The 56,594-nt window shown below is 44.5% G+C and overlaps 2 protein-coding genes across 3 annotated transcripts; one reads left to right on the top strand and one right to left on the bottom strand.

The window, feature by feature from the left end:
• Window positions 1-280: 280 nt before the first annotated feature.
• LOC127688502 (F-box/WD repeat-containing protein 15-like) lies at window positions 281-28,617 on the top strand. Of its 2 annotated transcripts, XM_052187185.1 has the most exons (10): window positions 12,841-12,936; window positions 13,710-13,747; window positions 13,939-14,102; window positions 15,247-15,365; window positions 20,055-20,264; window positions 22,158-22,316; window positions 23,315-23,525; window positions 24,208-24,386; window positions 24,684-24,808; window positions 28,462-28,617. In XM_052187185.1, the coding sequence occupies exons 1-10, from the start codon at window positions 12,847-12,849 to the stop codon at window positions 28,571-28,573; spliced, it is 1,407 nt and encodes a 468-aa protein (XP_052043145.1). In that variant the 5' UTR covers window positions 12,841-12,846; the 3' UTR covers window positions 28,574-28,617. The 2 variants fall into 2 exon arrangements, with proteins under 2 accessions (XP_052043144.1, XP_052043145.1); XM_052187184.1 differs by lacking the exons at window positions 12,841-12,936; window positions 13,939-14,102 and adding an exon at window positions 281-498.
• A 7,365-nt stretch (window positions 28,618-35,982) lies between these two features.
• On the bottom strand, window positions 35,983-51,796 carry LOC127688500 (F-box/WD repeat-containing protein 15-like). Its single transcript, XM_052187183.1, has 10 exons — window positions 51,707-51,796; window positions 50,906-50,943; window positions 50,561-50,724; window positions 49,333-49,451; window positions 47,424-47,633; window positions 45,612-45,770; window positions 44,613-44,823; window positions 43,058-43,230; window positions 42,637-42,761; window positions 35,983-36,094 (listed from the first exon to the last, which is right to left on the bottom strand). The coding sequence occupies exons 1-10, from the start codon at window positions 51,794-51,796 to the stop codon at window positions 35,983-35,985; spliced, it is 1,401 nt and encodes a 466-aa protein (XP_052043143.1).
• Between the last annotated feature and the right edge of the window lie 4,798 nt (window positions 51,797-56,594).

Genomic DNA, 56,594 nt, shown 5'->3' with positions numbered 1-56,594 from the left:
AACCTAGAAAACTGGAATACCCAAAACATAATCCACACATCAAATGAGGTACAAGAAGAAAGGAGGAGTGGCCCCTGGTTCTGGAATGACTCAGTGAAGCAGTATTCAGCAAAACCAGAATGGGGAAGTGGGAAGGGGTGGGTGGGAGGACAGGGGAAGAGAAGGGGGCTTACGGGACTTTCGGGAGTGGGGGGCTAGAAAAGGGGAAATCATTTGAAATGTAAATAAATTATATCGAATAAAAAAAATTAAAAAAAAAGTGGGCTTTCACTGCACAGTGCCCACACAGAGAGAACAGACTTCTCACCCTCTGCTTCCTCTCCTATAAGTCATTTCCTGACTACCTGCTAGAGAAGTCACCATAGGAAAGCTGTTGCATGTGTGGGACCCTGCTGACCGGCTGGCTCTCCATGCCCAGAGGCCAGGCCTGCTGGGTGATCCACTCCACACAGGTTTTGTGGAAGAAGAGGAGAAGAGGAAGGGCAGAGAATAGAAGCCGTAAGTTCCACACTCACCTCTCCTGAGGTGGAAGGTGGTGATGGGAAGGCAGAAACTGGGAGCCAGAGGACCTGGGTCCTTGCTGGGATGTAGTGTCCCCATAACAAACTACATAGGGACCCTTCTGCCATTAGGGCCTCTTTGTCATAAGATGATTTTGTAACTGAAACAGAACATTAAAATCTGATCTCAATCTCTCACTCTTTCTCTGCTCCCCCTCCCTCTCTGCCCCCTGTCTTTCTGTCTGTCTGCCTCTATCTCTGTGTCTCTATGTGTGTCTCTGTCTCTCTGTATCTTTCCTTTTCCCTCTGTGTGCCTGAATTTAACTCTATATTATATTGTATATTTAACTCTACCTGATCTTTTTGATCCATAGTAATCAGATGAAGTGTGTGTGGGGGTTGGGGTTGCTTGGTTGGTTGTTGATTGCTTTTTTGAGACAGGGTTTCTCTGTATAGCCCTGGCAGTCCTGGAACTCTCTCTGTACACCAGGGTGGCCTTAAACTCAGAGATTTGTCTGCCTCTGCTGGGACTAAAGGTGCATGTCAAGGACCACTCCAGCTTGGAGTGGTGGTCTCTGGGATGAGGGTCTTCAAAGTCTAGATGGGTAAGGATTCGGAGGTGACAAACAGAAATAAACACAGAGGCAGTTTGAATCTAAGTGTATTTTGTAGCTCTCAAGTAGGGGATTTTATACATTAAACCAAACATGACAACTCTTAGAAACCATGTCTTAAGAAACAGTCACGAATCCCAACAAGAATCATTTGGCACAGTAAAATACAAAAATCTGCTGAGCATTATGACTCTGAAACTACATGTTTAGTGAATCACAAACAGAACAGGTAACATCCCCATCAAAATATAACAGTTTTAAAAGAACATGTTAATAGGGTAGTCTAAGGCTAGTGGCATATCCCCAAAAACAGGTTAATAAATCTTTATGGTCAGTCTTCTTAACCATTGAGCTAACTTTTCAGCCCCTATGGTTAATTATTGTTTAACATCTAATGTCTGATTTTTTATACATCTTTAAAGCATAAATTTAAACTATTTTTATTTTTTAATTAAGGCTGTTTTTAATCATATATTAACACCTACCTCTGATGACATATGTGGAGCCATATGAAATTTTATTGTTGGGAAAGTTTTTATCATAATAATTACGTAAATGATTTCAAAAGTAAAGCGTTGGTTTCCTTGGAGATAAGGTCATGTTAGTGACCCGTCTCAAGGAATGGTTTTGTACTCATTATTTTTGTTTAAGATCATGGTCTAGACTATCAGGAACTTGAAACTAAGAAAAGGAATGAAAGAGAACAAAATACAAATTGTCATGAGAACTACAACTTAATATGTTTGTTTTGGTCAAGCGTTCCACAACCGGTTTTAGGACACCTCTTACTTTTGAAGTCTAATATCTCAATCTGTGGAACTTGTCACAGGTGCACACCCCATCATTTTGTAAAAATCACTGTGTTTGCTGATTAAGAACACCTGTGTGCAGCGACCTGAGCTTACCTGCCCATTGTGTAATGTGTCAGGTGCTATGCTCAAGCCATCAGTAAGAGTAACCCAAAGAAATAACCATCGAGACAAGAATAATCACTGTTTTGTTCTTGAGATCTGTAGAACTGAAAACCATATGTGTCCAGTGATCAGGGTCACATCTGTATACATGGTCACTGACTTTACACATGGGAAGACACCCACCCACCCTGTCTCCAATCATCTGTTTCTAGAAAATAATTGGCTTCCTGGATGTGTTGGCCCCTCACTGGCTATTTTCTGAACAGCTATCTCGTCAATTGATACAATTCTTTGTCATGCACACCTTCTCCCTTGCCTGGTTGGCTCTATCAGGCTCTAGGCAGAATGTGACACAGTGTGTCACAGTGCACCTGTGTTCAAGGAAACTTGAGGGAGTCAGTTCTTGTCTACTACATGGGTCCTGGGTTCAAAAACGCACACAAACCCACAAACACACACAGAGCATCTGGCTTCATATTAAATGGCTTCCTCAGTGGGACTTTTTTGCACAGTGTCAGGGCAGATCAATAAAATGATTGGCTTATATTCACTTGTACAACTCTGCTTTTGACTCCACCCAACACAACTGTAGGCTGACCCAAGCAAACTCACACAGCCTTGCCAGCATAGACAGCCCAAGGCCAGCACATGTCTTAGATCACAGAGTTACCCAATTCACATCATTTGCTGTGGGCAGAAGCATTTTCTGAGTGCCAGCCACACAGAGACCCCTGCGTTTATTAGGACCTTCTCAGAGTCCAAATGGCCAAAGAAAATCCCAGGTAAGATAGTTGCTATGCTGTTGTAGTTGGATTTCTCAGGCTCTGATAAACACTGTGACCAAAAGCAACTTGGGGAAGAAAACATTTGGATTACAGGTCACAGCCCATCACCAGGGAAGCCACAACAGGAACTGAAGCACAGGTCATGGAGGAACAGCAGCATGGGCTTACCCAGCCTGCTTTCTTAACCACCCAGGAATCCTTCCTTAGGCAAAGGGAATGGAGTGGGGGTAGCACCACCCACAGTGGGCTGGGCCTCCCACATCAATCATTAATGAAGAAAATGCCTTACAGTCCTGCCTGCAGGCCAGCCTGAGGGAGGCATTCCTTTAAATGGAGGCTCTCTTTTCTCAACTGACTCCAGCTTCATCAAGTTTTCCAAAATCTAACCAAGAGAGTAGCTGACTGCAATCATCAGTTCTGGGTCCTGCAAATCAGAAGGGCATTTCACATCACCCATTTTGCCTTGTTCTGTTTGCTTGTTTGTTTCAAGACAGGGGTTCTCTCTATATCTGTGACTGCTCGGGCATTGCCTTTGTAGAATAGGCTGGCCTGATTTCTGCCTGCCTCTGACACATAAGTGCTGGGATTAAAGGAGTGCACCATCATGACCAACTTACTTTGCCTTGTATTTAAAAATCAACTATTGATGCAATTTCTAATATTTTCAATTCTTTGATCTACTGCTCTGTCCCAAGGCTAATAGCCTTAAATAGTTCTAATTTCTGGTCTTCTTGCTGTTGTCCTCAGTATTAAATTACTCGTACAGTCTTCACATGGAAAAAGCACATCACACACGGTCTTTGTAAAGAGTAGAGTGTGCACTGTTCATTATAACAGCATTCTGCAGAGTCAGCAAACCCAGCCCCAAGGCATATGCACAGCCTACAAGTGACATGAGACCCCAGAAGAGGCAGACAAACCCAGGATTTCAGACTGCCATCTACTGGGTACTTTCTTCTCAGCAGAATCATGTTTCTGGGTGGCAGCAAGACCAGTGGATCCATCAAATGTATGTGAACAGAAGGGAGCTTATGGCGTGAGGACAAAAGCAAACACCTGCTCCTCTCAAGCTAATTGCTAAGATGTTGGGAGCATCCCTCAGTTCTGGTACTGGGTGTGGGTGGCAAAACCTTGCTTATCACTCTGATGGGTTAGCTTCATCATAGCCCACTGGGAAACAGTGAAAGGGGACCTGACAGGATTATTCAGAAGTAATTGTGGTTGCTGCAGCTGCAGTCAGGTCAAGGTGAATCCCTCCATTGCGATAATGTAACTGTATGTGTAAAAGAACACAGATGCATCTGCAGTTCTAGGCAAAGTGTTCCTTTACGTCCCAATTCACAGGAAATCAACAGTTAGAAAAACTGGGAACTTTTCTTTTGTCTTGCTTTTTTCATGACAGGTTCTCTGTGTAGTCCTGGCTGTCCTGGAACTTGCTGTGTAGACCCTGGCCTTGAACGCACAGAGATCCACCTGTCTCTGCAGTTTGAGTGTGGGGTTAAGGGCAGCACCACCCACATCAGGAAATGTAAATGAACTCTCACTGCAGACTTTGTCATCACTAAGGTGGAGGGGGTGACATCTCAGCTGTCAGAGGGCAAAGGCACCTGAAACTGACCCTCAGGACTTGAGTTCTGTGCCCAGGACCCACTTGGTAGAGGAGGGAAACCAGCACTGCAAAGCTGTCCTCTCTCTTCCACAGGTGTGCCATGGCAAAAATTAATTTAAAATAATTTGTTAATGAGACTGGATAAAGGACCTATGGATTAAGTGCACACACTATTGTTCTAGAGGGTGTGAGTTCCTCTGCCTGTAAGATTACAACCTCCTGTACCTACAGCTCCAGGGGGATCTGTGTGTGATAGGTACAGCCTCTGGGCTCCAGGGCACCTATAGTCACATCCATGTGGCATGTAGCTGTAAATATCACACCCCAGGAAATGCCAACCCTACATTTTCCACCCTCAATATCTGCTCTCCCCCAGCATATGTAATCCATCTATATACATAACTAAAATATTTAAAAAAAATTTTGTTATTGTTAAACAAAAGACAGTCTGCTCATGGTGGCTCTTGGCTCTAATCTCAGCATTCAGGTGGATAATGAAGGAGAATTCTTGAGCTCACCAATGGCCTACATCCTGAGCTCTGTCTTAAATGAACAGTCCTACCAACCAGTCCTCAAACCAAATAAAATCAACCAACCAACCAACCAACCAAAATCCAGGTAGACACTGAAAGTGACGTAAGGTTCTGGGCTTGTCAGTCATGCAATGGGGGCTGCCCTCCAGTAACCCTGCTGTCAGCAACAAGGCAAGGCAGGCGCCTTCATGTGCCTTCAAATGTCCTGTTGCGCTTCAGATAAAACTAGAAACAAGTAAGCACAAGTATTTGTCGTCTAGCTTTAGGCTCTTTGAACCTGTGTTCCTTGAACTGACCCAGGAATACAGACCCAAGTCTGCAGTCCGTGACTCCTGGAGGAGGACTTCCAATTGAGCGTGCTCAAGAAGCGCCTGACCCTTAAGTGCTTCCCCTATGAGTGTGCTCAGGATCCCAGAACAAGGCCTCCCAGTTCCTTTCTGTGAGGAGGCTCTTCTCTGCCATGCCCTTTTGCTTTGGCTTTGCACTCAACAGGACGGGAACCAGCTGTGGTCATTTACACTGAGTGTGCACTGTGACAGTGTGTCCCAGAAGGCAGACAGCCACTAAGAGGCTGATGAATGGGTAGTGTATAGAGTGGGCACGTGTGGGACAAAGGGATGATTCATGCCCTGGGTGGGAAGGAGGAAGATTTCTTCACTGCTCAGAATGAGGTGGGTGGAGGCTAATGTTCAAGGTCAGACTAACTGCATTTGGGATCCCCTAGGAGACACACCTTGGGGACTCCATTGTGATGGGCTGTCTGCTCTTACACCAATGAGCCCAAATAAACTGTCCCTTCAGTTGCTTTTGTCAGGTTCTTAACTCTTACAGCAATGAGAACACTCACCAGTACACTATACCTTATTTATTTATTTTGGTTTTTTTGCGATAGGGTTCTGTTCTGGAACTCACTGTGGAGCCCAGATTTGCTCCTGCCTCTGCTTCCTTTTTTTTGAGAGAAGCCCTCTACTTAATACTGGCTGTTCTAGAAATTGGCTATGTAGACCAGTGTGGGACCTTGTAAGGCGGTCTTTGGCCTGGTTGAGCAAGACTTACTCCTGAGACCCAGTAGAACATTCTTCTACAAGGGCCAGAACTATTGAGCCATGCTCCCTGACTCCTGACTCCTCAACTCTATAATCCTGTGGCCATCAGTCACATGTGGCCACACCCCAGGCCCCTAGTGTTCTGGCTGGACTCCACCCCTACAGTCAACAGGCTACAGCCATGTTTTCCCTGCCCCATGGTTACCTGGCTGTTGCCAGGTCAGCCAGCCCACTCTTAAAGGAGGCTTATTGCCCCGCCTTGCCCTCTCTTGCCTCTCTCTAGTCCTTGCCCTTGTCTCCCTGTTTCCTCTCTTTCCATTTGGTCATGGCCGGCTCTCATCCCTCTATCTCCCCTCCTACTTTTCTATAATAAAGCATTATAACTATGAACTGTCTCTTTTATTTTCAAAACCCGCCGTGTAAGAACATGGAGCGGGCCTCAGCGTTTCCAGCCACCAGGAAAGGACCCAGCCTCTTCTCAGCCAAGCTTCCTCAATAGGTACCCGGAGGCCCATGCCAGAAAGGCACCACCTTGTGAGCAAGGCCACCCCTCCCGCTAGCCAGGCAGCCTGTCGCTCTACAGGTACTAGGGTGCCCGCCACCCCGTCCCGCTGCTCAGGAATAGTCAGTTTTCCCTTCTGTGGGCCTTTCCCACCAGTTCTCCTGGATGTGGGCTCTGCCTGCCAGTGTTCAGGCCCCAAGGCCCCACCTTTTTTTCCCCCACAAACCAGAATGGCCTTGAAATCAGATCCACCAGCCTCTACCTCCTGAATGCTGAAATTAAAGGTGTGTGCGTGCTACTATACCCAGCAGGCTAAAGATTTATTTTCATTTTATATATGAGTTCATTTGCCTGCATGCACAACTGTGCACTGCATGCATGCAGTGCCCACAGAGGCCAGAACTCACATTGTGAATAGGTGTGTGAACATGGATCAAATGCAGGGTTTTGGGCATGCTAGAGGAGCACTTTACCATTAAGATATACACATACACACACACACACACACACACACACAAACACACACATCTATCTCCTCATCCTATTTCCAGAATTTCCTATTTAATATTTTCAGATTGTTTACCATTGGTAGCTGAAATAACAGGCAGAAATCCATGCCTAGGGCAAGAGGACTACAGTTCACTGTTCAGTGGAGCAGCTCCAGGTTTGTCCCAAGTGATTTTAACACAAGTGTATGGGTGGTCTATAAAGAAGGCTTTTCCTGTGGATTTTTTCCTGGATAGAGTACATTAGTCAAGTTCAGCCGTGAGTAAAGTGCTGGCTGCTTGAAGCAGGAGGGTCTGAGTCCCGATCCCCAGTAGCCTTGGAATAGCCAGGTACAGCATGATGTGCTGCACTCCCAATGAGGTAGCCAGCCTAGTGGAAAGGGGAAACTCTAGGTTCAGGGAGATATCTGTCTATATAAGAGATGGAGGGCTAGCGATTGCTCAGTCGGTAGAGGCGCTGCCCTGCAAACCTCATGACCCGGGTTCGATCTCTGCAGCCCACAGTTGCGAGGACAGAACTTACCCTGCAGGTCTCCTTCAAACTTCTCCATGTGTGTTGTACCGCCTCCTCTACCCCAAGTAGTAATAATAGTGTAATCATTGATTTTTAACATGTAGACCAAAAGAGGGAAACATGAACACAGATCTATGACCTCCATGTCCACATTGACATGTGAGTATACTCAGATCGATAAATTTAAACCACTTACTATGTCTTAAAAATTAATTTCACCCAGCCTGATCTACAGGATGAGTTCCAGGACAGCCACGACTATATAGAGAGACCCCACCTCAAATAACCAAAAAAACCCTTAATTTCGCAAAAATAAATAAATGTAAAAATTAATTTTATATGTATGTGGTTTTGAAGTTTTTAAAATCAAAACATGTGTGTGTTTTGCCTAGGTGTATGTATGTGCACCATGTGCAAGCCTTGCACCAGAGGGACCAGAAGACCGTGTTGGATCTCTTGTAACTAGAGTTACAGATGGTTGTGAACTGCCTTGTGGGTACTGGGGACTAAACTGGGTCCTCTGTGGATCAGCAAATTCCCTTAGCCACTGAGCCACCTCCCCAGTGCCCTCTCTGCTGCTTTAAATGTCATCAAGGCAATGGTATCTGGAGGAACAGTCCTAATAAAGGAAATGGCCTTGATTCGTTCTCCAGGATAAACAGTTTGCTCTGTGAGTAACAGTTTGCAGCCCCAGGATATTCTGGGGAACTGAGGAAATGGAGGTCTCCTCATCCCTCCTCTGCTTACTCAGCTACAACTGCCTGATGCCCATTAGTGTTGTTCCTTTGTGGAATACTGACCACACAGGGAAGGGGAAGGTTAGATTAATTGGACTGAAAGGTGCCTACTGACAGGGCTGCTGTGACTGAGGAAAAATGTGGGTCAGGCCTGGGCTAGTGAGGACAGACCAGAAGTGGACTGTAGAGCCATGCTGGTCTACACAGGAGCTAGGATCACCCTATGCTCGAGCATGTGTGTGTCCATGGGGGTGAGCATGTGATGAGAGTGTGCGAGTGCCCACACTCACGCCAGAACACGCACGCAAATATATATGGTAGAGTTTGGTCAACTTGATGAAGATGGAGTCAGTTGAGAAAAGAGAGCCTCCATTTAAAGGAATGCCTCCCTCAGGCTGGCCTGCAGGCAGGACTGTAAGGCATTTTCTTCATTAATGATTGATGTGGGGGCCCAGCCCACTGTGGGTGGTGCTACCCCCACTCCATTCCCTTTGCCTAAGGAAGGATTCCTGGGTGGTTAAGAAAGCAGGCTGGGTAAGCCCATGCTGCGGTCCCTCCATGACCTGTGCTTCAGTTCCTGTTGTGGCTTCCCTGGTGATGGGCTGTGACCTGTAATCCAAATGTTTTCTTCCCCAAGTTGCTTTTGGTCACAGTGTTTATCAGAGCCTGAGAAATCCAACTAGAATAGCATAGCATCTATCTTACTTGGGACTTTCCTTTGGCCATTTGGACCCTGAGAAGGACTTCATAAGCGCAGGGGCCTCTGGGTGGTTGGCACTTAGCAAATGCCTCTCCCCGCAGCAAATGATGTGACTTGGGTAACTGTGGTGTAAGACCTGTGCTGGCCTTGGGCTGTCTGTGCTGGCAAGGCTGTGTGAGTTTGCTTGGGTCAGCCTACAGTTCTGCCATTGGGCCCAGAGTCAATAGCAGAGTTTTACAAGTGAATATAAGCCAACCATTTTATTGATCTGCCTTGGCACTGTGGAAAAAAGGTGCCATGTCCCACTGAGGAAGCCATTTAATATAAAGCCAGATGTGCATTTGTGGGTTTGTGTGTGTTTTTGAGCTCGAAGAACCGTGTGGCAGATGAGAACTAACTCTCTCAAATTTTCCTCTGAACACAGGTGCACTGTGATACACTGTGTCACATTCTGCCTAGAGCCTGACACACCCAACCAGGTGAGGAACAAGATGGTGCATGAGAGAGGATTGCATTTATTGATGAGCTAGCTGGTCACAGAATGGCCAGTGAGAGGCCAACACTTCTAGGAAGACGAGTATGTTCTAGTAACAGGTGACTGGAGACAGGGTGGGTGGGTACCTTGTCATGTGTGAAGTTAGTGGCCAGGTATGCAGAAGTGACCCTGATCACTGGTCATACATATGTTTTTCAGTTCTGCACATCTCAAGAAAAAAAAAAAACAGTGATCATTCTTGTCAGAATGGTATTTCTTCGGGTTGTGCATAGTTCCAGGCACATTACACAATGGGTGGGTGAGCTCAATCATTGTACACAGGCCTGTTCTTGATCATCAAACACAGTGATTTTAAACAAATGGTGGTGTGTGCACCTTTAGTCCAAGCAGAGGTGAACAGATCTCTGAATTTGAGGCCAGCCTGGTGTACAGAGCAAATTCCAGGATAGCCAAGGCTACACACAGAAACCCTGTCTCAAAAATCCAATCAGCAACCAACCGACCAACCCTGACACACACTTCACCTGATTAATGAGGAACAAAAAGGCCAGGTGGAGTTAAATATGAAGTCAGACATATGGGGGGGGGGGGGAGAGGGAGAGAGACATAAAGACAGAGACACACAGACAGAGATAGAGACAGAAAGTCAGAGAGACATGCAGAGACAGAGATAGATAGAGGAGGCAAAGAGAGGAGAAAGACAGAGACAGAGAGAGAGAGAGAGATTAAGATTGGATTTTAATGTTCTGTTTCAGTTACAAAATGAGCTTATGACAGAGAGGCCCTAATGGAAGAAAGGTTCCCTATGTAGTTTGTTATGGGGACACTGAGTCCCAGCAAGGACCCAAGTCCTCTGGCTCCCAGTTTCTGCCTTCCCATTACCACCTTCCACCTCAGGAAGGGTGAGTGTGGAACTTACAGCTTCTATTCTCTGCCCTTCCTCTTCTCCTCTTCTTCCACGAAACCTGTGTGGAGTGGATCACCCAGCAGGCCTGGCCTCTGGGCATGGAGAGCCAGCCGGTCAGCAGGGTCCCACACATGCAACAGCTTTCCTATGGTGACTTCTCTGGCAGGTAGTCAGGAAATGACTTATAGGAGAGGAAGCAGAGGGTGAGAAGTCTGTTCTCTCTGTGTGGGCACTGTGCAGTGAAAGCCCACTTTTTATGCTCTGAGTCCACGTGGCTTTTGACCAGGGCACACTTCCTCCAAGGGTAGAGCTTCTGTGTTACCCAAGCTCACAGGCCCACATCACACATACATGTGCCATTACATTCAAACACAAAGAGGAACCTGGGCTGGACTGGGAGTCAGGGGTCTCCAAATGTTGCCATGTCCCTCCTGGGTGTGAGGCAGGCAGGTATGCTGGCTGTTGCATCTCTGGAGTGGCCTATGCCTTGTTCTGACTGAAGTCTTTGGCCCTGAGATGAAGCAATAGACAGAACTTGGTTTCCACAGCCTGAAGCTTGGTGTCACACTTGGATCCCAGGCTGGAGAGATGGCATAGACGCACTATTAGACTGAAAGTTGAAATGTCCCAGGTTCTCCAGGTAGAATGTAAGTCTCCTCCCAAGTCCTGGAATCCAGGCGGCTTGGAGCCAATTCTTGCCCTGGCAGGAACTGACTGTTTTCCCAGAGGACCTGTGTTTGATTTTCAGTACCCACATGGTGGCTTTAACCTCAGTACCAGCAGGACAAATGCCTTTTTTCTGGCATCTGCAGGCAAGAGAATTCATATTCGAGGCTAACCTAAACTCCACAGTGAATTCTAGGCCAGTCTGGATCATAGGATGATATTCTCTCTCATTCACACACACACACACACACACACACACACACACACACACACACACACATCTTAAACAATTACACATTGTAAAAACAATCTGATCTCTATCATGAATGGAAAATATCCACTGTTAAGGTGTCTGGGGTAGGAATGCCTCATGTCTGTTACAAGGAGTTATAAGAGATCTGCATTTGAACATCTAATCAGGCACTCAGAGACAGAAGCCAGGGCCATCCTCTGCCTCAGCAAACATGCAAACAGAAAGTTGAAAGCCAGGCATTGTGGCACACATCTTTCATCCCAGCACTTGAAGGGCAGAGGCAGAGAGATCTTTAAGTTTGAGGCAGGGACTATTTATCACAATCCAGGATAGTCAGTCAGGGCTAGAGAGGGAGACCTGTCTCAAAGTCAAATAAAGGAAAGAAAAATGAAAAAGAAAGAAGAAAACTGAGGAAGTGTAGCCCAGGGAGGCCTCTGGCTCTTTCGGGGCCTGCACTGTGGCCTGCAGTCCTCTCTTCAGGCTGCTTTGGCTTTGATTACTGCTTCACATTCTAACCTCCATCTCTGTGGTAGCAAAGACAATGGTGGGGCCTGCAGTCCTCAAAATATTTACAATCTGAATCAGTTGAGAGCGTAGTTTCAAAAGTGTGTCTCTCCATGTAAACATATATCCATTTTGTATGTGTGTGTGTCTGCTTATGTGTACATGCATATGTCCATGGTTTGTCTGTGTGCACTCTGTCTTGGTCCTGAGTTCCCTGACTTATTGTCTTAAAGTACAAAGGAGCACACTTACCAAGGGCCTGGGACATCAGCTCTACCATGTGCATGCACAGGAGAATGTAATTTTAGAATAAAAGTACATTTCAATTTATGGTTAGTAATATAATCATCATGAATAAAAGCAGTATTTATTTTACTCTTTTTTGAAACAAAGTCTCATTCTTTAGCCTAGGCTGGCATGGAATTCATGTGCAGTACATGTAAAAGTGCCTTTATGTATGAGTACACATGCATGTGCATACACACACAGACCAGCGATAACCATCAGGTGTCTATCTTTGACCAGCCCTTTCTACTAGAAAGTTAAGTACACAAGCACATAGTCTCAGAGGCTGTGCGGGCACAGAGAGGTCTCTCTGCTGATCTAATTCAGTTCTCAAGGTAGACATAAACATGGAAACCAGATTCCCTACACAAGTAATTTGGAGCAACCTACTGGGCTTCACATAAGCAACTGAACCTGTAGAAAATTAGTGTGCTACTCAGTATTTTCTAGAAACTTCTGACAAGTACATAATCAGTCGGGGCTGCCCCAGATCATGGACTTTTGGTCTCCACAGTGCCAGGAAGGGGATGATGAACTCATCTACCCAATGAAAGACACTGTGGAGTAGTTTAGGTGTGAGCGCTCTCAGCTGAGTGTATCTGTCTCCAGTGAGTGGGGGCAGGGGCAGGCTGAGAGTCTACACACCTGCAGCTTGCTCCAATCAAAGCCTGATGAGCTGTGGGTGGCCATCCTGCTGACCCTTTGGCCAAGCCTTTAAAATGTGAGGAAGCTGGGGAGGAGAGAGAAGAGTCAGGGTGGACGTAGGCCACAGAAGATGGAGATCCATTTGCCCAGTGTGCCGATGATGAAAATCCTCTCCTATCTGGATGCCTTCAGTTTGCTCCAGGTTGCCCAAGTGAACAAGGTAAAAGCTCCTGGGCTGAGTCCTCCATGGGGTGCATCCTACATAAGGCCGCTTTGGCCTTTCCTTCTCAACATGGAGTCTCAGCTACCCCAGCATCACACTAACACAGCCTGGATTCCTTCCTTCCTTCCTTCCTTCCTTCCTTCCTTCCTTCCTTCCTTCCTTCCTTCCTTCCTTCCTTCAACTTACCTTATCCAGACCTTTCTACTCAGCTCTGACACATTAGTGTTTTGAGAACTCAGCTGCTTCTCTTGACCAACAGGAGCACCAGTCTACAGAATAGCAAACAGATATACCTAGGGCTCATGGGTCAGCTTTAACCATTCTGAAGACCTTAAATCCGGTCAGTGAGGCAGGAGTGGTGGCTCATGCCTGTAATTGAAGCACTTGGGAGGTGGAAGCAAAATAATCAGGAGTGTGGGTCAGACTCAATCACATGAACTTAAACCCAGCCTAGGTGACTAGACACCCTATCTCAGAACAGTAACAGCGATAACAAAATTCTGCTAAAGGAAAAGAACCAGCTGCCCTGTGGAGATGTGCTGCTGACACATGTCATCCTTGAGACTTCATGTCAGACCTTCGGAGGTTGGCCCTCCTTCCTCTGAGGCCTCACAAGGTGACTTGTGTTTGCTGGGAGAGGTCTCTCCAGGCTGGCTGGGCCTGGAGAGCTAGGACTGTGTTTGATTAACCTGTGTAGGCCCAGCAAGGAACAAATTGAGAGCAGGAGAGGGAGGCAGGTGTTGGTTTAAAGATTCTTTTCTCTCTTATAGAGCTGGAATACAGTGGCAAGCAGTGATGTCCTATGGAGGTAAGAAGAGGGGCAGGGAGGGATGGGAAGAGGGGACAAGATGGGGCAGGAAGGGAAGAAGAGGTCTTCTGATTCTGGACCTGGACCTTTGTTGAAGGAGGGTGGTTAGTGAATAAATAAATCACTGTAACCATGGCTCTAAGGTGAGGTGAGTGCGTTCAGCCTGATGGGATTGCAACTGTGAATTGCAGAAAGTTCTGTCAGAAGAGATGGCTCTTCTGTGACAAGGTCAACCTTCAATTCCTGGGCACAGAGACATGGAAGCAGTTCTATGTTTACAGAACATGGCAAGAACACACCAAGTCCCGGGCAAAGCCAGAAGATTTCACTTACAAGGAAATTCCTGCAGAGTATGGTATGGGCTGGGGTACCCTAGTAGTGATGCCCACTTTGTTTTTCCCATTCTGTGCAGTCCTACATTCTCATTTAATAACAGGCAGGGAATTGTAGCTTAACAGGATGGGGCTGCTGTGCTAGCCTAGCCATGGAACCAATCTGTGATCTGCTGAGTGGTTGCTCCACATTGTAAAACCTGCCCTATCCCTCCCTTTCCCTGAAGGTTCAAATCCTTCCCAGTGTGCAGAGAGAATTTAATGGGGAAATTACTAAATTGGCTTTAGTATTTATTTTTCTCAAAAACTTCCTTGGAACAGTTAAGTTATGGAGAAATTCTTTTTAATTTTTTACATTTATTGATTTTAGTGTGTGTGTATGTATGTGATGTGTGTACATGGCACAGTGTGTGTGTGTGTGTGTGTAAAGACAACTTGGTGGAATCTGTTATCTTTCCTGTTTGTTTTGAGGTAAGGCCTTATTTCATAGCCATGGCTAGTCTGGAACTTGATCTGTAGACTAGGCTGGCCTCAAACGCATGATCTGCTGCTTTTCTTCTCTCTGGACTGGTACATCTTTACAGTGGATTTTTCTTATCTTTTGTTTCTTTTTCCTTCCTTCCTTCCTTCCTTCCTTCCTTCCTTCCTTCTCTCTCTCTCTCTCTCTCTCTCTCTCTCTCTCTCTCTCCCTCCCTCTCTCCTCTCTCTCTCTCTCTCTCTCTCTCTCTCTCTCCCTCTCTCCTCTCTCTCTTTCTCTCTCTCTCCCTCCCTCTCTCCTCTCTCTCTCTCAACAGGATCTCATGTACCACATGCTGACCTCAAACCCTTCATGTAGCAAACTCAATGACCTGAACTCGGATCCTTCTGCTTCCACATGAGTACCAGGTCACAGTCCATAGGCCTCTAGGAACTCAACCGAGCGCCCTGCCCACTGAGTTACAGCCCCAGCCCCCAGCCCTCATTTTGAATCTATAGAAACAGATTAAAGAGGAAATGTCTCTGAACAAATGACCAGCCTGCAGCTTGCTTGGCTGCCTCTCCCTTCTTCCTTTCCACAGCTTTTACAAGCATTCTCCATGACAGGGGGAAAGGAAACATAGCTCCTTTGGTTTGAGTGGCGCATTGACTGTGCTGTGCCCACATATTGTTGGATTTTGTTTTTTGCAGGAGTTCGGGCATATGCATGTTATATCTCAGGGTGTGGTTTAACAAGAAACAGAAATGACAAGTCCATTGTCTGTATGGTGACTTCCGTGAACAGGATTTCCACTTGGGATATTCATGAGGTGAGTCTGGCTGATGAGTAGCAAAAGTTCCCTGGATGTGAATTCTGATTTCATCTTAGTGTTGTGGGTCATGATGAGACAGGATACAATGTACAGTGCTGGCTGTCCTGGAAGTCCTGTATCGATCCACCTATCTTGATTTCCCATGGGCTCGGATCAAAGTTTTGCACCACCACACCTGATATTTCCCTCTTGTTACATTTTTCTGCAGATTTAATTGTAAAGAGAATTTAATGGGGTGTAATAAATGTGTGTCTGCTGCCTGTGGAGGTCACAAGAGGGTGCCAGGTCCCCTAAAAACTATAGTTGCAGATGATTGTAAGCTGTGGGCTCTGAACTCAGGTCCTCCGCTAAGCTATCTCTGCAGGGCCAGTCAATATTTCAAAGTTTCCATCATAGAGTTTGTTCTCATACAAGGTCAGATTTACTCCTAGGTATTCTTTTTTAAGATATATTTTTTATTTTCTATGTGTGTGTGCCTGTGGTAGTGCCTGCTGCCAGAGGCCAGAGGCTGTGAGGCGTTGTATAGGCTTTGGGAACCCAACTAGGGTTCTCTGCAAGAGCACTAATTGCTCTGAACTTATGAACCATCACTCCTGCCCCTTACTCCAGGATTTGTGTGTTTGTTTGTTGTTTGTTTGCTTTTGTTTGAAACAGAGTTTCATTGTGTAAGACCCTTGGAGCAAACTTGCTCTGTAGACCTGGCTGCACTTGAAGTCTGACATCTGTCAACCTCTGCCTGCTGGGATCATAGGCCTGTACCATGTCCACAAGGCCCCTTCAAGATTGTGTTCGAGGCTGCTGTGAATGGGACAGCTTTCCTGATCCTTCTACACTTTGTTTATTGCCATATAGGTAGAGCACTCTTTTTTTCCATGTCAACTATAGATAAGCATGATAGACAAAAATTATGGGGTCGTGGCAGCACCAGAGTCAGGGCAGCTGGTGAAAGGTGATTAAGGTTTCTTGACAGAGCCATTAGAGAAGCTGTAAGTGGCAGTTGTGAATTAGTTCCTGGGGGTACAGATAGCCAGCGATCTTTAATGTGCCCAGGTTGTGTGACACTAAGGAGTTGGGAGGCCGAGGTCAGGGTCTGAAGCAGAAGACAAAAAAAATGGCAGGTTAGTGTCATTTATGAGAAGGATGTCAGGAAAGTGATGATGTTGGAGGAGTGTAGGAATGTTCTTTTTTTTTTTTAATAGTTTTTAAAAATATTTTTATTTTCCATATTCTTTGTTTACATTCCAAATGATTTCCCCTTTCCCAGATCCCCCCTCCCCATATGTCCCATAAACCTTCTTCCCTCCATCCATTCTCCAATCACCTCCCTCCTTTTTCTCTGTCCTTATATTCCCCTCCAATGCTAGATCAATCCTTTCCGGGATCAGGACCCTCTCCATACTTCTTCATGGGAGTCATTTGTTATGCAATTTGTGCCTTGGGTATTCAGAGCTTCTGGGCTAATTAATATCCACTTATCAGAGATTGCATTCCATGTGTATTCTTTTGTGATTGGGTTACCTCACTTAGGATGATATTTTCCAGATCAAACCATTTGCCTAAAAATTTTGTGAATTCATTGTTTCTAATTGCTGAGTAGTATTCCATTGTGTAACTATACCACATTTTCTGTATCCATTCCTCCTTTGAGGGACATCTGGGTTCTTTCCAGCTTCTGGCTATTACAAATAAGGCTGCTATGAACATAATGGAGCATGTGTCTTTATTGCATGCTGGGGAATCCTTTGGGTATATGCCCAGGAGAGGTATAGCAGGATCCTCTGGAAGTGTCATGCCCAGTTTTCTGAGGAACTGCCAGACTGATTTCCAAAGTGGTTGTATCATCTTACAGCCCTACCAGCAGTGGAGGAGTGTTCCTCTTTCTCCACATCCTCACCAACACCTGCTGTCTCCTGAGTTTTTGACCTTAGCCATTCTGACTGGTGTAAGGTGAAATCTCAGGGTTGTTTTGATTTGCATTTCCCTAATGACTAATGATGTTGAGCACTTCTTAAGGTGCCTCTCGGCCATCTGAATTTCTTCAGGTGAAAATTCTTTGTTTAGATCTGTACCCCATTTTTTAATAGGGTTATTTGATGGGTGGGATGTGTCTAGGTCACTAAGGGCCACAGCTCCAGCTACCTTGTCATCTCGGTTGTTTCCCTTGGAGACAATAGTGTCATCTATCTGGTGGGGCCTCAGTGGACAATGCTATCTCCACTCGGACAGAGGATGTCTGGCCATCGGACCCAGAGGATGAGAAGCTTTTTCCTGTGAAGAAGAAACATGGGAAAAATGAGTCACTTGTCTTAGGCAATATGAGACATTTAACTCTCCCTTGTATCCTCTGTTTGTCCACAGTTTTGGCCAAGTCTTGGCAGCAGGCAAGGAAATGGAGTGATTATCCACCACAATCTGGGCAGTCGTGTCACTGTGCCCATATCACTCAGATCTAGAGGGTGCGGGTGGGATTCACTATGAGGATTCAGGAGTCTCTGTCTATTATAGTAAGCTAAAACACTTAACATTACATTTAACAGATTTCTGACAAAATTGAAAGCCAGTATTTATTAAGTATATCTGAGTTAGACAATCTTTGTTTGTGTATTTGTTCTAGAATGTATCTAGCAAATAGAGTACAATGTAACATTATGACAGTAGCAAAAACAAGGCTAAAAATACTGTTTGGCAGATGGGACCTGTTTTCAGAAGTTCCTGAGGAATAATGACTTATTTATCTGTCAGAAATCCCATCATCCAGCTTGATCTCATTTCTGGATATTTGGAGAGTCTTGAGAGCTGACATTTCCCACATAATATAGGTTGGCTATCAGTTTGTGTGTGTGTGTGATTTCTGTTGCAGCATTAAAAGGCTGTGGCCAAAAAGTAACCTGGAGGAAAGGACTCACAGGTTACAGTCCACCAGAGGAGGCTGAGGCAGAAACTGTAGCAGGGGCCATGGAGGGTTGGTCACTCTCTCTGGCTCGCTCTCCATGGCTTGCTCAGTTAGCTTCCTCATAGCACCCAGGACCCCAGTCTGGCAGTAGCACCTCCTATAGTGGGCTGAGTCCTCCCACACTGATGATGAATTAGGGAAATACTCTGCAGGTGTGCTTAGAGGCCATCAGCTGTCATGGTGGGGGGTGATGCCCTCCCTCAATTCATCACCTGCCCCCTCATTGTCTATGGCACAAGGAGCATGGACACCCACTCCTTGACTGGGCAGCACAGTGGAGCTGTGCTCTCTTGGGGGGCAGAGGGAGCAACACAGCTGTTCTCCACATGATTTTTTCTCTAATAATGTCTACCTGGATTTGGGGTACCTCACCCCAGGTGCTAAACAGAACAGGGTGTGACTTGCACTGAGCATAGTTCTCCTGGGACCTTCCTGGGCTGTGTGTCTTAGGAGAGAAAACAGGGTAGGGCTGTGGCAGCATTGCATGACCTGGAAGCAGCACACCTGTGTGGTAGAGTCTCTGTTCTCGATGGGTTTGTGAGTGCTAGGGGCCCATGTGATGCCCTGGGAGAGGGATGGTGGGGACCCTATTACCCACGGGAAAGAACACAGGGCTGGCCATGCCTGTGGTTCTTGAGGACTTACTCATGGCTTTTCTCAGCCTCATGACAGTAGATTCCCACTGTGCAGTCCCTGTCCTTTTATGCAAGAGTTTTTTTCTCTTGTGTATCCTGTCTTGCGAGATGGCTACATGCTCTACCACAATAAGAAAGAATCTGGTGAATGCTGGACACCTCAATGTGTTTCCTGATTATCCTCTGTTCTCTCAACTATTTTTTATTTTAAAAGGTAAAAGAGCTTAATGGAGTGGACATTAATCCATGCTTGAGGTTGGGTGGTTCTGTTTGTCCTGGAGATGGTCTTCCCCTGTAGTCCTAGCTGGTCTGGAACTATGTAGACCTCCCTGCTTGTACTGACAGTAAAAGGTGAACTGGCTCTGAGTACAGGGCCAATGATTGTTCTTCATCCATGTTTGTGGGAGGTGCTTCTCTTCTTCCATGTGGTCCCTGGGGATTGACCTCCTGTCATGAGGTTCTGTGTTGGGTGCCCTTCCCTGCTGAGCCATCTTGGCAGCCATGTTCTTCTTTCTGGTCTGTACAGTGAGTGTGTGCTCGCCTCTGAGCATAATGCATGTGTCCTGTTTCCTGTCCACTCCTGTCCCAAATAATCTAGATGTGTGATTTCTTTGTGTTTCTTTTTATGTTTATGTGCATAGGTCCTCTGGCTGCATGCATGTCTATGTGAGGGTGTCAGATCCCCTGGCGCTAGAATTTCAAACAGTTGTGAGTTGTCCTGTGTGTCCTAGGATTTGAACACATGCCCTTAGGTTAAGGTCAGCTGGTGGTCTTAACCAGCTGTGCCATCTCTCCAGCCCTGTGTTTCTTTTTCTTTGTTCAGATACTCTTGTAATATAGTCCCAGCTGTCCTGCAAGTCTGGCATTATGGACCAGACTGGCCGGAAGCTGCTAGTGACCTTCCTGCCTCTGCCTCCCTGGGCTGGGATTCTAGGCATGTGCTACCATGTCCAGTGAGGGATGCTTAGAGCTTTCATAATCTTTTCTTGTAAGGAAGAAGTCAGGGTTTCCAGTCTGGATGAGGCTTGGAAATATAGCTTCTGGGTGAAACCGGTTGCACTAGAGGTGCTCAGACATGAAGATGTTCTTGTTCCCCAGGGCGTTATGACCTGGGAAAGCCCAGGACATCCCGCTGTTATCATGCGTTTGACTACCCTTCCTGAGATGCACATGGCGGTCACTGTAGATATAGAATCAACTATCAAACTGTGGGACTATCAGAACAGGGAAGCTCTGGCAACAAACAACCTGTCCTCTCCCTGTCAATTACTGAAAGCGGTGGATACCAAGGATGGCCCGATTGTCTTGGTAAGTGACCCCCCAAATCTGGAGTAGTCATACAGACCAAACACCTGCAAATTTGAGGTCTCACTAAAGTCAAATCTCAACTTGCATTCCTGGAGTCTCTGCAAACCCTGAGAGTCAATCACAGTAAACCATAAACATGGCCATCCCTTAGCCTATGACCTAATTCATGTACATTTCCTTAAGGCATTCTCTTTAAAATGTCATTTTAAAATTCTTTCTGGGATCTGGGGACAGATGTTTCAGTGGGTAGCAGTCTTTGCTGTGCCTGCATGAATGCTCAAGTTCAAATCCCTGACACTCAAAAAGTGGGATGTGGCTAAATGTGCCTGTAACCCCAGTGCTGTTGGGGATGGAAACACAAGGTCACTGGGCCTAGATGGCTGCTGGCCAAGCCAGCCTAGCTCCAGGTTCAACACACTCAGCAAATCCGGAGAAGAGTGATCTAACAGAATACCTGGCATTCTTCTCTGGTTTCCATGTATGCCCAGGTATATAATCTACATACACAAATATAAAAAATACATAACACGGGCACACACACACACACACAATTTTCCTAAGTGATTTTACATCTTCTTGACCAAAAGCTCAGAATATGCAAGATACAGGTCACAGACCATATGAAGCTGAAGAAGAAGGAATGCCATATTGTGGATACTTTGGTCCTTCTTAGAAGGGGAATCAAAAGTCCCATGGCTCACAGCCAACCAATGGACTGAGCATAAGGTCCCTAATGGAAGAGCCAGAGAAAGGACCCAAGGAGCTGAAGGGGTTTGCAGCCCCATAGGAGAAACAATAATATATATCAAACGGTAACCCCAGAGCTCCCAGGGACTAAACCACTAACCAAAGAGTACACATGGGGGAACCCATGGCTCCAACTCCATATATAGCAGAGGATGGCCTTTTCAGACATCAGTGAGAGGATAGGCGATTAGTTCTATGAAGGCTTGATGCCCCAGAACAGGGGATGCCAGGTCAGGAATGTTGGGGGTTGGGTTTGTGAGCAGGGGTAGGGGGGATGTAATAGGGGGTTTTCAGAGGGGAAATGAAAGGGATTAACATCTGTAATGTAAATAAAGCAAATATCTAATAAAAAAGAACAGAAGGAGATAAATAAAAAATCCATATACTGGAAAAGTTAAAAAAACAAAAACAAAAAACCCTGAAGAATGAATTTTAGTTTAGATTTTAATTGTGAGGCTTCCTGCCAGGGGAGTGGAAAGAGAGCCCAGCTCACTGCAGAGGTGACCCCGAAACCATGGCTTCTTCCTTTAATCTTAAAAGCTCAGAAATAGGTAGGAAGCAGGAAGATAAGCTGAGATGTCATGGGGAAGGGCAAAATTACAATTAACGGTGTGCACTTCTTAAAATAATAAATGTAAACAAATGAAATCAATTAAAAGTAAAGATGACTAAAGTATTGGGGACTATTTGAAAAAATATATGCTATCATATCCTACAAATGTTTCTTTAAAAAAATATTCTGCAGGGTATGGTGGTGTATGGCACAGAGGCAGGTGAATCTCTTGAGTTTGAGGCCAGTCTGGTCTACAGAGTGAGTTCCAGGATAGCCAGGGATACACAGAGAAATCCCCTCTGAAAAAACCCAAAAGGAAAAAAATTATTTAGTGTGTGAATATTTTGCCTGCATATGTGTCTATGTATCCTCTCTCTCTCTCTCTCTCTCTCTCTCTCACTGAGCCATCCCACACAGGCCTAGAGAGTCTTATTCCATGGGATCAGCCCAGACACTCTGTGAGGCAGGCTGGTCAGAGCTTTGGATCTCATCACTGGACTTGAAGACACAGTGGTGTATCTCAGAGCAGGTAACACTGCTTCCTCCATGCTTAACCTTTTCCCACTGACCAGGTGCCGGTGCTCTGATTTCAGGCAGGAGATACGCTGGGTAACCTCTATGTCTTTAGGATTCCCGACTTACACCTTATTTCCAGAGTCAATGTGTTCCCATACAGTATTGATGAAATCTACTGCTCTCCTCAGAAGAAATGGGTCTTTCTGAATCAGAAACACCCACAAATCTTGCCAAAGGTAGGTCTGTTCTAGAAACTCCAGGGTGAAGGTGGGAGACAGTGGGAAGGTCCAGCCCTCAGGGAGGTCTAGGCAGACCCCTCCCCCTCTCCTAAGCCCTATCATAAGGAAAGTCATCCTACAGACATCAGGGAAGAATAACGTGTTTGGAAGGAGTCACAATGGCAAATGTCTATCAGTGAACTGTCCTTATAATGTGTCTCAGCCAAAGGACGAAGGCAGGTGAAATAACAGTGCCCAGGTAGCGTAGCTGGCCCTGAACTAAAAGCAATTTTCTATCACTGGCTCGTATGCTCACACGTGGTTTTCACATAAGTGTTACCTTATCCAGTGCTTTATATACTGCCTTCTCTCTTAACTGCCAGCTCTCTGGTTCCTGGTACTGTGAGATAGATAGTCCACTGGAGGCCAAGTATTACTCAATATCTAAGCATATTTGTTTGGTTTTATACATCGATATACTTCAAAGCAGCCTGGGTTACAGTGTGACAGTATCAATGCCTCATTAAAAAAAAAAGAAGTCCAATGCCCGGCGGTGGTGGTGCACGCCTGTAATCCCAGCACTTGGGAGGCAGAGGCAGGCAGATTTCTGAGTTCGAGGCCAGCCTGGTCTACAGAGCGAGTACCAGGGCAGCCAGGGCTACACAGAGAAACCCTGTCTTAAAAAAAAAGTCCAGAATAGCCCTGGAGTAGTCCTCTGCAGAGGGAAAATATATTTAACCAAGCTCTGCCTGATGCATCCATTGCAGTAGGATGACAAGGCGCCCTTTGACCTGGGTCAGGGACTCCATTCTGTCCCTGAATATGATGGGAGGGGCAGAAAGACTGTGAGTTATTCTGACCCTGAGCTGGAGCCATGGCTGCTCTGCCCTGTCCTGGGTGAGGAACAGATGTGGCAACTCCAGGGTTTCTTTTGAAGCCCCTTGACTGGAGTGCGCATGTGCCAGGCTAAAGAGATGTTACACTTCATTGATTCCACTGGGCAATCCTCTCTGCAGGTGTTTTACATGAGCAGCTTACTGAGGACATCAGAATTCTCTGCTCCTGTGTCTACCAATCTTGACTTTTCATGTTGTGAAAGAGCCTTCTGGACCCCAAGAAGAGAAGACAGGATAACAATGATGTCCAGAAGTGCCCCCCCAATAAACACAAAATTTGTCACATTTGATATGAAGCTGGAAAAGATTGGGACTGAAACAATTGCTAAAGGTAAACCTTAGAAACGTCTCAAGCCAAATACAATGGCTCATGCCCCAAACCAGGAGACTGAGTCAGGAGAGCTTCGTAGAGGGTGCTGAATCACAAACAAAAAGGAAATCCTGATTTCTCCAGTGTCTCCCACAAGTGCTCATAGTGAGCTATAAATGCTTGTCATTGTTTTGTACTTTCAGTCTCTGGAGACAGGGTTTCTCTGTGTAGCCATGGCTAACTGGAACTTGCCCTGTAGACCAGGCCTGGCCTCAACCACAGAGATCCCCTGGTCTGTGCTGGGATTGTGGATCTCCACACGATGCTGCTGCACACGATGTTTCTGTAAAGGGAGCAGGAGGCTCCTTGACCAGATGTGAACTTGGGCCTGTTTGATGGTCCCTGCACTAGCGAGCTACGGTTCTCTCGGGCAGACATGTTTCCATTTCTGTCTTGTACTAGGGATTCTGTTCCCCTGTCCTTTCCCAGTACAGTCATCTTTCCAATGTTTGAGCTATTGACTGTCCCTGTGTCACAGCCTGTCTTCCTGTGGCCAAGGACATGGAATGTCAGACCAGTGTTTGTTGTCTCTGAGACTAGCATGCCATAGAAGTAGGGATTTACTTTGCACTAAGCATTAAGGATTTTGCTCTTCCTTAAATGATTGAAAAAACTGCCTCTGTATTTTGTGTGTTTGGAACAGGACATTTGATTGCAAGATTCTCGTTGAAAGATTACAAGGAGAGACCAGAATGGATGGGAGTCAGTGATAAGTACATGATTGTTTGTTCAACTCTGTCCTGTCTGCTGCTCTTCAGCATGAATGGTTTTCGTCTGCAGACATTTCAGTACGGCCCTGAAGAGATCGTGAGCCTGTGGGTGGTACGTTTAGAATGTTTGCCCTTCAGTGGGTTTTTTTCAAAAAATAAAATAAATATACATATTTGAAACTGCATACTGTTGGTGTGTGCGCATGTGCACTTGTACTTGGGAGAGCACTTGCAGAGGCCAGAGGCTGACTTCCTGGCATTAGTCTCTCTCTTTCCACCTTCACATGGGCTCAGAGCACCAGGCTCGCTCAGCAGGTGCCTCTACCTGATGAGCCATCTCCTAGGTCCTCTCCCTGTCATTTGATCTGACATTGACTCCAGCCTGCTCACAGCTGGGTGTTCTTTGCAGGACCCTGTTCATGTCATTGTCACCCTTTATGATGGCTCTTTGGATGTGTACGCGTGGAAGGAGAGAACCCCGTTGCTTAGGAGGTGTTATCGGCTGCAAAACAGAAAATGTCTGCCACCACAAAGGTGAGCTCTGCTTCTTAAACTGCACATTAATTTTCAAACATTTATGGGTCTTGAGAGATACCCAGCAGTTAGGAGCACTGGCTGCTCTTCCAGAGGACTTGGGTTCAATCCCCAGCATCCATATGGTGACTCACAACTTTCTGTGACTCCAGTTCCAGGGGATCTGACTGACTCATTCACACCAATGCATTTAAAGGAAAGTTAAACGTATTAAAATGGTTCTATGTAAAAAGGCATTTAAAAAAGATTAATGAACTTTAATAAAAAGACATGACTAAATTTATATTCTCTAGCATCACACTAAACAGAAATTGTGTTGTGTCTGTGTAATGTTTAAGACGTAGTAACAGAAGGATCCAGAAATTCAAGGTCACCTTCTGCTGTTTAGGAAGTTTCGCAGCCATTTGGGTTCATTGCAAAACCATCACAAACAAACAAAATAGGAACAGGCCAAGCATAGCACAGGCCTTAATTCCCGCACAGGGGAGGCAGAGTCAGTGGCCATCTTCTCAGTTCTAGGCCAGCCTGGTCTACATAGTGAGTCCCAGCACAGTTAGGGCTATAGAGAGATTATGTATTAGGAATGAAAGGGGGGGGGGGGGAAGAAAGAATTGCTACTTCTTGGGGTCTCAGCACACACAGTCATGTCGACAGTCTCAGGCCCACAGTAGAAGTGGGGGGACTGCATCCTCATAGCTTGTCTTTAGTGTCAGGATGGTTCTCCTGAGTGTGACCCCCACTTGGTTGCTTCATCAGTGAGCTGCCATTATCTCCATTTGGCTAATTTTCCTTGGAGGTTTACTTGCCTTCATTTCAGTTATTTTCAGTGATCATGGTGTGGTGGCACAGGCCCCAAACCCTGCACCCAGGCTGCTGAAGCAAATGTTAGTTGACATTTAGCAAGACAGCTGACCCTGTTTCCAAAAGAAAAAGAAAAAGAAATGAGCCTCCCCTCTTACAGGATCTCTGTGTAGCCTCAGCAGTCTTAGAATCAGGCTGGCCTTGAACTCCACCTTGAGATCCACCTGTCTCTGCCTCTAGAGTGCTGGGACTAAAGGTGTTCGCACAGAGTCCCTTTACAACAAGGGTCCATAGCACATGACAATTTACCAATGTAAGTTATATTACATGTATGACTTAACAATATTTCCCCCTTTGAACATAGATGCACACAGCTATAATTCCAGCATGCAGGAAACTAAGGCAGAAGAATTACCTCAAATTCAATGCTACTTTAGGCTCCACAATGAAACCTTATTTTAATTTTTTCCCACACTCTTTGGGGGTTCTCTTTGTTCTCTTGTTTTTTTTTTTTTTTTCCGTTGGTCGGTTAGTTTTGGTGTTTTGTTTGTTTCCTACACTATGCTGTGGAGAGACTTTGTAGTTTGTTTGTGTCCCATTTGTTACTTGTTGCTTTGGTTGCTGGTACTTAGGAATTCCTAGCCAAGAACTCCTGCCTAGACCAAAGTCATGGAGCTTTCTCTACAGATTCTCTCTTAGTCATTTTGTAGTGTCAAATCCAGTCTTTCCTTCAATGTGTTATAAGTTAATTATTGCATTATTGAGTAGTGGGAGGTATCAGAATAAAGAGCCTATTCCTTGTCATTAAAAAAAAATCAACAAACGATAAAACTGCAGGTTCTTATCCTAGGCTCTGTTGCATCTGTTTGATGGAAGTGTCCTTCATTCTGCTTGGAGCACAAGAGCTTACTGTGACATAATTTAAAATCTGATACAATGATAGCTTCACTTTTTTTTGTTTTGTTTTTTTTTGGGGGGGGAGGGGTCAAGAAGTCCTTGGGTATGTAAAATCTCTCCTCTCTCTCTCTCTCTCTCTCTCTCTCTCTCTCTCTCTCTCTCTCTCTCTCTCTGTTTTTGAGCATGTATATATAAGTTGTTGTTTTGAGACATCTTGTATACCCCCAGACTGACCTCAATCTTGCTATGTAGTTAAGGCTAGCCTAAAACTTTATGTATCCAAGGCTTGCCTTGAACTCCAGAACCTTCTCCCTCTCACTCAGTCTCGGTTGTTTTCATAGGTTTTAGTTTCTTCTCCTTCAGGATTTGGAAAGGGCGCTACCGTGGCCTCCTGGCCTCTATGATGTGCTTAAAGATCTACTGCCATTGGGATCTGTCATTCTATAGATTATCAGGTGTAATGTCCCTCTGAATTCAAGGTTTTTTTTTTTTAATTTTTAGAAAATCCTTCTTGGTGACTGTTGTATAAAGTGTTGGATCTTAATATATTTGACCTTGATCTGCTTTTGACTCTGTAGACTATCCAGTAGACTTACAATTTGGGGAAGGTATTTTGACTTTCCTGTGCTGGGGGAGTATATCCAGGGTCTTGCACATGTAAAGGATGAACTCTGATAATGAACTTTACCCCAAAATTTCAGGGTGTTTTGATGTGTTCTCAACATGCCAGGTGGAGGGAGATAGAGGGGCCATTTTCACCACCTCAGTGCAAAGGAGAATATGGGTGTGGTCGACAGGTTTTGTCCAGAGTCTGCACCGCCACAGGCAGGGGGCTGTGTACTTGCCCAGGGCAGGCCGGACACTTATGAGCCCCTGAGTGATCTGGTAGAGGTTTCCTTCAGTAGGAAAGAACAGAATGATTGACATGTGCCCCACCATCTCCATGCCCCCTAGTGGGGAGGGGATGCATTGCTGTATTCACTCTGAGTGGACCAAGTTTGGCTAAGGGAATACAACTAAATTTGGAAATAAATTTATACATTAACATCTTTGGATTTTTCTGAGACAAGGGCTCACTATCTAGCCTAGACTAACCTTAAACTGCCTCAAACTCTGTCAATTCTCTGGCCTCAGCCTCCTAAGTTGAAGTGATTTATAGGTATGTGGCCTCACACCCGGCTGCTCTCTCTGTTCTTAGGTAATGTACTGACCAACTGAGAATTGAGAAATGTGGCAGAGGTCTACTGCAGAGGGCTGGGACTGGAACTCATGCTATGAATGACAGTCTTCCTTTGCCAATGTGCACAGTTACTCAAAATTAACCTGAGCTGGCTCAGCAGTTTAGGCAACTGCCACCAAGTCTGACAAGTTCAGTCTCTGGAACCTGCTTGGTGAAAGGAGCGAACTGGGTCCCACAAGTCATTATCTACCCACTCCGTGCATAGGAGCATACACACTCACTCCAGGACACACACACACACACACACACACACACACACACACAGGCACCCACACCCATGTATGCAGTTGCCCGTATATACACATAGTCATGCACACATATTCACATTCCTACTCGGGTACACACAGGCACATCCCCACACAAAGGCACACAGGCACACAGGCACACACAGGTTTGAGGGCACACAGGCACACATTCACATGACAAGTATTTTTTATTTCTTTATCTTATGTTTACGAGTACGTGGTAGATGTCTTCAGACACAGCAGAATACGGTCGCATTATGGATGAATGTGAGTCAACGTGTGGTTGCTGGGAATTGATCTCAGGACCTCTGGGATCCATCAGCGCTCTAAACCACTGAACCATCTCTCCATTTCCTGACCAATAAGTATTTAAAAGTTTTAAACAGATTCAGGAAAAGACTGCTTCTTCATCAGTTGATAAACCTCACTCCCATTTGAGTGCTGACATCTTGGTGTTTTCCCTTTGGCAGCCTCATTTTCAGAACGCTATGTGACGACGTGAGCATCATTCGAGTGATGAGAAATAGTCCCGCCCCCTGCTTTTTAATGGCATATACCTTGAAAGCTGATTTTGAAAACTGAGTGGGTTGTGTGTCCTCTTCCTCAGTGATAATAAAATCTATTTGCAAGTCCAGGCTGGTGATTTCAGTGTTGCTAAGAACTGAAGAGGCCCATGTGTTGCAGTACACACCTTTAATCCTGACACTGGGGAGGCAGAGACGGGGGGAAGATCTGAGTTCTGAGGCCAGCCTGGTCTATAGAGCTAGTTCAGGCCAACCAGGGCTACATCATGAGAACCTATGTCTGAAACTAAACCAGTGGCTAGATATACAACTAATTTGGCTGTGATATTTGTCATTTCATTGCTATAGGGTTGAATCAGATGACCAGGCCATGTGAGCAGCTTATGACATCAGTAGACATGTGGCAAATTAAAATAAAACTTTTTTGAGTCTATAATTATCCCTTCCCCCTTCCTCCTTTAAACCTTCCCATACACCTCTCCTCACTGTTCTCTTTTGAATCTCTATTTTACTCACAACACTTTTTTTTATTTACTTAATTATTTTTTTAATTTATTGATATATTTATTTACATTTCAAATGATTTCCCCTTTTCTGGACCCCCACTCCCCGAAAGTCCCATCAGTCCCCTTCCCTCCCCCTGTTTTCCCACCCAACCCTTCCCACTTCCCTGTTCTGATTTTGCTCTATACTGCTTATGGTTTGCAGAGATGGTGAAGAGTGAAGACCACTGGCTGTTCTTCCAGAGAACCTGGGTTCATTTGCTAGCACACAGATAGCAGCTAACAACTGTCTGTAACTCCAGGTCCAGGGGATATGGTACCATTCACAGAGACATACATACATATGGGCAAAATAGCAACACACTAAAAAACTTTTTATTAACAAAAAGATAAAGAGAAAAAATAATTATTGAAAGCCAGGTGGTGGCAGAGCACACCTTTAATCCCAGCACTTGGGAGACAGAGTCAGCCAGAACTGAGTTTGAAGCCATCCTGGTTTACAGAGTGAGTTCCAGGAGGGTCAGGGCTATGTACATGTATGCACACAAGAAACTCTGCCTTGAAAATTAAAATAGGAAATTAAAGTTCAATTGAGCTCATGGTTTAAAAGGATTAGAGTCAATAGGGTGGAGCAAAGGCATGGCAGCAGGAACCCTGGACATGCACATCTCCATCTGCAAACAGGAAGCAAAGAGAAACCATGGGAATAACAAGACTTTTTAACCCTCAAAGCCTGTCCACAGTGACACAACCCCTCCAACAGAGCCACACCTCCTGATCCTTCCAAAATAGTTCCACCAACCAGGGGACAAGCTTATGGGAGCCATTCTCGTTCAGATTACCACACATGCACACACATGCAAACCACACAGAAACATGCAAAGAAACAACCCTACTGCTAAGGCACCTGAGAGGCAAAAGCAAAGGAATCCTCCACCATATGGTGAGTTCAAGGCTAACCTGGGTTACAGGACACTGCCTCGAAAAAGAACTAAAACCAAGGGACTAGAGACAAGGCTTGGCACTTAAGACCAGAGCTGTTTTACCAGCAGACCCAGGTTCAATTCCCAGCACCCACAGGGCAGTTCACAACTGACAATCCAGGTCCAGGGATCCAATGCTCTCTGCTGGCCTCTGAGGAAACTACATGCTTCTGGTACACATTCAGGCAAAACAACATACATATGCACACACACACCAAGCTCCCTGGCTTTCGAGTAAGGGTGGTATATGCCTGGAGTCCCAGCACTCAGGAGGCTGAGCCTGATCACAGGGAGTTCAAGGTAGCTTAGACTGTGTGACAAAACCCTTTCTCAAGTAAATAAAGCCATATGGCTAAAAAGAGAATTTTCTGAGTTCTGGAATGAAAATATTGCCAACTTAAAGAAGCAGGCAAAACAGAGACAATGTCTTCATAGAATTTTAAGGAATTTCATAATGAACTTAAGTGTTTCTACAAAATTGGAGAAAATATTAGAAATCTGACACCAGACCCTCAGAAAATGTTCTTGGAGATAAACCGAAGGGACTGTGTCCACTGGAGAAGGATGAGGGTGATGGTTGGCTCTGAGACAGAACAAAACAGAAACGACCTTCCAGAAGGTCTAAATGGAAGCACTGCCCACACTTGGCACTGGGCTTCTTGTCAGCTGAGGTCCTAGCATGATGCGAGTTATCACGGATTAATTTGGGGGAGGTTTTATGAACAAGATGATATTTTATTAGATATTTGCTCTATATTTCAAATGTTATCCCCTTGTTTCTCGTCTGAAATCATGCTATTCCCCCTCTCCCCACACTACCAACCCCCCGACTCCCACTTTTCTGACCTGGCATTCCCCTAGCCTGGGGCACTGAGCCTGCCCAGGACCTATGGCCTCTCTTCTCTACATATGGATAATAAGGCTATCCTCTGCTACATATGTAGCTGGAGCCGTGGCGTGGGTCCCTCCATGTGTACTCTTTGGTTTTTGGTTTAGTCCCTGGGATCTCTGGGAGTTCTGGCTAGTATGTATTAATGTTCCTCCTAAGGGGGTACAAACCTCTTCAGCTTCTTGGGTCCCTTCTCTGGCTCCTCCACTGAGGGCCCTATGCTCAATCCTTTGGTTGGCTCTGAGACATGGGTGTTTTGATCCCCCTTCTAAGAAGAGAAATGTGGTACATTTACACAACAGAGCTGAATTTACTATTCAGCTATTAAACACAATGAATTCATAAAATTCTTAGGCAATTGGATGGAACTAGAAAGTCTAATCCTGAGTGAGGTAACCCAAACAGAAAAGAACACACACGATATGCACTCACCGATAAGTGGATATTAGCCCCAAAGCTCGTAATACCCAATATACAATTCACAGACTATATGAAGCTCAAGAAGAAGGAAGACCAAAGTGTGAACAAGATAATTTTGAAGGAAGGTTTTAAAAACAAAAGCTGTGCCAACCAGTTGACTCAGTGGGTGAGGGAGCTTGAGGTGAGCCTGATGTCCGCGTGTTCAGGTTCTGGAACCACACAGAGTAAAGAGATCTAATCCTGAAGTTGGCCTCTGAGCTCCACATGCATGTTCGGGCGTGAACGTGAGCACTTGCACACTCTCACCACATGTGCACTTGCATGCACACACACATGCTTGAGTATAGGGTGATCTTAGCTTCTATGTGCACCAGCATGGCTCTACAGTCCACTTCTGGTCTGTCCTCACTAGCCCAGGCCTGACCCACGTTTTTCCTCAGTCACAGCAGCCCTGTCAGTAGGCACCTTTCAGTCCAATTAATCTAACCTTCCCCTTCCCTGTGCGGTCAGTATTCCACAAAGGAACAACACTAATGGGCATCAGGCAGTTGTACCTGAGTAAGCAGAGGAGGGATGAGGAGACCTCCATTTCCTCAGTTCCCCAGAATATCCTGGGGCTGCAAACTGTTACTCACAGAGCAAATTATTGATGATAGAGAACTAATCAATATCATTTCCTTTATTAGGAAATGTGGACATGGAGGTCATAGATCTGTGTTCGTGTTTCCCTCTTTTGGTCTACATGTTAAAAATCAATGATTACGGGGCTGGTGAGGTGGCTCAGTGGTTAAGAGCACTGACCGCACTTCCAGAGGTCCTGAGTTCAAATCCCAGCAGCCACATGGTGGCTCAAAACCATCTGTAATGGGATCTGATGCCCTCTTCTGGTGTGTCTGAAGACAGCTACAGTGTACTCGTATACATAAAATAAATAAATCTTTAATGAAAAGAAAAAAAATCAATGATTGCACTATTGTTACTACTTGGGGTAGAGGAGGCAGTACAACACACATGGAGAAGTTTGAAGGAGACCTGCAGGGTAAGTTCTGTCCTCGCACCTGTGGGCTGCAGAGATCGAACCTGGGTCATGAGGTTTGCAGGGCAGCGCCTCTACCAACTGAGCAATCGCTAGCCCTCCATCTCTTATTGAGACAGATTATCTCCCTGAACCTAGAGTTTCCCCTTTCCACTAGGCTGGCTCACTCATTGGGAGTGTAGCACGTCATGCTGTACCTGGCTATTCCAAGGCTACTGGGGATCGGGACTCAGACCCTCCTGCTTCAAGCAGCCAGCACTTTACTCACGGCTGAACTTGACTAATGTACTCTATCTAGGAAAAAATCCACAGGAAAAGCCTTCTTTATAGACCACCCATACACTTGTGTTAAAATCACTTGGGACAAACCTGGAGCTGCTCCACTGAACAGTGAACTGTAGTCCTCTTGCCCTAGGCATGGATTTCTGCCTGTTATTTCAGCTACCAATGGTAAACAATCTGAAAATATTAAATAGGAAATTCCGGAAATAGGCTGAGGGGATACACACACATATACATATACATATACACACACACACACACACACACACACACACACACACACACACACACATATATATATATATATATATATATATATATATATATACACACACACACATATATATATATACACAAACATAAACATATATATATACACATACATATTTACACACATATTATATAACACTATATATATATGTATATATCTATTAGTGGTAAAGTGCCTGTCTAGTATGCCCAAAACCCTGCATTTGATCCATGTACACACATCTATTCACAATGTAAGTTTTACAATTTTTATTCTAGAGACTCCAGTTTCAAATGATCCAATCCTATGCCCTCTTCTGGCCTCTGAGGGTACTTCATGCATGCAATACACAGACAAGCACACAGGCAAAACCACTCATATATCAAGTAAAAATAACTCTTTAACCTGCTGGGCATAGTGGCACACATTCAGGAGGTAGAGGCAGGTGATCTGAGTTCAAGGCCATTCTGGTCTACATAGCAATTTTCTAGGACGGCCAGGGTTATGTACAGGGTTTGTCTCAAAAAAATGGGAACCAGAGGCAGGAGCATGTCTGGTCTACACAGTGAGTTCCAGAACAAAACCCTATCCCCAAAAAACCAAAATGAACAAATAAAGTATACTATGCTGGTGACTGTTCTCATTGCTGTGACAGTTAAGTATCTGAAGAAAAATCAATTTAAGGGACAGTTTATTTGGGCACACTGGTGTAAGAGGAGACAGTCCATCACAATGGAGTCCCCAAGGTGTGTCTCCTAGGGGATCCCAAATGCAGTCAGTCTGACCTTGAACATTAGCCTCCACCCACCTCATTCTGAGCAGTGTGAAGAAATCTTCCTCCTTCCCACCCAGGGCATGAATCATCCCTTTGTCCCACACGTGCCCACTCTATACACTAGCCATTCATCAGCCTCTTAGTGGCTGCCTGCCTTCTGGGACACACTGTCACAGTGCACACTCAGTGTAAATGACCACAGCTGGTTCCTGTCCTGTTGAGTGCAAGGTCAAAACAAAAGGGCATGGCAGAGAAGAGCCTCCTCACAGAAAGGAACTGGGAGGCCTTGTTCTGGGATCCTGTGCACACTCATAGGGGAAGCACTTAAGGGTCAGGTGCTTCTTGAGCACGCTCAATTGAAAATCCTACTTTAAATTACTGGTGAGCAGTTCGCATTGCATGACTAACAAGCCCAAAACCTTATTTTGTTTGCATTGTCTACATGGATTTTTTTTTGTTTGTTGGTTTGTTTGTGCATACTTGAGCACTTGCAGAGGCCAGAGGCTAACTTCCTGAAGTTAGTCCCTCTCTTTCCACCTTTACATGGGTCCATTACAGTATTCCTTAATATTCTATGAAGATATTGTCTCTCTGTTTTGCCTGCTTTTTTCAGTTGGTAATATTTTCATTCACCAACTCAGAAATTTCCCTTCTTTTTGGCCATATAACCTTATTTACCTATTTGAGAAAGGGTTTTGTCACACAGTCTAAGCTACCTTTAACTCCCTGTGATCAGGCTCAGCCTTCTGAGTGCTGGGACTCCAGGCATACACTTCCCGTACCTAGACAACAGGGAGCTTGTCATGTATATATATGTGTGTATGTGTGTAAGTATGCACATATGTAAGTTTGTTTTGCCTGAATGTATACCAGAAGCATGTAGTTTCCTCAGAGGCCAGCAGAGGGCACTGGATCACTGGACCTGGATTGTCAGTTGTGAACTGCCCTGTGGGTGCTGGGAATTGAACCTGGGTCTGCTGGAAAAGCAGCTCTGGTCTTAAGTGCCAAGCCTTGTCTCTAGTCCCTTGGTTTTAGTTCTTTTGCAAGGCAGTGTCCCGTAATCTGGGTTAGCCTTGAGCTCACCATAGGGTGGAGGATTCCTTTGCTTTTGCCTCTCAGGTGCCTTAGCAGTAGGGTTGTTTCTTTGCATGTTTCTGTGTGGTTTGCATGTGTGTGCATGTGTGGTAATCTGAACGAGAATGGCTCCCATAAGCTTGTCCCCTGGTTGGTGGAACTATTTTGGAAGGATCAGGAGGTGTGTCTCTGTTGGAGGGGTTGTGTCACTGTGCACAGGCTTTGAGGGTTAAAAATACTTGTTATTCCCATGGTTTCTCTTTGCTTCTTGTTTGCAGATGGAGATGTGCATGTCCAGGGTTCCTGCTGCCATGCCTTTGCTCCACCCTATTGACTCTAATCCTTTTAAACCACGAGCTCATTTAACCTTTAATTTCCCATTTTAAGGTTTTTCAAGACAGGGTTTCTCTGTGTACATATAAGTACATAGCCCTGACTGTCCTGGAAGTCACTCTGTAAACCTTAGTGGCCTTGGACTCAGTTCTGGCTGACTCTGTCTCCCAAGTGCTGGGATTAAAGGTGTGCTCTGCTACCACCTGGCTTTTAATAATTAATTTTTCTTTTCTTCTTTTCTTCTTTTTAAAAGGATTTTGTGTTTTGCTGTTTTGCCTGTATGTGTGTATGTGTTAAGGGTACCAAAGCCCTGGACCTGGAGTTACAGACAGTTATTATCTGCTATCTGTGTGTTAGCAATTGAACCCAGGTTCTCTGGAAGAGCAGCCAGTGGTCTTCACTGCTGAGCCATCTCTCCAATCCCTATGCCCTTGATTTAAAAAGTGGTTTGAGGGGGGAAAAAGAGGTCAAGAATTCAAAGGAGAACAGTGAGGAGAGGTATATGGGAAGGTTTAATGGAGGAAGGGGGAAGGGATAATTATAGTCTCAAAATGTTTTTTTTTTTTTTTTTTTTTGCCACATGTCTTCTGCTGTGATAAGCTGCCCACATGGCCTGGTCATGTGATTCAATCCTATAGCAATGAAATTAGAGGTGTCACAGCCAAATTGGTTGTATATCTAGTTATATTTTTTGTTCCAGAGATGGGTTCTCATAATGTAGCCATGATTGGCCTGTACTAGCTCTGTAGACCAGGCTGGCCTTAGAACGGAGATCTTCCCCCTGCCTCTGCCTCCCCAGTGTCAGGTTTAAAGGTGTGTACTGTAACCTTGCTCTTCTTCAGTTCTTAGCAACACTGAAACCACCAGCCTGGGCTTGCAAATAGGCCTTTATTATCATTGAGGAAGAGGACACACAACTTACTCAGTTTTCAAGATCAGATTTCAAGGTATATGTCCTCAGAAACCAAGGGTTGGAACCACTTGTTATAAGTTGAATTATGCTCATATTGTCACATAGCGTTTGGTTAAAGATGCTGCAAAAGGAAAAAAAACAAAAAAAAAACAGACGTTGGTACTGAAACGGTAGTGAAGTTTATCAACTAACAATCAAAGGCCTGACTTTTCATCACAGTCCTGACTCTGTTTAAAATGTTTAAATACTTATTTGTTGTGGACTGGAGACACGGCTCAATGGTTTAGAGCACTGACTCCTCTTCCAGATGTAATGAGTTCCAATCCCAGCAAAGACAAGGTGGATCAGAATCATCTGTAATGGGATCTGATGCCCTCTTCTGCTGTTTCTGAAGGCATCTAATGTGTACTCATATCCACAAAATAAACAAATAAAAATACTTATTTGTTGTGTGTATGTGTGTGTGTGTGTGTGCGCGCGCACCTGTGCATGCCTGTGTGTGTGTGTCCTGAGTGCATGCATGTGCTCCTATGCACGGAGTGGGTAGATAATGACTTGTGGGACCCAGTTCGCTCCTTTCACCAAGCAGGGTCCAGAGACTGAACTTGTCAGGCTTGGTGGCAGTTGCCTAAACTGCTGAGCCAGCTCAGGTTAATTTTGAGTAACTGCGCACATTGACAAAGGAAGGCTGTCATTCATAGCATGAGTTCCAGTCCCAGCCTTCTGCAGTAGACCTCTGCCACATTTCTCAATTCTCAGTTGTTCAGTACATTACCTAAGAACAGAGAGAGCAGCCGGGTGTGAGGCCACATACCTATAAATCACTTCAACTTAGGAGGCTGAGGCCAGAGAATTGACTGAGTTTGATCTAGTTTGAGGTTAGACTAGGTTAGATAGTGAGACCTCGTCTCAGAAAAACCCAAAGATGTTAATGTATAAATTTATTTCAAAATGAGATGTGTACTCTTAACCAAACTTGTTCCACTCAGAGTGAATACAGCAAGCAATGCATCCTCTCCCCACTTGGGGGCGTGGAGATGGTGGGGCACATGTCAATCATTTTGTTCCTTACTTCTGAAAGAAACCTCTATTAGATCATTCAGGGGCTCATAAGTGTCAGGCCTGCCCTGGGCAAGTACAGAGCCTCCTGCCTGTGGCTGTGCAGACTCTATCTGAAACCTGTCATCCACACCCATATTCTCCTTTGCACTGAGGTGGTGAAAGTGGCCCCCTTTCTCCTTCAACCTGGCATGTTGAGAACACATCAAAACTCCCTGAAATTTTGGGGTAAAGTTCACTATCAGAGTTCATCCTTTACATGTGCAAGACCGTGGATTTACTCTCCCAGCACAGGAAAGTCAAAATACCTTCCCCAAAGTGTAAGTCTACTGGATAGTCTACAGAGTCAAAAGCAGATCAAGGCCAAATATATTAAGATCCTACACTTTATATTATAGTCACAAGAAGGATTTTCTAAAAATTAAACCAAAACTTGAAATCAGAGGGATATTACACCTGATCATCTATAGAATGACAGACCCCAATGGCAATAGATCTTTCAGCATATCATAGAGGCCAGGAGGCCACGGTAGCGCCCTTTCCAAATCCTGAAGGAGAAGAAACTAAAACCTATGAAAACAACAGAGACTGAGTGAGAGGGAGAAGGTTCTGGAGTTCAAGGCAAGCCTTGGATACATAAAGTTTTAGGCTAGCCTTAACTACATAGCAAGTTCAAGGCCAGTCTGGGAGTATACAAGATGTCCCAAAACAACAACATACATACACATGCTCAAACATGCACACCCACTCACTCACAGACATACACACACACACACACATACACACTTTACATAGCTAAGGCCTTCTTGAGAAAAACAGGAGAACTGAAGTTATCACAATATCAGATTTTAATAAACATCACAGCAAGCTGTTGTGATCCAAGCAGATGAATGATACTGCCATCAAACAGATGCATCAGAGCCTCTGAAAAGAACCTGAACTTTTATCCTTTGTTTATTTTTTTAAGGACAAAGAATAGGCTCTTTTATAAATGGTGTCATGATGATTCAAAAGTCACCACATTCTGGTACCTCCCACTACTCAATAATACAATAATCAACTGAAAACACGTTGAAGGAAAGAGTAGATCTGAGACTAGAAAATGACTAAGAGAGAATCTGTAGGAAAAGCTCCATGACTCGGTCTAGGCAGGAGTTCTTGGCTGGAAACTCCCAAGTACCAGCAACCCAAGCAACAAGGAACAAATGGGACACAGTCAAACTACAAAGTCTATCCACAGCATAGTGGAGGAAACAAACAAACAAAATACCAAAACCAACCAAACAACATCATTGAACAATGAAGAGAATGAATAGAAACTCCACAGTGTGTGGGGAAAAAATTGAAATAAGCTTTCACTGCATAGCCTAAATTATCATTGAATTTGAATGTGGCATAGGCTAGCCTCAAACTTGAGGAAATTCTTCTGCCTTAGCTTCCTGCATGCTGGGATTATAGCTGTGTGCCACTGTTCAGAGGGACAAATAGCTTTAAGTCATACATGTAATATAAATTATATTGGTAAATTGTCACCTGCTGTTGACCATTGTTGAAAAGGGACTCTGGGTGAACACCTTTAGTCGCCACACTTTTGAGGCAGAGACAGGTGTATTTCAAGGTGGAGTTCAAGACCGGCCTGATTCTAAGACTGCTGAGGCTACACAGAGATCCTGTAAGAGAGGTACTCATTTTTCTTTATCTTTTCTTTTGCTCTCTTTCTTTCTTTCTTTCTTTCTTTCTTTCTTTCTTTCTTTCTTTCTTTCTTTCTTTCTTTCTTTCTTTCTTTCTTTCTTTCTTTCTCTTTCTTTCTTTCTTTCTCTTTCTTTCTTTCTTTCTTTCTTTCTTTTGCTCTCTTTCTTTCTTTCTTTTGCTCTCTTTCTTTCTTTCTTTCTTTCTTTTGCTCTCTTTCTTTCTTTCTTTCTTTCTTTTGCTCTCTTTCTTTCTTTCTTTTGCTCTCTTTCTTTCTTTTGCTCTCTTTCTTTCTTTTGCTCTCTTTCTTTCTTTTGCTCTCTTTCTTTCTTTTGCTCTCTTTCTTTCTTTTGCTCTCTTTCTTTCTTTTGCTCTCTTTCTTTCTTTTGCTCTCTTTCTTTCTTTTGCTCTCTTTCTTTTGCTCTCTTTCTTTCTTTTGCTCTCTTTCTTTCTTTTGCTCTCTTTCTTTTGCTCTCTTTCTTTCTTTCTTTCTTTTGCTCTCTTTCTTTCTTTCTTTTGCTTTCTTTCTTTCTTTCTTTCTTTCTTTCTTTCTTTCTTTCTTTCTTTCTTTTGCTCTCTTTCTTGCTTTCTTGCTTTCTTTCTTTCTTTTGCTCTCTTTCTTGCTTTCTTGCTCTCTTTCTTTTGCTCTCTTTCTTGCTCTCTTTCTTTTGCTCTCTTTCTTGCTCTCTTTCTTTTGCTCTCTTTCTTGCTTTTGCTCTCTTTCTTGCTTTTGCTCTCTTGCTTTTGCTCTCTTTCTTGCTTTTGCTCTCTTGCTTTTGCTCTCTTTCTTGCTTTTGCTCTCTTTCTTGCTTTTGCTCTCTTTCTTGCTTTTGCTCTCTTGCTTTTGCTCTCTTGCTTTTGCTCTCTTTCTTGCTTTTGCTCTCTTGCTTTTGCTCTCTTTCTTGCTTTTGCTCTCTTGCTTTTGCTCTCTTTCTTGCTTTTGCTCTCTTGCTTTTGCTCTCTTTCTTGCTTTTGCTCTCTTTCTTGCTTTTGCTCTCTTTCTTGCTTTTGCTCTCTTTCTTGCTTTTGCTCTCTTTCTTGCTTTTGCTCTCTTTCTTGCTTTTGCTCTCTTTCTTGCCTTTGCTCTCTTTCTTGCTTTCGCTCTCTTTCTTTCTTTTGCTCTCTTTCTTGCTTTCCCTCTCTTTCTTTCTTTCTTTCTTTCTTGCTTTCCCTCTCTTTCTTTCTTTCTTTCTTCCTTGCTTTCCCTCTTTTTCTTTCTTTCTTTCTTCCTTGCTTTCCCTCTCTTTCTTTCTTTCTTTCTTTCTTCCTTTCGCTCTCTTTCTTTCTTTCTTTCTTTCTTTCTTGCTTCCTTTCTTCCTTTCGCTCTCTTTCTTTCTTTCTTTCTTTCTTTCTTTCTTTCTTTCTTGCTTCCTTTCTTCCTTTCGCTCTCTTTCTTGCTTCCTTTCTTCCTTTCGCTCTCTTTCTTGCTTCCTTTCTTTCTTTCGCTCTCTTTCTTGTTTCCTTCCTTTCGCTCCCTTTCTTGCTTCCTTCTTCCTTCCTTTCGCTCCCTTTCTTGCTTCCTTCTTCCTTCCTTTCGCTCCCTTTCTTGCTTCCTTCTTCCTTCCTTTCGCTCCCTTTCTTGCTTCCTTCTTCCTTCCTTTCGCTCCCTTTCTTGCTTCCTTCTTCCTTCCTTTCGCTCCCTTTCTTCCTTCCTTCTTCCTTCCTTTCGCTCCCTTTCTTCCTTCCTTCTTCCTTCCTTTCGCTCCCTTTCTTCCTTCCTTCTTCCTTCCTTTCGCTCCCTTTCTTCCTTCCTTCTTCCTTCCTTTCGCTCCCTTTCTTCCTTCCTTCTTCCTTCCTTTCGCTCCCTTTCTTCCTTCCTTCTTCCTTCCTTTCGCTCCCTTTCTTCCTTCCTTCTTTCTTCCTTTCGCTCCCTTTCTTCCTTCCTTCCTTCTTCCTTTCGCTCCCTTTCTTCCTTCCTTCCTTCTTCCTTTCGCTCCCTTTCTTCCTTCCTTCCTTTTTCCTTTCGCTCCCTTTCTTCCTTCTTTCTTCCTTTCGCTCCCTTTCTTCCTTCTTTCTTCCTTTCGCTCCCTTTCTTCCATTCCTCCGCTCCCTTCCTCCCTTTCTTCCATTCCTCCGCTCCCTTCCTCCCTTTCTTCCATTCCTCCGCTCCCTTCCTCCCTTCCTTCCTTTCCTCTGCTCCCTTCCTTCCTTTCCTCCGCTCCCTTCCTTCCTTTCCTCCGCTCCCTTCCTTCCTTTCCTCCGCTCCCTTCCTTCCTTTCCTCCGCTCCCTTCCTTCCTTTCCTCCGCTCCCTTCCTTCCTTCCCTCCGCTCCCTTCCTTCCTTTCCTCCCTTGCTCCCTTCCTTCCTTTCCTCCCTTGCTCCCTTCCTTCCTTTCCTCCCTTGCTCCCTTCCTTCCTTTCCTCCCTTGCTCCCTTGCTCCCTTCCTCCCTTGCTCCCTTCCTCCCTTGCTCCCTTCCTCCCTTGCTCCCTTCCTCCCTTGCTCCCTTCCTCCCTTGCTCCCTTCCTCCCTTGCTCCCTTCCTCCCTTGCTCCCTTCCTCCCTTGCTCCCTTCCTCCCTTCCTCCCTTGCTCCCTTCCTCCCTTGCTCCCTTCCTCCCTTCCTTGCTTTCTTCTTCTCTTTCTTCTTCTCTTTCTTCTTCTCTTTCTTCTTCTCTTTCTTCTCTTTCTTCTCTTTCTTCTCTTTCTTCTCTTTCTTCTCTTTATTCTCTTTATTCTCTTTCTTTTCTCTCTTCCTTCCTTCCTTCCTTCCTTCCTTTCTTCCTTCCTTTCTCCCTTCCTTCCTTCCTTCCTTTCTTTCTTCCTTCCTTCCTTCCTTCCTTTCTCCCTTCCTTCCTTCCTTCCTTTCTTTCTTCCTTCCTTCCTTTCTCCCTTCCTTTCTCCCTTCCTTTCTCCCTTCCTCCCTTCCTTTCTTCCTTTCTTCCTTCCTTTCTTCCTTTCTTCCTTCCTTTCTTCCTTCCTTCCTTTCTTCCTTCCTTTCTTCCTTCCTTCCTTTCTTCCTTCCTTCCTTTTCTTTCTTTCTTTTCTTTCTTTCTTTTTGGAGACAGGGTCATGGTGTCTTGCTAAAAGTCAATCAACATTTGCTTCAGAAGCCTGGGTGCAGGGTTTGGGTCCTGTACCACCACACCATGATCACTAAAAATAACTGTGATGAAGGCAAGTAAAACTCCAAGGAAAATTAGCCAAATGGAGATAATGACAGCTCTCTGATGAAGCAACCAAGTGGGGGCCACACTCAGGGGAATCATCCTGATACTAAAGACAAGCTATGAGGACACAGTCCCCACACTTCTACTGTGGGCCTGAGACTGTCGACATGACTGTGTGTGCTGAGATCCCAAGAAGTAGAAATTTTTTTCCCTTCCCTCCCTTAATTCCTAATACATAATCTCTCTATAGCCCTGGCTGTGCTGGGACTCACTATGTAGACTAGGCTGGCCTGAACTGACAAGATAGCCACTGACTCTGCCTCCTGAGTACTGGAATTAAGGCCTGTGCTATGCTTGGCCAGTTCCTATCTTGTTTGTGATGATTTTGCAATGAACCCAATTGACTGCCAAACTTCCTAAACAGAAGAAGGTGACCTTGAACTTCTGGGTCCTCCTGCCTCTGCTTCTTAAATGTTACACAGACACAGCACAGTGTCTGTTCTCTGTGATGCTAGAGACCATAAATTTAGTCATGTCTTTTCATAGAAAGTTCGTTTCTCTTTTAAAAATGCATTTTCACTTAGAACTTTTTAATGTGTTTACCTTTCCTTTAAATGCATTGATGTGAAGGAGTCAGTCAGATCTCCTGGAACTGGAGTCACAGACAGTTGTAAGTCACCACATGGATGCTGGGGATTGAACCCAAGTCCTCTGGAAGAGCAGCCAGTGCTCCTAACTGCTGAGCCATCTCACCAGCCCAGAAATGTTTGAAAATTAATGTGCAGTTGAAGTCAAGAAGCAGAGCTCACCTTTCGGGTGGCAGATATCTCTGGTTTTGAAGCCCGTAACACCTCCTGAGCCGCGGGGTTCTCTCCTCCCATGCATACACCTCCAAAGTGCCATCATGAAGGGTGACGATGACATGAACGGGGTCCTTTATAGAACATCCAACTGTGAGCAGGCTGGAGTCAATGTCAGATCAAATAACAGGGAGAGGACCTAGGAGATGGCTCATCAGGTAGAGGCACCTGCTGAGCGAGCCTGGTGCTCTGAGCCCATGTGAAGGTGGAAAGAGAGAGACTAATGCCAGGAAGTCGGCCTCTCAACTCTGCAAGTGCTCTCCCAAGTACAAGTGCACATGCACACACACCAACAGTATGAAGTTTCAAAATATGTAAATCTATTTTATTAAAAAAAAACCCCACTGCAGGGCAAACATTCTAAACGTACCACCCACAGGCTCAAGATCTCTTCTGAGTAGTATGGAAATGTCTGCAGGTGGAGACCATTCATGCTGAAGAGCAGCAGAGAGGACAGAGTTGAACAAACAATCACATCCTTATCACTGACTCCCATACATTCCAGGCAGTCTTCTCGCAACCAGAACATTGCTACCACATATCCTGTTCCAAACAAACACAAAATACAGAGGCAAATTTTCAATCATTTAAGCAAGAAAAAAAAATCAATGCTCAGTGCAAAGCAAATCCCTACTTCCATGGCATGGTAGACTCTTAGAGACAATGAACACAGTCTATTTATCTGACAAGTCCATGTGCTTGGCCACAGGAATGCAGGCTGTGACACAGGGTCGGTGTGGACAGTCAAAAGCTCAAACATTCGAAAGACGACTGTACTGGGAAAGGACAGTAGTACCCAGGCCCTAGTACAAGACAGAAATGGAAACATGTCTGCCTGAGAGAACCGTAGCTCACTAGTGCAGTGACCATCAAACAGGCCCGTGTTCACATCTGGCCAAGGAGCCTCCTGCTCCCTTTACAGAAACATCATGTGCAGCAGCATCGTGTGGAGAACCACAATCCCAGCACAGACCAGGGATCTCCAAGTTTGAGGCTAGCCTGGTCTACAGAGCAAGTTCCAGGTTAGCCATTGCTACACAGAGAAACCCTGTCTTCAAAGACTAAAAATACAAAACAATGACAAGCATTTATAGCTTACTATGAGCACTTTTGGGAATCACAGGAGAAATTGAGATTTCTTTTAAAAATCGCTTTCACATTGTTACATATGTGTAGGTTTTCATGCCACAGCACACATGTGGGCGTCAGGGGACAACTTGAGGGATTTGGATCTCTCCTCCATCATGTGGTCCCCAGTTATTGAACTAGGTTGCCAGGCTTGGTAGTTAAGTGTCTCTGTCCTCTAATCCAGGGCTTCTCCTCCTTCCTAATGCTTCCTATTGAACTTTAACACAGTTCTCATGTGGCCTTGGAGTCACCCCAGCCATAAAGTTACCTTCATTGCTACTTCATAATGGTAAGTCTGCTACTGTTATCAACTGTGACTTAAGTATTTTTGAAGACAGAACTTTTCCATAGGGGTCATGACCCACAGATAGAGAATCCCAGCCCTAAAGCATTTTGCCAACCGTAATATAGTTTTTTATTGCTTGTCATTTGGGATATTATGTTATTGAGACAAGGTCTCCATATGCATTTCTGGCCAACCTGGTACTCACTGTATAGATCAGGCTGGCCTGGAACCCAAAGAAATCTGCCTGTCTCTCCTCCTTAATGCTCAGATTAAAGGTGTGCACTACCATGCATGGTCTTTTGTTTTCATTTTTTTACTTTATCAGTTTGTGTGTGTGTGTGCACACACATGTCTGCATACATGTGTGTATGCATGTATACAAACTAAACCATCTTGTCAGGTCCATCCCTTTTGTTTGTGAGTCAGCACCTTCTATGAAGCTCTCCTGACTCAGTCTCCTGATTTTGGGCATGAGCCATCATGTGTGGCTTGAGAATTTTCTAAGGTTTACCTTTAACACTTAATTGGTTCCCGATGTTTTCCAGCGTCATATTACATGTGATAAACTTTGTGGTTCCTTTGGGGCCACTTTTGCTCATCAGTGTTATTCTGTCTTCCCTTCTTGGGGTCCAGAAGACTTTTTCGCATAATGAAAAATTGAGATTGGTAGACACAGGTGCAGAGAATTCTGATGTCCTCAGTAAGCTGCTCATTAAAAACACCTGCAGAGAGGATTGCCCCGAAGAATCAATGAAGAGTAAATCTCTGCAGACTGGCACATGCTCACTCCAGACAAAGGGCTTTTGAAAGATACCCAGGGGTGGCTGCATCTGTTCTCCACCCAAGGACAGGGTGAAGCTGACATTGCTCCAGATCAGGGTGGGAATAACTCACAGTCTTCCCGCCCCTCCCATCATATTCAGAGATAGAATGGAGTCCCTGACCCAGGTCAGAGCACCTTGTCATCCTACTGCAATGGACACATCAGGCAGAGCTTGGTTAAGTACATTTTCACTGTGCAGAGGACTACTCCTGGGCTGTTCTATACTTATTTTTTGAATGAGTTATTGAGACTGTCACACTGTAACCTAGACTGTTTTGAAGGTATATCGATGTATAGAATCAAATAAATATGCTTGGGTCCTGAGGAGTACTTGGCCTCTGAGCAGACCATCTCTCTCTGGTACCTAAGAACCATGCACCTGAGAGCTGGCAGTGAAGGGAGAAGGCATTATATAGAGCCCTGGGTATGGCAGCACGTAAAGGTTTCTGGGCACTGTTATTTCACCTGCCTTCGTCCTTTGACTGAGCCACATTTTAAGGACAGTTCACTGATAGACATTTGCCATTGTGACTCCTTCCAAGTTCTTTATTCTTCCCTGACGTCTGTAGGATGGCTTTCCTTATGATAGGGCTTAGGAGAGGGGGAGGGGTCTGCCTGGGCCTCCCTGAGGGCTGGACCTTCCCACTGTCTCCCACCTTCACCCTGGAGTTGCTAGAACAGACCTACCTTTGGAAAGATATGTTGGTGTTTCTTATTCACAAAGACCCATTTCTTCTGAGGAGAGCAGTAGATTCCATCAATACAGTATGGGAATACATTGATTGTGCACATGAAGCATAATTCGGGAATGCTAAAGATGTAGAGGTTACCTGAGATATCACTTGTCTGAAATCAGAGCAACAGCACCCGGTCAGTGGGAAAAGGTTTAGCAAGGAAGAAGCAGTCTCATCTGTTCTGAGATGTGTCACTCTGTCTTCAAATCCAGAAACAAGATCCAAAGCTCTGACCAGTCTGTCTCACAGAGTATCTGGCCTGATCCCATGGAGTAAGACCCTCCAGACCTGGTGGGGCAGGGGGATGACTCAGTGGGTAATGGTGCAGAGCGAGAGTGAGAACTAGAGCAAGAGTGAAAGAGAGAGAGAGAGAGAGTATTTGTACATTTAATCCTGGGCCTCCAATGGCTCTCTCTGGCCTCCAAGCATGCTCATAATACATAGGTACCCACGCAGGCAAACTATTCACACACAAATAATTGTTTTCTTTTGGGTTTTTTCAAAAAGGACTTCTTTGTGTAGCCCTGGCTATCCTGGAAATCACTCTGTAGACCAGGCTGGTCTAAACTTAAGAGATTCACCAGTCTCTGTGACATGCACCACCCTGCCCTGTAAGATTTTTTTTTTAAAGAAACGTTTGTAGGGCACAGTAGCATATATCTTTAATCCCAACACTGAGAAGGTAGAGTCAGTCTGATCTCTGTGAGTTAGAACATCCTAGTCTACACAGTGAATTCTAGGCCAGCCAGGGCTATATCATGAGACTCTGTCTCAAAACACATGAGGTAAGGTAGGAGTAAAGATTTTCAAAGCCCTAAAGCACTCTTCCCTGGTACTCACTAGGATACCAACATTATTCTTTTCTCTGAATATCTGATAAAATTCATATTTTTCTCTCCATTGTCCTTACCAAATTCATGGATACAGCAATAAATAAACATTTCAAAGACAAGATGTAAAATCAATTAGAAAAATCATGTGTGTGCCTGTGTGTGCATATTATATGTATACTTATGTATGTTTATGTAGATTACATACCTGGGCATACAAGGAAACCAGAGAAGGATGCCAATTATCCTGTTATAACGCTCTTCTCCTGATTTCCTGACAGAGTCTCTTATTGAGCCTGTAGCTAGGCTGGCTTGGCCAGCAGCCGTCTAGTCCCAGTGACCCTTGTGTTTCCATCCCCAATAGCACTGGGGTTACAGGTACATTTAGTCACATCACACTTTATATGTGAGTGTCAGGGGTTTGAACTTGAGCATTCATGCATGCACAGCAAAGACTGCTTACCCACTGCGCATCTATCCCCAGATCCCAGGAAAGAATTTTAAAATGATATTTTCAAGAGGATGGCTTGCCGGGCGGTGGTTCCGCACACCTGTAATCCCAGCACTCTGGGAGGCAGAGGCAGGCAGATTTCTGAGTTCAAGGCCAGCCTGGTCTACAGAGTGAGTTCCAGGACAGCCAGGGCTATACAGAGAAACCCTGACTCGAAAAAACCAAATCCAAAAAACAAAACAAAACAAAACAAAACCAAAAAAAAAAAAAAAAAAAAAAAAAAAAAAAAAAAAAAAGAGGATGGCTTAAGGAAATGTACATGGATTAGGTCACAGGCTAAGGGATGGCCATGTTTATGGTTTACTGTGATTGACTCTCAGGGTTTGCAGTGACTCCAAGAAGGCAAGTGAGATTTGACTTTAATGAGACCTCAAATTGTCAAGTGTTTGGTCTGAGTGACTACTCCAATTTGGGGGTCACTTACCAAGACAATCGGGCCATCCTGGGTATCCACAGCTTTCAGTAATTTACAGTTAAAGAGCAGCCTCTTACTTGCCAGAGCTTCCCAGTTCTGACAGTCCCACAGTTTGATAGTTGATTCTAGATCTACAGTGACTGCAATGTGCATCTCAGGGAGGGTAGTCAACAGGAGTATTCTGGTGGGTTGTTCAGGGCTTTCCCAAGTCATAACACCCTGGGGAACAAGAGCATCATCATGTCTGAGCACCTCTAGTGCAACCGGTTTCCCAACCAGCTTTATTCAGAAGCCTTGTCCAGACTGGAAAGCCTGACTTCTTCCTTAAAGAAAAGATTATGAAAGTTCTAAGCATCCCTCACTGGACATGGTAGCACATGCCTAGCATCCCAGCCCTAGGGAGGCAGAGGCAGGAAGGTCACTAGCAGCTTTAGGCCAGTCTGGTCTACAATGCCAAGTTGCAGGACAGCTGGGACTACATTACATGAGCATCTGAAAAAAGAAAATGAAACAGGGCTGGAGAGATGGCACAGCAGTTCAGTTAAGAACAGCTCATGGCATAAAGGACTGCAGTTCAACTCGCAACACACACATGGCAGCTCACAACTGTGTGTAACTCCAATTCAGGGGGATCTGACACCCTCACATGGACATACTAGCAGATAGAGTACCTATGTACATAAAAATAAAAAGAAACACAAAAAGAGCAACAAATATCTAGATTATTTGGGGCAGGAGTGGGCAGGAAAACAGAACACTCACATTATGCTCAGAAGTGAGCACACACTCACTGTACAGACCAGAAAGAAGAACATGTCTCCAAGATGGCTCAGCAGGGAAGGGCACCCACCACAGAACCTCATGACAGGAGGTCAATCCCCAGGGACCACATGGAAGGGGAGAACCACCTCCCACAAACATGGATGAAAAACAATCATCGGCCCTGTGCTCAGAGCCTGTTTATCTTTCACTAACAGTGCAAGCTTGTGCCTTTTGGCCCTTCTAGTAGGGCTAGGTTCTTTTTGTGTTTGAGGAAGGATCAGGGAAGCCGTCCCATTCATAGTAGCCTTGAACACCACCCTGAAGGAGCCTGGGGGACATTGTCCATGCTTATGATCCCAGTAGGCAGAGGTTGGTAGATCTTGGAGTTCAAAGGCACCCTGGTCTACAGAGCAACTTTTTGCCGAGGCTCTTACACACTGATACCCTGTTTCAAACAAAAAAATTAAAGAGAAAAAAAAATCAACAACAACAAACAAACCTTGGAGTTAGGGGCCAAAAGTGATGGTTCTTCAGTTCAGAGCAATTAATGCTTTGATTCCCTAGCTGGGTTCCCAAAGCCTCCACAACTTCTCACAGCCTCTGGTCTCTGCCAGCCAGCACCAGCCATAAACACACACAGACAAATACATACATAAAATAAAAAATATATCTTAAAAAAGAATACCTAGGAGTAAACCCGATCTTGGATGTAAACAATCTCTATGATGGAAACTTTGAAACATTGACAGGCCTGGAGAGATTTAGCAGAGAACCTGAGTTCAGTGCCCATAGCCCAAGGACCCACAGCTTGCATTCATCTGCAACTACAGGTTCTAAGGCACATGCTACCCTCTTGTGACCTCCACAGGCAGCAGACACACATGTATTATGCATACATATATGCACAGAAAACACTCACACATATAAAATATTGAAATCTAAAAGAAAAAAGTAAGAAGAAGAAAAACCCAGGTGTGGTGGTGGAAAACTTTGACCCCAGCCCATGGGAAGCCAAGGTAAGTGGATCTATACAGGAACTTCCAGGACAGCCACAGGTCCTTCTGTACAGGGGGATCCTGTCTCATCATCACCCACAACAACAAGATGAAACCAGAATTCACATCCAGGGAACTTACTCCTCCTCAGCCAGACTTACCTCCTGAATATCCCAGGTGGAAATCTTGGTCATGGAAGACACCATACAGACAACCGACTTGCCTTGTCCATTTCTTGTTAAACCACACCCTGAGATATAACATGCATTTGCCTGTACTCCTGCAAGGAAACCCCAACAATATGTGGACAAACACAGTCGAGGTGGCACTCAAACCGAAGGAGCTATGTTTCCTTTCCCTCTGCCATGTTGAAGACTTGGATAAAAGCTGTGGAAAGGATGAAGTGAGAGGCAGCCAAGCAAGCTGCAGGCTGGTCATTTGTTCAGAGACATTTCCTCTTTAATTTGTTTCTATAGATTCAAAATGGGGACTCGGGGCTGGGGCTATAACTCAGTGGGTAGGGTGCTGGGTTCTGTTCCTAGAGGCCTATGGACTGTGACCCGGTACTCATGTGGAGGCAGAAGGAGCCAATGTTCAGGTCATTGACTTTGCTACATGAAGGGTTTGAGGTCAGCCTGTGGTACATGATGCCCTGTTGAGAGAGAGAGAGAGAGAGAGAGAGAGAGAGAGAGAGAGAGAGAGAGAGAGAGAGGAGAGAGAAAAAGAAGAAGAAGAAAAAGAAAAGAAAGAAAAGAAAAGAAAAGAAAGAAAGAAGGAAGGAAGGAAGGAAGGAAAGAAAGAAAGAATAAAGAAACAAAATTAAAGGCCAGGGGTAATGATGTACCAGTCCCAGAGAAGACTAGTGCCAGATCTTTAATTTGAGGCCAGCCTATTCTACAGATCAAATTCCAGGCTAGCCATGGCTATATAGTGAGGCCTTATCTCAAAACAAACAGAAAAGATAACAGATTCCACAAGTTGTCTTCTGACACACACAAACACACACACACTGTGTAATGCATACATACCACATACACACACACTCAAAATAATAAATATAAAAAATTTAAAAGTATTTCTCCATCAGAAACCTGTTCTGAGGAAGTTCTTTGAAAAAGATAAATACTAAAGCCAATTTAGTAATTTTCCATTAAATTCTCTCTGCACACTGGGAAGGGTTCGAACCTTCAGGGAAAGGGAGGGATAGGGGAGGTTTTACAATGTGGAGCAACCACTCAGCAGATCACAGATTGGTTCCATGGCTAGGCTAGCACAGCAGCCCCATCCTGTTAAGCTACAATTCCCTGCCTGTTATTAAACGAGAATGTAGGACTGCACAGAGTAGGAAAAACCAAGTGGGCATCACTCCTTGGGTAGCCCAGCCCATACCAAAATCCACAGGAATTTCCCTGTAAGTAAAATCTCTTGGTTTTGCCCGGGACTTGGTGTGTTCTTGCCATGTTCGGTAAACGTAGAACTGCTTCCATGTCTCTGTGCCCAGGAGGTGTGGGTTGACCTTGTCACAGAAGAGCCATCTCTTCTGACAGAACTTCCTGCAATGCACAGTTGCAATCCCATCAGGCTGACCTTAGAGCCACAGTTACAGTGCTTAAAACGTTTATTCTCTAACCATCCTTCCGCAGCAGAGGTCCAGCCCCAGAATCAGAAGGCCTCTTCTTCCCTTCCTGCCCCATCTTGTCCCCTCTTCCCATCCCACCCTGCCCCTCTCCTTACCTCCACAGGACATCACTGCTTGCAACTGCATTCCAGCTCTATGGGACAGAAAAAGAATCCTTAAACCAACAATCGCCTCCCTCTCCTGCTCTCAATTTGTTCTGTGCTGGGCCTACACAGGTTAATCAAACACAGTCCTAGCTCTCCAGGCCCAGTCATCTGGAGAGACCTACCCCAGCAAACACAAGACACCTTGTGAGGGCTCAGAGGAAGAGGGCCAGCCTCCGAAGGTCTGACATGGAGTCTCAAGGATGCCAAGTGTCAGTAGCACATCTCTGCAGGACAGCTGATTTTTTTCCTTTAGCAGAATTTTGTTATCACTGTTACTGTTCTGAGATTGGGTGTCAAGTAGCCCGGGCTGGGTTTAAGTTCATGTGATTGATTCTGACACAACTTGCTTCCACCTCCCAAATGCTTCAATTACAGGCATAAGCCACCGCTCCTGCCTCATCGAACCAGATTTGAGGTCTTCAGGATGGATAATGTTAACCTATGAGCTCTAGCTATATCTGTTTGCTATTCTATAGGCTGGTGCTCCTGTTGGTTGAGAGAAGCAGCTGAGTCCCCAAGACACTAATATGTGTGAGAGCTGAGTAGACAGTTGTGAATGAGTTAAGTTTTGGGAGGGAAGAAAGGAAGGAAGGAAGGAAGGAAGGAAGGAAGGAAGGAAGGAAGGAAGGAAGGAAGCCAGGCTGTGTGAGGGTGATGCTGGGGTAGCTGAGACTCCATGTTGAGCAGGAAAGACCAAAGGGGCCTTATGTAGGATGCACCCCATGGAGGACTCAGCCCAGGAGCTTTTACCTTGTTCACTTGGGCAACCTGGAGCAAACTGAAGGCATCCAGATAGGAGAAGAGTTTCATCAATTGTTCAGGGGGCAAATGGATCTCCATCTTCTGTGGCCTATGTCCACACTGACTCTTCTCTCTCCTCCCCAGCTTGCTCACATTTTAAAGGCTTGGCCAAAGGGTCAGCAGGATGGCCACCCACAGCTCATCAGGCTTTGATGGGAGCAAGCTGCAGGTGTGTAGACTCTCAGCCTGCCCCTGCCCCCACTCACTGGAGACAGATACACTCAGCTGAGAGCGCGCACACCTAAACTACTCCACAGTGTCTTTCATTGCATAGATGAGCTCAACAACCCCACCCTGGCACTGTGGAGCCAAAAGTCCATGCTTGGGGCAGCCCTGATGATGTACTTGTCAGTACTTTCTAGAAAATCCTGAGTAGCACACTAATTTTCTACAGGTTCAATTGCTTATGTGAAGCACATTAGGTTGCTCCAAATTACTGGTGTAGGGAATCTGGTGTCCATTTTCTGTCTGCCTTGAGAACTGAATTAGATTAGCAGGGCAACCTCTCTGTGCCTGCACAGCTTCTGAGAATATGTGCTTGTGTACTTAGCTTTCTAGTAGAAAGTGGGGGTCAAAGAAGACACCTGATGTTTACTGCTGGTCCCTGCACACACACACTAATGTGCGAATAGTCACTTTTACATGTACTGCACATGAATTCCAGGCCAGCCTGGGCTAAATAATGAGACTTTGTTTCAAAAAAGAGTAAAAGGGTCATGCTGATTTTATTCAGGCTGATTACATTACTAAGTAGAAATCAGAATGTACTTATATTCTAAAATTACCTTCTCCTGTGAATCCACAGGGTAGAGTTTATGTCCTGGACCTTTGGTAACTGTGCTCCTTTGTCCTTTAAGATAATAACTCAAGGAACCAAGCACTACAATAGAGTGCACACAGACATACACCATTAATATATGCATGTTTGTATATGTACATACACGCACACACACACACACAAAATGGATATATGTCTTTATACACAGAGAGACACACTTTTTAAACTATGCTCTCTACTGTTTCAGATTGAAATTATTTTGAGGACTGCAGACCCCACCATTGGCTACCACAGAGTTGGAGGTTAGAATGTGAAGCAGTCAGCAAAACCAAAGCAGCCTGAAGAGGGGCTGACAGGCCACAGTGCAGGCCCTGAAAGAGCCAGAGGCCTCCTTTTGTTACACTTCCTCAGTTTTTTTCTTTCTTTCTTTCTTTCTTTCTTTCTTTCTTTCTTTCTTTCTTTCTTTCTTTCTTTCTTTCTTTCTTTCTTCCCTCCCTCTCTCTCTCTCTTTCTTTTTTTTACATTTTTCTTTATTGATATATTTTTTAAATTTACATTTCAAATGATTTCCCCTTTTCTGGGTCCCCACTCCCTGAAAGTCCCATAAGCCCTCTTCCCTCCCCCTGTTCCTCCATCTACCCCTTCCCACTTCCCTGATCTGGTATTCCCTATACTGTTGCATTGAATCTTTCCCGAACCAAGGGACACTCCTCCATTCTTTTTGGACATCATTTAATATGTGGATTATGTCTTGGGTATTCAAAGTTTCTAGGCTAATATCCACTTATCAGTGTGTGCATACCATGATTGATCTTTTGAGACTGGGTTACCTCACTTAGTATGATGTTTTCCAGCTCCATCCATTTGTCTAAGAATTTCATGAATTCATTGTTTCTAGTGGCTGAATAGTAGTACTCCATTGTGTAAATGGAGTACTCCATAAATAGTACTCCATTGTGTAAATTTTTTGTATCCATTCCTCCATTGAAGGATACCTGGGTTCTTTCCAGCTTCTGGCTACTACAAATAGGGCTGCTAGGAACATAGTGGAGCATGTGTCCTTATTGTATGCTGAAGAATCCTCTGGGTATATGCCCAGGAGTGGTATAGCAGCATCCTCAGGAGGTGTCATGCCCAGTTTTCTGAGGAACTGCCAGACTGATTTCCAAAGTGGTTGCACCATCTTGCAATCCCACCAGCAGTGGAGGAGTGTTCCTCTTTCTCCACATCCTCACAAACAACCTGCTGTCTTCTGAGTTTTTGACCTTAGCCATTCTGACTGGCGTGAGGTGAAATCTCAGGGTTGTTTTGATTTGCATTTCCCTAATGATTAATGATGTCGAACATTTCTTAAGGTGTTTCTTAGCCCTCCGAAGTTCTTTGTAGAGTCCAGCTCACACATTTTAACCATGGATTTTCTGGAAGGAAAGATGGGTAAGGAACAGGTTGCAAGAGAAATCACATGGAGAAACACAAAAACACATGGCTTCTGGTTCAAGTCTCCATCTTTAATAATGCCTCTCTCCCAAGCAACAAAGGCAGACCAAGCCCTTCCCCTGAAGGCTGGAAACCGGTTCTTCTTGTTCTTCAGGAGGTGGGTGGTCAGGTTGCTGGCTGCTTTTCTTGAGAGCAGTGGGCAGGGGGAAGTCACAATTCCTCCCTTCTATTCTTGAGAGCAGTGGGCAGGGGGAGGTCACAATTTCTCCCTTTTTTTTTTAATTTTAAGAAAAACCAGTGGATAACTATATTCATCAAAAGACGATGGGCGTTGACCAGTGAGGGAAAGCACTGGCTTCGACCCCCTTAAACATTAGTTGACATCTTTTTCAGGGGAGGGGCAATAGACTGCCTTAATAATTTAAGGACAATCTTTCAATGTCAACCCCTATGCAGCCGGGCATGCTTTTCAGGGAAACTCGGAAGCAGGACATTTCCTTTTCCCTTGCAGTACCTCGCCTCGCACCTCAAACTGATGCCCATGTTTGTTCAATTAACAAACATGCATAGATCCGGTTCTATGCAGCCCCCTCTCTGGGGATCCACTGGTAAAGTAAATGCCCTGTGAATATGAGTTGGCTGGCTTTCATAGCCGCCCATCTTCGAGTCCTGGAAGCCATTGTTGTAGCAACACACCTTCGAGTGCTATATCTGAAAGATATCTGCTTGAAACACAAAATAAGAGATTAAAAGGAAAAACTGCGTGGACTGTTTTTCTGGAGGGCTCAAGGTATTTACTTTGGTTGTAAATTAGTAGCTCAGGAATAAAACCTGGCTTGTAAATTAATGGCTAGAGGAAAAGCAGCCTACCCTCTCAATATGGGAGAAGTAGCCTTAAGAACATTATTGAATTAGTCATACTTACCAGCTGATTTAGGGTCTCTATTTACCTACCATATCAATCTTTCTGGCAGCCATCGGGCTGCATCTTCTTTTTGAGAGAAAATATAAATAGAACATCTTTTCTATAATAAAACAGGGTCTGGAATGTTCCTGGTATTGGTTAAAGAGTCCTGCCACTTAACCATGGCAATCCCTTGGTATAAAAAGCTTGTGAACAATGACTGAATACATTTAGAGGCTTCTCTCGAATGTAGAGAAGTGACAAGAAATCTTGAACAAGTATCAATGCAAACATGTGTAAATTCTAATTTTCTAATTTTGCATAGCGAGTTACATCCATTTGTCAAAAATGACTGGGCATAAGGCCACATGGATTAACCCCTAAATGGGAAGCTGGAGATAAGGAAAGGCGTTAGGGCATTGTTTTACAATAGTGAAAACAAAGATCCTGATGGCGTATTAAAATTAAACATGCCATAGGTTTCCAATAAAGGACAAATTTTGCAACATACAAGCTAATTGTAAAAGGATTAAAAGTATTATTTATAGGTTGAAAAACATTTAATATCATTGTCAGCTCTGCTAACTGAGCTGAGCCCAGGTGTTTCTATAACCGCCTGTTGATTATAAATAAGATATCTAGCTCTTCCTTCAGAAAAGCCACCTATGAAAATCAAGAGTATTTTTATGCAGAGGCTATAAAGATCATACTAGGAAATACAACCTCATGCATATCTAAGAAACATTATTAATTTATCTTGAGGACAACAGCAATGCCAATAAGTGAATTCTTCTATTTCATCTAGGCATTGGCATGCCTAGTGATAGGAAGCCATATACATTTAGCAAGATTTCCTTGGCATCCAAATTTTAAAATTTTCTTAAAAATATATATGCCTTAAAAATATATATGCAGAATTCAAATTATATGCACGGGGATACCATTTCCCCTCTGTTTTTCTTTTTTAAGAAGAAAATGTTTTGTTTTGTAAAAATGTTTTATATTACCTCATCTTTGAGGATAATAAAGAATCAAATTGTCAAAGATATCTCAAATGAATAGCCTTTATTTATTAAATGGCCAGTTTTATTGTTTGTTCCAATCTAAGTTGGAACACCAAGCATATATCATAACATAGGCAATAACTATGTAACTATAGAAAATAAACATAGCATTCTTAGTTGCCTTTTGCTAGAGCAGTTGCAATTAGAATGCCCAAAAATAAATCATAGTTATATGCACATATTTTGATTTTCTAAATTAGAAATATGAGTATCATTTATCTGTAAAAGCTAATTAAGTCCTCGAGAATCAACACCACTATGTGGTAGAAGTAGAAATTGAGGACATCAAGAACAAATCTTTATAATTTGATGTATATAAAAATATAAAATTATTTTTTAAGCCATTATCTTTTTGATGAATATAAACAATATGCTTGAATATTCGACTGTCTCTATATAGCTGTCTGGGATACAAACTTTATGTGCCCTGCCCCAAGGGGTCCTGTCCAGGCACCTTTATAAAGATTTAATTATAAATAAATATATTGTAGTTGTCTTCAGACACAGAAGAGGGTGTTAGATCTCACCACAGGTGGTTGTGAGCCACCATGTGGTCATTGGGATTCAAGCTCTCATGCTCCATGAATGAAGGCCTAGCCTTTAGCAGCTGAGCCATCTCTCCAGGCTTACAAACATAAAATACAAGAGTTCAGC

The sequence above is a fragment of the Apodemus sylvaticus genome, chromosome 7 (genome assembly GCF_947179515.1).
Source record: "Apodemus sylvaticus chromosome 7, mApoSyl1.1, whole genome shotgun sequence".
In the NCBI taxonomy this organism is placed as follows: Eukaryota; Metazoa; Chordata; class Mammalia; order Rodentia; family Muridae; genus Apodemus; species Apodemus sylvaticus.
The sequence above is the reverse complement of the archived record's forward strand: the minus strand, read 5'-3'. Positions and strand labels throughout refer to the sequence as shown.

Excerpts from the sequence above, each read along its gene's own strand:
- LOC127688502 (XM_052187185.1), top strand. The coding sequence starts at position 12,847 with ATGGAGATCCATTTGCCCAGTGTGCCGATGATGAAAATCCTCTCCTAT. Across the intron at positions 15,366-20,054 it reads CCACTTGGGATATTCATGAG|GGCGTTATGACCTGGGAAAG; the intron begins GTGAGTCTGGCT and ends CTTGTTCCCCAG. Across the intron at positions 24,809-28,461 it reads AAATGTCTGCCACCACAAAG|CCTCATTTTCAGAACGCTAT; the intron begins GTGAGCTCTGCT and ends TCCCTTTGGCAG.
- LOC127688500 (XM_052187183.1), bottom strand. The coding sequence starts at position 51,796 with ATGGAGATCCATTTGCCCCCTGAACAATTGATGAAACTCTTCTCCTAT. Across the intron at positions 50,725-50,905 it reads AGCAGTGATGTCCTGTGGAG|GAAGTTCTGTCAGAAGAGAT; the intron begins GTAAGGAGAGGG and ends TGTGCATTGCAG. Across the intron at positions 45,771-47,423 it reads AGGATGGCCCGATTGTCTTG|ACAAGTGATATCTCAGGTAA; the intron begins GTAAGTGACCCC and ends CTCTGATTTCAG.